The 72089-nt window shown below is 45.1% G+C and overlaps 1 protein-coding gene across 1 annotated transcript; it reads left to right on the top strand.

Moving 5' to 3' along the window:
• Positions 1 to 17132: 17132 nt before the first annotated feature.
• Positions 17133 to 36815, top strand: LOC142257391 (uncharacterized). Its single transcript, XM_075329477.1, has 6 exons — positions 17133 to 17206; positions 17396 to 17572; positions 17646 to 17769; positions 17851 to 17918; positions 18120 to 18222; positions 33431 to 36815. The coding sequence occupies exons 1-6, from the start codon at positions 17153 to 17155 to the stop codon at positions 35875 to 35877; spliced, it is 2973 nt and encodes a 990-aa protein (XP_075185592.1). The 5' UTR covers positions 17133 to 17152; the 3' UTR covers positions 35878 to 36815.
• The last annotated feature ends 35274 nt before the right edge of the window (positions 36816 to 72089 follow it).

Genomic DNA, 72089 nt, shown 5'->3' on the forward strand with positions numbered 1-72089 from the left:
ATAGAACAAAACACACACATCAGAGGTCTCAGACGGCTATCCCGGTCCCAAATCAGTTTACTGGTCCATCACTCGTCCTATTCACATTGCAGCCAAGGAGACCATAGCTTCTCAAACATTTTAACATTCCCCCTTCTTTCATACACTCCCTGTTCCAGCTGAAGAATACATTTCACCCTTTTAATGTACTCTCCCCTGGTCGGGGGGTCTTTTTTAATCCAGGACCTGGCGATCAGCTTTCTTGCCGTATACAGCAGCCTAGCAATGGCAATTTTCATAGTATTTTCCACCCCAAGCTCCTCAACATATCCCAATATGCATAACAATGGTTCCCTGGGAAGGACACACCCATATGTTCTTCCTAGCTTGTGGATACTTAGTCCAAAAGGAGACCAGTCTCGGACAAGACCACATCATGTGAAAAATACCTGCGTCAGATCCCTGACACCTTGGACACTCCGAATTCCTTTTCAACCCCATTTTAAACATCAGTAAAGGAGACCTATATACCCGGTGAATCACGTATAGGTGAGACAGTCTGGCCGGTTCGCTCATGGAAAGTTTAGGTACATACTCCAGGATACTCTCCCACACCTCCTCCGTTATCGGCCCAACTTCCTCCTCCCATTTAGATTTAGTTTTAATTGGGTAGTCTAAAAGAAAGGTATGTAGTATATCTTTCTATGTGCCAGAAATGATCCCTTTAGTGCTTCCTCCCCCCTTACACACATACTCCAGTACCAGGTCAGTCTGTATGGCCACACTTTGTTTAGCCGCTTGGGCTGCATTCGCATGTTTTAATTGACTGTAGTGGAGCCAGCCGGACGCCGGCAACTGAAACTCACTCTGTAACTGCGGGAACGATTTCAGAATTCCTCCGTCCAATACCTGATGCATGTATATTACACCCTTGCATCTCCACTCCTCAATATTCCCCATTTTCTGAATCTCCGGGAGATTACTGTTATCCCAGATAGGTGTAAACTTAGTTAACCGTGTCACCCCTCTCACCCTTTTCAGCCTATCCCAGGTCTTGTTTATAAGTGCCATTGTAGGAGATGTTCTACCCAGGAGCCCCACCGCACCATCCTCTAGTCCCATTACCAATGGACTTCTACCCACTATGTATTCCAGCACTTCTTTAATGCCCCCATCTTTCTCTCGATCAGACCAGCCCCTGAGGTGTTGACATTGCGCCGCCATATAATACAATTCCGGATTTAGGATTGCTAGACCCCCCTCATCTTTCGGCCTTTGTAAAGTCTCTAATCGCACTCTAGGCTGCTTTTTACCCCACACCAGGTCCCTAAACAGCGAGTTTATCCCTTTAAATCTTTTCTTTGAAATACAAACAGGGGCATTGTGCAGTATGTATAGGAGTTTAGGCATTACTACCATCTTTAGTAAATTAACCCTTCCAACAACTGACAAATGTAGCTTGTTCCAGGCATCCACTTTGGCTCTCAATTTTTTAAGAAGCGGCCATAAGTTCACCTGTATGTATTTTTCTACTGGCAGAGATATCTGGATACCTAGATATTTAAATTCCTCCACACTTCAATTTGTTAGCCCCAGTATCATCATTTGTCCAGGTTACTTCCCCATCCACTTTAAAGAGGCTCGATTTAGACCAATTAATGGTCAGTCCCGAAACTTCTCCAAATTTCTCTATTATCTGCATGGCATGATCCAATGAGGCTGACGGATCCCCCAAGAAAAGTAATAAATCGTCAGCATAAAGAGCTATTTTCTCCTCTAAATGCCCATACCTAAATCCATGGATCTCCTTTGATTTCCTAATGGCCGCCGCCAGAGGCTCTATTGCAATAGCAAATAGGAGCGGCGATAGTGGGCAGCCCTGCCTCGTTCCCCGATGCAACTCAAACGCTGAGGAGGTCATACCGTTAACTCTAACTTTAGCAATAGGCCTATTATACAACAGCTGCACCCACTTTACAAACCGTGGGCCAAAACCCATATGTTGCAACACTTTCCACAGATACCCCCACTCAACACTATCGAATGCTTTCTGGGCATCTAGCGAAGCGATCACACTCCGGCCAGGGTTGTCAGGCGGCAACTGTAGATTAAGATATAATCTCCTGATATTAGCAGCTGTCGACCTATTGGCCATGAACCCTGATTGGTCCATATGTATTAGGTTAGATATAACTCCAGTCAGCCAGTTTGACAACACCTTAGCCAGAAGCTTCACGTCCGCTGTTAATAACGAGATTGGTCTATATGAGTCTGGAAGCCTCGGGTTTTTATCCTCCTTAGGAATTACTACTATTATTGCTTCTCTCATAGATTCAGGCAATACACCCTCCCCCTCCGCCACCTCAAAGACTTTCAATAGTTTGGGTAATAGGATTTCTTCTAACTGTTTATAAATTTCAACTGGTAGCCCGTCTGCTCCCGGTGCCTTGTCATTGCTCATGCCATGCAGAGCGTCCTCCAGTTCATCAATAGTAATAGGTGACTCCAGTTTATCTCTATCCACCACTGACAACACCGGAAGCTCACCTCGCTCAAGAAATGAGTCCACCTCTTCCACCCTCATCTCTCCGCTAGAAGGATATAGCGTGCGATAGAAATCTTTAAAGACCCCAAGGATCTCCTCAACCTCAGTGACCTGTGTCCCCTTCACTGTGTCCATACCATGCACAAATGAACTACTCCTTTAAGCTGCAGCTATGACCGATAATAGATGACCAACTTTTTCTCCCTCCTCATAAAAATTCAATTTTTGGAATGCCTGCTTTCTTACCGCCTTCTCCAAAAGCATCTTATTAACCTGTTCATGCGCCTGCCTAAGATTTTGCTTCGCGTCCGTAGTATTACTCTGAATTGCTTTCAGCTCTGCCTTATCTAAGGCCTCCAGGCTATCTTTCTCATCCTGCCTCGTCTGTGTTTTACGTTTACAGATATCCCTGAACAGGAGCCCCCTTAGGTATGCCTTCATCGTATCCCATACCACCATGGGACCAGTGCTTCCCTCGTTGTGGACAAAGAATTCCCCGAGATCCCGTTGTATAGTACCCATATTAATATGACGGATCCATGCTGGATGAAGCTTCCACTCTCCCCTCCTTCCCCGTGTCAGGGTCCCCCGTTGTATGGACACTAGAATTGGGCTATGATCTGAAATCACTCTTGTCAGATATTGCACCTCGCCTATCATTGCATCCATCAGATCACTAGCTAGAGCCATGTCAATGCGGGACAGAGTGTTATGCGAAGCCGAATAACAAGAGAAGCAGGATACCCTCCCATTCCTCACTCACCAGGCATCCACCATTCCAAGTTCCCCAATAAGAGTGCCAAACGAAGTCATACAACTATCCTGGATAGTCTACTACTCCTATCCCAGTACAGGTCTATCACATTATTGAAGTCCCCCACCAGTAAAAAAGGGATTACTCCCCCCTTCTGAGAGAACTCCCTTATCTCCCTTAGTTTGGTGCACTTATATGGAGGTGGTATATATATTGCAGCTATACACATGAGTCTGCCAAATATTTTACACATGACGGCCACACACTGTCCCTCTTTATCCACATACACTTCTATCTCTTCATATTGCACAGAGTTATGGATCAGCAGTGATACACCCCTTGCATAGTTGGAAAAGGTGGAATGATAGGCCTTCTGCACCCATCTCCTATTTAAAACATGTGTTGTCTCCTTTGTTAGATGCGTTTCTAGTAGACATATTACTGACGGGTTCTGGTCTTGAACATATTTAATTATTGCCGCTCTCCTAGACCTAACTGATAACCCTCTAATATTCCAACTCAACACCTTAATTCTATCCCCCATTATCCCACCCAGTAAAACCATCAAACCTTGTAGTATCTCCCCATGCTGCCTCTACCCTACCCCTTTCCCCCCTCCCTCCTGCTCCCCACCACTTCCTGTTTTCGAGTACTCCCGTGAAGCATCGGGTTTTCCAAACCTGGTCCATAATCCCTACTAAATTCCCCCTCACCTCCCTCGCCTTCCCCTCTTAGACACATTTTAAAACTCGTAACTCGTCCCTTTTCCAACAACTCTCCAGTCCCACCCTTTCTATGTATAATCATATTCCACTCAACCAATATAACAGTAAAATGGCGAACAGTAATTAAACTGGAATCTCAAATTGTAAAAACCACCACCGCGCCTAATTAGGCAGTTCCCATGTCCTGCGAAGCTCACATCAAACCCTTCGCATTCCCCCTGCATACTACCTCAATCCCAAAGGGAAGGAGGAAAAAAAAAAGGGGGAGAAAGGAAAGAAAAAACAAGAAGGGTCTCCTGTAAGCTCCTAAGGATGTCGTAGAGCCTCAGCCGGCCTTCTCCAACACACTGCAGATTCAGACAGTCAGCTCATTCCTTCAAACGGATCCGCTTTTCGTTCGCGTCCAACCACTGCATGGCTTCCTCCGGAGTTGTAAAAAAGTGCACCCGCTCCAATGCCGTCACTCTTAGCTTTGCCGGGAACATCATTGAGTATTGCACCCCAATCTCTCGCAGGCGCCTCTTTACTCCTGTAAAAGTCATACGTAGCTTTTGAACAGAAATGGAGTAGTCCGGATATATGGAAATTCTCTGGCCGTCAATCATAAGATCCTCCATGTCTCTTGCCTTTCGCAGTATAGTGTCCCTGTCTCTGTAGTTGAGGAGCTTGGCTAGCATAGTGTGAGGGCCCCTGCCTGCTGGTTGTGGCTGCATCGGGACTCTGTGTGCACGTTCCACGGCATAGAGCTTGGATAAGACATTAGCACCAATTTTCCCCCTGAGCCAGTCTTCTACATATTCAGTGGGGTTTCTTCCTTCCGCTTTCTCAGGGATGCCGACAATCCTGATGCTGTTCCTTCTAGAGCGATTTTCTAAATCATAATTTTTTGCCATGATTTCAGCTATCTGCTGTGCAAATGTCTTTTCAGACTTTTGTAGTTTTGTAATATGATCCTCTGTTATCTCCACTCTCTCCTCCACAGCTGCTGTTCTCAGGTCGGCTTTTTTGAGGTCTTTCTTAATGTCAGCAACCTCTGCCTGTAATCCCTTAACTTGCTTTGTCAGGGTAGTCAGAGCTTCTTTACAAAAAGACACTACTGCAAAAACGTCCTTTAAAGTGGGGTTTTCTGGAGCCTGGTCTGCACTATGTGCTTTCTCCAACTCTCCTGTATTATCTTGCTGCTTTTCACCATCCCCCATATCATCAGATCTGGCATTGTCTTCCCCCTCCTTTCCTATCTCACCTCTGTTATCTATGTACTGACATGATTTCTCTGGAGTCCAGGCAAACTTCTCCAGCCTTGCTGCGACCTGCATCCTCTCCTGACAGGCTGCATTAACTTTCTCAGCTTCCTGCCTTATCATGGCACCATCTTGAGAGCTGGGGACTTTCCCGCCTCCATTATCTTTTTGCCTGTGACGGGACCATGGCACCGCTCTGCATCCACCAGACTCACCCCAGACAAGTCCTCACCACCTTATCTTCCTGACAGCCGGCTGAGGCAGTGATAACAGCAGTATTCAGGTATTTATCATGGGTGTTTGCAGGAGAGCTCCACAGACACGTCTCCTCACATTGCCGTCCAGGCCACGCCCCGGGGAGAAGGCCTTGGCTATTATCGGGTATCTCTTTTTCCATTCTTCACATGCATTTCCCTCAGTCATATTTGTAAACAGACTAACAAGACATAATTCAGCTTCGTAATCTAAATTCAATGGGACAGTTCCTAAATGAGGTCTGGCTCCTCCACATACATAAAGAATACTTTACACGCTGCGACATCGCTAGCGATCTCGTTAGCGATGTGAAATTCTTGATCGCAAGTGCGATCTTTCGAGATCGCACATAGGTCATTTTACGCATGTGCGATCTCAAAAGATCGCACTTGCGATCTGGAATTTCACATCGCTAACGAGATCGCTAGCGATGTCGCAGCATGTAAAGTACCCTTAACAGTCTGACCTGTTAGCTTGGTGTACTGTATATTTCATCCATTCTAACCACAGGTTGGTGTCTGTATAACCCTGTTCAACTGCATATACATCTTCCATGGTGGGATTAGCTATGGCTACCATACTGTGAAAGGTCTGAATATGTGTAAGCATTCGAAATACTGATAGAACTTTTGTCATCTGTGATAACCTAAATTTTCCCAACTGCGTACAACCATTGCGCCCACCCTTCATTTGTGTACCCAGAAGATATATACCTTCATCCTGTGGTTGGGGGTGTTCTATGTTGAGAACTAAAGGGTTACACTGATTATTTGTAGTACATGTTCTAGTGGCTGGTGCACGGGAGAGTGTCATCCTGGTAAGTAAAGATCTGCCCTTCTCATCCCGTTTATTTAAGGCTACACTTGGTTTGTATCCCCAATTTTCACCAGTATTCCACCCAAGAGCCTTCCATGAGCTACATGTGTCTCCATATCCTCCTCCTGTAACACATATGTACTGTTGTCCCTGTCTCAAGTGTGCCTGACATCCCATTTGGGGGACCCGTCCTAGTTCACATTTCACGATATCACAGTAATCAAAAGTAAAAGTGACAACTTGTGTCGAACTATTGTACCAAAACGTAACCACATCATTTGTTTTAGTAACAGTGTCCTGAGACCACACAGATTTTGTACAAAGGATAAGTATAAGCAGGACACTCAGTGCAGTTCTGGTGGATCGACCCTTCTGCAATGCGAGGCGTGGATCCATGTTGTCCTGCCTTCGAGTTTCACGGAGGTGGGAGTCACCAGGATTATCTGGAACGGGCCTTCGTATCTGGGCTCCAGACAATTCTTCCTGACGTGTTTTTTAACCACCACCCACTCTCCTGGTTTCAATGTGTGGGTGGCTAGATCTGTGTCAGGATCTGGAAGAGAAGAGAAAACTGCTGCCTGTGTTTTAGTTAACTCTCGACTTAGTTCAATAACAAAACTGCACAACTGAGTCATGGTGGTCAGATAAATTTTGAGGGAAATAAGACCCTAATCTGGGGACGGAACCAAAAAGTATTTCAAAGGGGGTCAGGCCATGTTTTGCAACAGGGGTGTTTCTGACATGGTACAGGACTATAGGGAGAAGTTCTGTCCAGGGCAGTGCACTGTCTTGTGAGGCCTTGAGCAGTTTGGTTTTCAGAGTTGAGTTCATCCTTTCCACTTTCCCACTGCTCTGGGGATGATAAGGAGTATGCAGTCCGAGGCTTGCTCCAAGCATATTCCACAGTTCTTGGTAAATGTTAGCTGTGAAGGCTGGTCCTTGATCGCTTTCGATGACTTCTGGCATTCCAAACCTGCACACGGTTTCTGTGATGAGTCGTTTAGCTGTGACTCTAGCAGTCATGTTGACTACCGGGTAGGCCTCGGGCCAACTGGAAAAGATGTCGACAACTACCAAAACATACTCGTACTTCCCCACTTTGGGTAGTTGGATGTGGTCCACTTGTATCCTTTGGAATGGATAAAGAGGCTTCGCCAGATGTTTTTGTGGTGTCTTCTCTGTTCGTGCAGGATTACATGTTATGCAAGTCTGGCAGCTTCTAGTGTACGCGGATATTGCTGAGGAAATTCCTGGTGCGTAGTAGAACTTCTGGATGAGTGCCAACATTTGATTCTTCCCTCTGTGCGTACAACCATGGGCCCATGCTACTACTGCAGGGAACATTCTTCTTGGTAGACAGACTCGACCCTCGAGCTTCCAAAGTTTCCAATCCACTTTGGCTCCCATCCTCTTCCATTCTTGTCTTTCATCATATGGAGCATGGATCTGTTCCGATATGAGTTTATCATATGGGGTCCTGCCCACTTTGTTGCCTGAGTCTTCTGGCTGTGTAGTTTTCCCCGTCCTGGTTATTACCATAAGTAGAATATCCGCCAATTCTTCCGGTTTCTCTCGTGCTGCCGTCTTCGCTATTTCATCAGCATAATGATTGCCAAGTGCTTCTGGGCTGTCCAGCCGTCCATGCGCTCTGACCTTCATGACAGCTATCTCTCTGGGCATCTGAACTGCCTGCAACAGTCTCTGGACAAGTACCGCATTCTTCACTGGAGTTCCAGTTGTGTTAATGAGTCCTCTGTGCAACCATAGCAGTCCAAAATCGTGTACAACCCCAAAGGCATACCTGCTGTCAGTATAGATGTTGACTCTTTTCCCTTCTGCCGCTTCACATGCCTTGATGAGAGCTACCAATTCTGCTTCTTGTGCTGACATGTGGGATGGTATGGCTCCCGATGTAATTGGCTGATCCAGAGTGGTCACAGCAAATCCCGTGTAGAACTTGCCGCCATCCCCGTACCGAGAACCATCTGTCCACAAAGTAAGGTCTGCATCTGGCAAAGGTGTTTCAGATTCTTGACAAGGTGTAGTGATTTCCTTTTCCATCTCCTTTAAGCAATCATGGCTGCAAACAGAGACGTCAACCATGTCGCAGGAGCTGCAGCGTTCATGGGCTTCATGCTGACATATGGGGTAGTCCCCCCTAGAAAGCGGAAGAAGAGTGGCGGGATTCAGGTAGTACATCGCTGTAGAGTAACGTTGTCAGGAAGTAGTAGGGAGCACTGAAGACGAAGGTGACGTTGGGCGGACAGGTGTCTTGGTTGAGTCTGGTCAAGAATCGCCTTCAAATCATGGGGTGCTTGAACCACCGTGGGGTGGCCAAGGGTAATGTCAGCCGTTTTGTCAAGAAGAAGATGTGCAGCATGGACCGCACGAAGACAGGTGGGTGAGGCCCCTGCCACAGGGTCTAGTCTGCAAGAGTAGTACCCAACTGGGCGTTTTCTGGAGCCATGGTCTTGTGTTAGCACTCCAGAGGCATGGCCATCGATCTCATGAAGAAAAAGAGTGAATGGCAAAGCATAGTTCGGAAGGCCCAATGCTGGGGCTGTTAAGATGGCGTCTTTGAGTTTCTCGAAAGCCCGATATCGTTTGTCATAATCCTCAAGAGAGTCGTTGTATGTGATATGATTGGTCTTGACAGCATCGTACAACGGTTGCATGATCCTGGAAGCGTCTGGTATCCATTGTCTGCAATAAGTGATGAGGCCTAAGAAGGCTTGCAGTTGTTTGATATTCCTGGGAAAAGATAAAGCATCAATGGCCGCTTTCCTGTCCTCCGTGAGATGTTTACAGCCTGGTGAAATACAATAACCAAGGAATACGACTTTGGGTTGGCACCACTGAATCTTTGCTTTAGAGACCTTACAATTTTGGGCTGCAAGGAACTGGAGCAAAGATACGGAGAAGTCGTAGCAGTCTTGTTCACTCCCAGCACAAAGGAGTAGATCGTCCACATACTGTAAAAGAGACACTTCTGGATGCTCTTGCTGCCATGGTGAGAGAATGATAGACGTTGCTTGAGTGAACTGATTGGGACTGTTTTGTGCTCCTTGTGGCATGACTGTCCATGTATACTGGCCTACTTGGAACGTGAAAGCGAACAGATATTGACAGTCTGGATGTAGAGGTACACTGAAGAAAGCGTTGGCGAGATCAATGACAGTGAAAACGGTCGCTGAGGGTGGGATCTGTCCAAGAAGAGTATGTGGATTAGGTACCACTGGGGTTTCCAACAGAGTAGCAGCATTGACTGCCCTCAAATCTTGCACTAATGGAAACTTAGGAGCTTCTCCTTTAGACGTCTTCTTTTTGACAGGAAACAACGGCGTATTGCATGGCGAAACACAGCGAATGAGGGCCCCGTTTTCAAGGAGAGCTGATATTTGCAGTTTGAGTGATTCTTCCTGGATGGATTTCAGAGGATATTGCGGCACTCGAGGTAGCTGGGCCCCAGTTTTAAGACGCACCATAACGGGAGGTACTTGCAGACGACCAACATCTTCGGGACCCGTTGACCATAGAGACTGTGGTATAAGAGCTATAACACTGTCAGGTATTCCATACAAGGGATCGTCTCGATACAAGAGCATCATAGGCAGTGCTGAGACAATACACACGTCTTCAATTCCCTCCGGTGTATTGGGATTGTAGAAAGTTACCGTCACCCAGAAGATTAATGGGACAGGTAGGCGACACCAGGAGTCTGGTCAAAACTTCAGGGAAAGGACCGATTGGGACCGGCACTGTAAGTTGTTTTTTAGTTGGTGTGCCATCTACACCAACACAAGTAAAAGTGTCTGAAGTAAGAGGAACTGACAATGGTAAGTCTTGTTGTCTAATAACAGTTTTGGCCGCACCTGTGTCCACCATGAATTTGATTGGGTTCTCATCTACCAGTAGGGTGACTGCAGAGCAAGGAGAAAAGGCACTTGTGGTAGAAGCCATGGTAGGTTCAGGCGTGCCTGACCATCATTGTGGCTGTTGTTGGGCTTGAGCTTGATCACCTTGTTCAAATGGTGGGCATTGTCTTCTTGGTTGCCGATTATCGACATTCCGAGGATAGCACCTATTGGACGGTGTTCGACAATCACGTTGGATATGTCCATCCCTTCCGCATCGGAAACAAGGGCCTCGGAATCCTCTCCAATCAGGGTAGTTTTGAAATTGTGTTGAAGGTTCGGCCGTAGTCGGATGGATGGCGGGAGGGTACACTTGCGTAGGAAATGGTGATACATTAGACATGACGTATTGAGGGTCCTTAGAGTCCTCTTCCGTCAGGACAACCATCGCCTTCTTAGAGGGTTTCATATTCTTCTGGAAGCTTTTTGCAATAATAATAGCATCTGTCATGGTGGCATTTTCAATTTCCGGGCGAGTCTTCATTATATTGTTCCTAAGCTCCTCCCTCAGGCCAGCGACAAAGGCTTGTGACAAAAGCTGAGCCTGTGGTTTTATCTGTTGTGAGAATCCGAGGTCTGCGAACATCTGGGTGAGTCTGGAAGCGTATTTTTCAACTGACTCTGCTTGATCTTGAGTCACATCCTTAAGGCTGGTAGCTTGATCAGATAGACGGTCTTGTGCCCAGGATTTCAACTGTTCACAAAAAGTGACACCGGATTGCCAGGTTTCTTCAGAAGACAGGCGAGAATCATTCAGGGCCCCTTCCATGACTGGCCAATAAGAGTCTCCTGCTTTGATTTGGGCTAATGACATTAAATCTTGCCATGTAGCTGCATACATCTTCTGGATTTGTACTATACGGCGGTAAAATGGCATAGGTTGGGCCTCTGGGTCTGGCAGTGTGGAGACTAAGGTAGCTGCCTGTCAGGAGTAAATTTTATGTACATCAAGGGTTCTGGGTCGTCCTTGTCAAGTATGGCTTTCTGTGTCCGGACTGGTATGTGATCATCACTTGCATCTTCAACCATAATAGGTAGTTTCCTGGAGATGGTAGTGGGCTTGGATGGGCGAACATATCCTTGGAGGGCATCCTGGAGTGCCTTAACAGTCGCTTCCAAACTTCCGACTAGACGAATTTCTTGCAAATTCAACATCTGGCCATGGATTAGGGGCATTATGGTTTTAACAATCTCGTTTGCACAAGCTCGGATAGGGAATCCGAAAACTCCAGCCGAAATGGCGGGCAAGGCTATTGACCATAAAGGCATCTGGGTCTGAGAGGCCTGGGAAGCGTGTAGAATGGCTGCTTCGAGTGCCTCTCGGAGGATTCGGCAACTGGTGTCATGTTGATTGGAATCATAGAGTGGGCCAACTGCATGAATGACTAGATTGCAGGGCAGGTTGCCAGGGCCTGTAATAGCAATACATCCTGGTTGGACAGGGCCTTGTGTACGTACTAGGGCTTCTGAGTCACGTTGAATAGATTCGCCCCCAGCCTTGACTATACGGGCAGCTAGGCCACCTCTGTGGTGCAGGTGGCCGTTGGCAGGATTAACCACGGCTCCTACAGACATGGTAGTGATGTCTCCTTTTCCAACTGAGAGGAGGAGGGTGCCATTGGCACAGGAAAAACAACGCTGAAAGACAGGGTCCCACTCCTCGGATACCGTAGAAAATGAATCCTGTGACCCTCCATCTGTATGGGGGTTATCATAAGCCACACCGTCCTGTGCATAAGTTACACCCTCTTGTCCGGGTGGATCCAGATCAATAAGCTCATGTGACAGTACAGAACGGGTAGTATGTGGTAGGGGCCTATGAGGTTGCAAAACTAGAGGTGCCACTGAGGATGCTGAAAGATTGGGACAAAGCAAACCGGGTTCAGGCACCGGGCTATAATAGGTGCCGGCTGGGGTGATGACTGGACAAAGTAATTGTGGTTTATGAGGTGTAGCAAGATGGCCACCACAGGAAGTTCCAGGCATCTGACTTCCGGGAGTATTGCCATGTTGGGACACTATGGGTGTACTGGGAGGGGCAGAAGCTACGGGCGGTGCCAGGGGCGTTACTTTCAAGGGCTCTAAACTAGTTTGAATACAGCATGCAAAGGAGGGGTTTGGTTAATACCGGATACAGCAACTCCTAGAGAACGAGAACAATGGGTCACAGTTGGAGGAAGACATTTAGTGACGTCAGAAACAGCAACAGGCAAAGGGGGTAAAGGGGGGGACTGTAAGCTATAGCAGGCAGTAAATGAGGTCTTTGTCCTCCACAATTATAACAAACACCACAATAATCAGGATTTTGGCAATCACAAACAGGGCATATCCACCCACCTGGACCAACCCCTGGATCGGCCGCGGAACTATTGTAAGACGGCGGCAATGAGGTTTGTCAATCTATCACTTGAACCTTTGATTTCTCACTTAAAACATAACCATACAGTTTAACATTTCCTTGGTCCACTTCAATCTCCTGCCAGCCCTCTTTCTGTAACACCGCAGCTGTCCGAAACCAAGCTCTTGCTGTATCTAACATTATCTTCAAGTATCCCCTTATTGGCGGTCAATATGGACTTCCATACACTGGGCTGCAGCCTGCCACCTGGTGGTAATCCAACTATTTTACACAATTTCTTACAATTTTTCGTATATTTTTTCCCTTCTCGTTTTCCAACTAGGATACTAGCACTCTCAGCATTCTCCGGAAGAACCGTTTTCCTTCTGAACAGAGTATACATAGTGCTTAATTGGACCGGACGTTCCAACGGAGTCCTTTCTCGCCTCGTCCGCGTTTGTAATGCGCTGACAGTGACTCGCGTCTAATACGCAGGAGAATCCGGTAACTCCAGCACCCTTAACTTAATCAAAATGAAATTCTGTCCCGCCTCGTCTGCGTATCGAACGCAAACAGTGACATGCGCCTAAAGCGCAAGGGAATACGCTAATTCCACTTAGAGGTTACCAAAACCCTTCCCGCCTCGTTTATTACTATTTAATATTTAATATTTAATAAACAGTGGCTGTGTCATCCGCAACACAGGGGAATCGCTAGTTTTGACACTTCTGTTCAAAAAGAAAACAACTCAACTGAAAACACCGAAAAATGCATAAACCCGTCAGGTTCTGTTCCAATCTAAACCAAAATAGCACTTGTCTTTCTTTCAAATCATTACAACTCCTCCGTTTGCTTTACTATACAAAGGCTGCAGCCACCTCCTGTATTTTAGCCCACTAACCCCTCCTTTCTCCCTCACTCCAAAGAGCTGCGCTGTCTTGACCCCCGGTCTCTGCCTGTTTACTCCTTGACCCCCCCTTGCTTCTCAGCTAAAAGACAGCAGAGACGTAGCTGTGTAATTTGATCTCCGCTCTGTCTCAAGCAGCCAGTGGACATATGGCTAACACACACTGACCGCCCTTCCTGCTGCCCTCTCAGCTAAAAGCTGCATCTGTGGGCTCTATCAGCCCCCCTTCCTCCTTTGTTCACAGCGAAGAAATACAGGGGGGTAGGCTGCGTCTGTGGACTTCTACACTCCCCCTGCTTCCTTTGTTCACAGCGAAGAAGAAAAAACTGCAGGCAATTAACTCTTTGAAAACTAAATCAGAGCGTAGAATCTACAAGCTATCTATGAAGCTAAAAACTCCGTTCACAACTCAGCAATAAAAACAGACGGTCAGATCGTATGACCCACGGACCCTATGACGCTATGGGGTCTGGGTCCGTCCCTTTGTTCTTAAAGTACCGGTGAAAGACTCAAGCCCGCTAAGGGTCAATAGCGTCAACAAATCGCCGAAATCGCAGGTAGTACTCATATACATTATATATGACACTTACCTGCGATTTTGAGTGATCAGCTCCTGTTTCGGTGGCCTGTGGGTACTAGGAAACGATCCCTTGGATCTGAGATAGAAGTTCGGCCAATCTTTCTTACGGTGGATCTCAGCAGTGCCTCCAAGTTGTTAAGGATGGGATGCAAGTTATCCCTTTCGATCTGACCGTTGTTCCAAATTAAAATGTCGTTTGTGCATGGCGAAAAAGAATAATAATTAATTGGAATCAATTATGACTCTTCCTCTCACGACAGGAGCTGAGGCAACACTGAAATCTTTATTCTTGGACAGCTAGACCACGAAGTAAAAGGGGTGTAAACAAAAGTTTTAGTCCAATAAAGTATCGTAGGTCAGGGCTTCATGACGTAGAGAGATCTGCACATCCTCCTTGGATTGGTCATTCCAGGCTCCAGGAATTTCTTTTGTCCATCTGTCTTGGGTGCAGGACAGGAAATGGCAGCCATCTTCAAGCTCTACATACATATATACATATATATATATATATATATATATATATATATCCTAGTTTATACTGAGTCTAAGGAAAATGCACTGAATATGCAATATACCTATATAAACGTATTAGTGAAAGAATAAAAGAGAACAAAGACATGCATAGATACAGTGCCTACAAGTAGTATTCAACCCCCTGCAGATTTAGCAGGTTTACACATTCGGAATTAACTTGGCATTGTGACATTTGGACTGTAGATCAGCCTGGAAGTGTGAAATGCACTGCAGCAAAAAAGAATGTTATTTCTTTTTTTATTTTTTTTTTAAATTGTGAAAAGTTTATTCAGAGGGTCATTTATTATTCAACCCCTCAAACCACCAGAATTCTGTTTGGTTCCCCTAAAGTATTAAGAAGTATTTCAGGCACAAAGAACAATGAGCTTCACATGTTTGGATTAATTATCTCTTTTTGCAGCCTTTTCTGACTAATTAAGACCCTCCCCAAACTTGTGAACAGCACTCATACTTGGTTAACATGGGAAAGACAAAGGAGCATTCCAAGGCCATCAGAGACAAGATCGTGGAGGGTCACAAGGCTGGCAAGGGGTACAAAACCCTTTCCAAGGAGTTGGGCCTACCTGTATCCACTGTTGGGAGCATCATCCGGAAGTGGAAGGCTTATGGAACTACTGTTAGCCTTCCACGGCCTGGACAGCCTTTGAAAGTTTCCACCCGCGCTGAGGCCAGGCTTGTCTGAAGAGTCAAGGCTAACCCAAGGACAACAAGGAAGGAGCTCCGGGAAGATCTCATGGCAGTGGGGACATTGGTTTCAGTCAATACCATAAGTAACGTACTCCACCGCAATGGTCTCCATTCCAGACGAGCCCGTAAGGTACCTTTACTTTCAAAGCGTCATGTCAAGGCTCGTCTACAGTTTGCTCATGATCACTTGGAGGACTTTGAGACAGACTCTTTCAAGGTTCTCTGGTCTGATGAGACCAAGATCGAGATCTTTGGTGCCAACCACACACGTGACGTTTGGAGACTGGATGGCACTGCATACGACCCCAAGAATACCATCCCTACAGTCAAGCATGGTGGTGGCAGCATCATGCTGTGGGGCTGTTTCTAAGCCAAGGGGCCTGGCCATCTGGTCCGCATCCATGGGAAGATGGATAGCACGGCCTACCTGGAGATTTTGGCCAAGAACCTCAAGGATCTTAAGATGGGTCGTCATTTCATCTTCAGACAAGACAACGACCCAAAGCACACAGCCAAGAAAACCAAGGCCTGGTTCAAGAGGGAAAAAATCAAGGTGTTGCAGTGGCCTAGTCAGTCTCCTGACCTTAACCCAATTGAAAACTTGTGGAAGGAGCTCAAGATTAAAGTCCACATGAGACACCCAAAGAACCTAGATAACTTGGAGAAGATCTGCATGGAGGAGTGGGCCAAGATAACTCCAGAGACCTGTGCCGGCCTGATCAGGTCTTATAAAAGACGATTATTAGCTGTAATTGCAAACAAGGGTTATTCCACAAAATATTAAACCTAGGGGTTGAATAATAATTGACCCACACTTTTATGTTGAAAATGTATTAAAATTTAACTGAGCAACATAACTTGTTGGTTTGTAAGATTTATGCATCTGTTAATAAATCCTGCTCTTGTTTGAAGTTTGCAGGCTCTAACTTATTTGCATCTTATCAAACCTTCTAAATCTGCAGGGGGTTGAATACTACTTGTAGGCACTATATGTGTGTTAGTTTACATCTTACTAAACTATATACCTGAATCTATGAAATGGCTGAATTAAGTATTTTTGTATACTCAGTTCTTTATTCTCAACAGTGTAATTTATTATTCTTAGAATTGGTTATTGGTTTTAAAATAACAAACAACAGAAGGAACAGTTTTTTAATAGATGAGTCTAATGTTTAATGATTTCCATGGCTTGTAATGAAAGCAGGCCATGAACAGTATAAAGTTAAGTAACAATATGCTGATGCTGTGATGTGGCCCAATGCTGGTATGTGCCCCCATCCTGCGGGGTAATGTGTGCGGGGGCGGAGTGCGGGGGGGTAGAGCCGAGTGCGGTAATGTGTGCGGGGGGCGGAGGGAGCGGTGGGTATGTGTTGGCTGGGTTGCCGGTGTGGGCTCCCGGGGTTGCAGCACTCACCGGGGAGTCGGGGCTCCCTGTGGGTGCGGGGAAAAGTGTCGGACGTCGTCCTGTCGGCCCGTAGTTCGGGCTGTTCAGTTAGCTGAGCCGTTGTTCGCATGGGGGAGACAGAGCGACAGACCCCGCACTACTCATGAGGGAGAGAGCAACGGTTTATGAGTAACTCCTGTAAAAACTGGACAATTTGAAGACCAAGAATAAAGTGTTGGAGTCGCCCGATCTGCTGCACAGTCTCCTCCTCAGATCGGATTCAGTCAGCGCCAACAGAAAAGAGGGAAGACGACATCTGCACTGTTTTATCTTTTCAAATAATTTCCCTTATTCTCTTCAGTTATTTTTTTGTGTGTTTTTAGTTGATTTTTCTCAACATCATCTCATCCTCATTACATTAAAGGATCTTCTGTTGTTTTCTTTTGATTTTTCTTGATTGTCATAAAAGATGAATAAGGACAAAGACCAAATTATGGAGAAGATATTAAACCTGAGTCTGGAGATAATCTTCCATCTTACTGGAGAGGTGAGAGGTTCTGATGTCATCACATTACATCATTATCTATGGGAATAACAGAGGATATGACCGGGGAGGTGAGAGGCTCTGATGTCATCACATTACATCATTATCTATGGGAATAACAGATGATATGACCGGGGAGGTGATGGACTCTGGAAATGTCTGTAGTGATATTATTAGTGTTTACATACTCAGGATTACACTGTAGTGAAGACCTCTAGTGATCGCTGTCAGGCCCCTGTGTCTGAAGGATGGGGAGGAACCCTGAGCCCAATACCGGAGCCTCCACCTCACCCCCGGATACATGAGGACATCAATGACCAGAAGATCCTGGAACTTACCAACAAGATGCTTGAGCTGCTGACTGGAGAGGTGACACTGATGGGACATTATACAGGACGGCACTGGAGGATTCTGGGTGATGTTGGTGTTCTTGTGTTGTCAGGTTCCTATAAGGTGTCAGGACGTCACCGTCTATTTCTCCATGGAGGAGTGGGAGTATCTAGAAGGACACAAGGAGCGGTACAAGGAGGTGATGATGGAGGAGCACCAGCCCCGCAAATCACCAGGTAATAGACAGGACTGAATACACCTGGCCTATAATTATCTGTCTGTAGTAATGATGTCCGTCCTGTCTGTGTCTCCTGCAGGTCTCTCCAGTACGAGGACGACCCCAGAGAGATGTCCCGCTCCTCCTCCTCCTCCACAGGATCCTCAGGTAGATGGAGATCTCCCCTATGAGGTGTAGACGGCTGTGACCTCCTTGTGTTCAGTCTTGGTTTCTCCTCCAGTATTAGATGTTTTATACTTGTGTAATGAGAGCGGTGGAGACGGCAGGATCACAGCAGACCACAGACCTCACATGTCCGGATCTTATCTCCATTATTCCCGCGGTCTTTTACAATATTTTGTTTTGCAGATTTTGGATCCGGATAAAGATCTGAACAATATTAATTCTCCAGAGAGAAATGTGAGGGGCGATCAGCGGAGGAAAGAGGAGATGCCTACAGATCACCGCCCCGGTGAGTACAGACCACCCAATAACGCACACAAGTCACACATTGCTATTTTCTGCTCTTTGCTGTGTCAGTTTCTCCAGCGGTATATTAACCCTTCATGTAAAATACACATGAAATGTGAATGAATCTGTGATAACACGGGATGTGCAGTTATGTTATAGAGGAGAAATACAGCTGGACATGAATTCTGCCGATGTGAGCGAGGACGAGCTCCAGCTCTTTCCTTTTATCCGCTGTCAGGGCTGATGAGGGGTTTCTCCAGTTTAGGGATCAAGAATCCATTATCTCCTATTACTCTCATGTCAGTGTGTGAGAGATACAGAACATGGAGCCATAAAATTAGGGTCCAGTGTGTTTTAAAAAAAGAATTTAGGGGGTATGACCTGGCTATGTCCCAACACAAAGCACTGGGGGCAGCACCACATGGGGTAGAAATATACTAGAACAGAACCTTCCTGGGCACAGCTTGGGTAACACCTAGCACTGACAAGGAGTTTGTTTTTGTCTCTCTTCATGGGCCCGTGGCTTGGAGCAGGAGGCTCGGCCCAGGTTCCGGATAGCAACTGTGAGACACTTCACTAACAGACTTTCACGGGCATCAGCGGTGACCGCCGACTATCCGGGATCGGCTGGTGCTCATCGTGGCAGTGGACGGTACTCTGGGTTAGCGCCTGAACAACTTGTGAGTAAAAGACCTGGAAGCGCAGCTCCTGTCTCTCATTTACCGGTGCCGTCGCCCAGCGTTGCGGTGTGAACGGAGACTACCACCACCCCCGTACTCCATCATCCTCCCTGAGGTAATCCCGCTCCGCCTGTGGGGAGCGACACCATCCCGGCTGCACCTAACCTTTTTCCCCGGTGGGAGATCCAGCAGCGGCGGCCGCATACCTGGCCATGTATCACAGGTGGCGTCATCATCATGTAATAGACTTTTCTAACCGTCACCCCCATCCTGCAACTACCGCCTCCATCCTTCCTACCACCCTTCGCCATCCCTTCCTGTACGCCTCAGGGCAACGGGACTGGGCCAAACCACCCCGTGACGGTACAGAGGATCTGCACCCCGGACCCGGTGACAAGTAGGTGAAAAACACCTGCCCCGTGGGATGCTTCATATGGATGATACCGAAAATAGGAGCTGCAGAAAAAATATTAGGGTACGTTTCGTGCCAGAATCTGTTAAATCCAAAGACCTTCCTTGTACACTACAAACCATCTTTAACGAGATCCTGGGCGAACCCCCTAACAATATGTTGGAACTAGATAGAGCTCTTAGGGCCCTGGTCCCTAAACCTGTGGAAAATGACCGCCCGAGAGATGTGATATGTAGAGTGCACCGCTATATTCTGAAGGACCCTATTATGCTCAAGATCCACAGTGGGGCCTTAGTTTTATTTGAAGATGGACAAATCCAAATTGTACCTGATTTGTTCTGTTTCACTTTACAAAGGCGGAAGTCCCTGTAACCACTATTGGACATGCTATGCTCCTCTGACATCCTGTACAATTGGGGCTTCCCATTCCGCCTTCAGGTTCGCTACACAAGACGCATGCAAATCCTTTGATCCCCCTCTGACATGCCTTTCTTCTCTGCGGCCCTGGACATCCCCTTGGTTGCCATTGAGAACTGGCTACACTTTTTGATGGGACCGAGGAATGCTGTGCCCTCAAGTGATCAGCAGCGCACTCTCCGCCGGGGTGGAGGGGGGCAAACAGTTTTTCACCTCCCTTGATGGGTCGTTTTCTATTCCACATGGAATTGCTGGACTGCCCCGTCACCAGATCCATTTGACGGAATCGAATTCATACCTACTATTGCAGGAGACGCACTTCAAGAATGGTCATCTCCGCTGCTTCAAGGTTAGGTACTATACCAAGTGGATACACAGCTCCAATCCAGAATCAAAATCAAAAGGGGTATCAATAGGTAGCCATGAGGTTTTAGGCACAAAGTTCGACTATAGGGGTGGTTTATTTTTTTGAAAATAAGTGTTAATTCTTCCCTTTTCACCATTGATAATTGGTATTTGCCTAATAGAGACCCGGCGACAACTTGCTCCTCCCTCCTGTCCTTACTGGCTGACTTTGCAGTGGGGATCCTGATCGTAGGCAATGACCTGAACTTCACTGCTGACCCTAAGGGCTCATTCACATGACCGTTCCGTTTGTCCTGGTCAGTTCCTGTTTTTTTGCGGACCTACTGACAGGACCATCTTTTCAATGTCTTTTTTGTAGGATTGGATGGCACATAGAAGCACTTCCATGTGCATTCGATCCTACAAAAAAACACATCGGATGCCGTATGTCCGTTCCGTTATTATGGAACATGTCCTCTTCTGCAGTGCTAGCAGCTGTGGGGATGATGAGTGTTGCTGTCAGGAGGATAGTAAAGTTCATTACCTGCGGTGTTTCTGACCGCCGTGTTCTTAAATCACCTCTCGCGGGCGGCCCAGACTGTGACTAGCGGTAACGTCACAGGCCGCTCGCGAGAGGTGATCTGAGAATGCAGCGGTCATTGAACTCAGTCTCTAGCGCTGACATCAGGAGTGCAGCTGTTTCCATCACCGCAGGTAATGCACCTAGCAAACCTCCTGAAGTCAGCGCTGGTCATGCCCCGCAGTGACTTGGGCTGACCTATTGATGTTAGCTCAGGTCACCGCACTGCTCTGCCAGCCAATGGGGAACATTCTGTTCTTCATTGATTGGGACAGTGAGTATGGATCATCGTGGGACCCCCTTATTGGATTACGCCAGACCCGATTTGTTTGTTCTTTCTAATTGGTGAAAATCTTTTTTTTTTTTTTTTTTTCATTACTTACTAGGTCAGTGATGTCGGGTATCTGATAAACGCCGTGACTTCACTAATGCCAGGGCTTGATGCCAGATGACATTACACATCTGGTATCAACCCCATATATTACCCCGAATGCCACTGCACCAGGGCATCGGGATGAGCTGGAGAAAAGCACCAGGATTGGCGCATCTAATAGATGCGCCACTTCTGGAGCGGCTGCGGCCTATAGGGCAGCTGTTCTGATGTGACTGATAGACTGGCAGTTTCACAGAGGCTCTAAACAGTGGGTTGGGGTCAAGCAGGATAGCTCAGAGATACCATTACACTACTTTCCGTGAACTGGTAGGGGAGGGCAGGGTTCGGGTGGAAAGGGAGGTAAACTTTCTTTGTACAGTTCGGGTGGTATGAGGTCAGAAGGGGCTCTCTTTTTTTGCAGGGCCCGCTAACCAACCTCTTAAACAACTTGGAGTCTCCCCTGGGTCTAACTTCTAGACGTTTTTTGGGGTTTAGGTGTTCTGAGGAACACCGTTTTTTCCATGTTCTTCTAGGAAGCGTATTGCCAAACTACAATGTCCTTTTGGCCAACAGGCAAGATCTTTGTTGGAATATGTTCAGCTGAAATCCTTTTTATCCACTCAGGACAGGGGGAAGGTATTCACAGCCCCCCACTCAATTCGAAAAGCTGTTCCTACGTAACTCTCCACCTGAACATTCCATCTCGCTTATCTATCCAAAGGGATGCGACTGACAGGCCCAACTTTATCTCTCTGTGGAGGGAGGAGCTAGGGGGTCGACATTTCTGAGGATGGGTGGAACAGGGCATTTCTCTGGTCTCTCAAATTATCTCTGGCATGTGCAGCTAAGGAGAAAAATTAAAAAAATACTTACCTGGTGGTACCAATGCCTGTCCACGTTACATGCTATTTTTCTTTCAGTATCTGACAGGTGTTGGCAATGTAATACAGAAAAAGGGTAAATGTTAGATATCTGGATGTTGTGGTACACTGCAATCATTCTGGGAGTCAGTATTCTCCGTATGCCAAAATGAGTTTTAAAGTGTGCAGGATCTCGCCCAGGTGGCCCTTCTCTTTGTGCTCGCAGAAGAGGGACACGCTGCGCTTCTGCTTAACTGCAGCTCGAATGACCATTCCTAGATGCTGGAAATGGATATGGTGTCCCACTTTGATGGATTAGCTAGAGGAGTTGGCCAGTCTCTGGAGAATGGAGAATCTCATGGTAAAAATTGGTGGATCCACTGATAAATTTATCCGGCCGTGGGGTCTTGGATCATGTTCTTTGATTCCCCAGAGTTCCAATAGATCGTTGGGAATTCTTGAGAGGGTGGAGTGTCTTTCCCCTCTCGTTTGTTTTTTTTTTTTTTTTCTTCCTTCTTTCCCCTCTTTCTGTCCTTCTGTTCCCCATACTTATTCCTTTTTTTGTTTGGGAGCAGAGTCATACGGCCTGTAGATTATTTTGCCTGTTCTTCCTGTATGGCACCCGCACGCTCTGTTTATTCAGATTTCTATTCCCATTGTATACCTGTATTCTATGTATTGTCATGGGACCCTACTGAGTTGACTTTCCTGAGGTCCTATTATCAGCAAATGTAATTACTTAGGTGTCCTGTTCTTATAATATGAAGGGAATAATTTCCTCAAAGGTGTGTTGAGACCCTAATGACTTTATTATGAGGTGTTTATTTTGTCGGTCTGTTACTGTAAGTCTTATTTTACTGATGTAAAAGAAAAAATGTAATAAAAATAGATTTAATACATAAGTTATTTAGGCAGGGTTGATTGTGGTAAATTAGCTGCGGCTTCAAACAAAACACTATTTTAATGGGAGAATTCTAAAATTGCTGCTATCTGAGCGTGTTAGTACTTATAGAGTTCAATGGCGTTGGGTCGACCAAAGTGTCTCACAAAAGCCAGTTACGCAGCAGTTGATGGCTTTCAATTACCTGGTGCAGTCCCAAACAAAACACCATTTTAAAGGAAGATTTCTAAAATTGCTGCTATCTGCTGCAAGATCAAACTAACAGTCCCAAGGGATAATTCCAATACATTCTATTCTGTAATAAGAGTTTGCTTACGTACGTATCTAATTATACATGCTCAAGTCATGCGTTAAGGGATGGGGAAGTGGACATGGTGCTGAATTTGGTCTTTTTGGCTGTGTGACAGGGCAAACTTTGCCTGCTTCTGCAGGAGGACCTCAAACATCCCCTTGTTCTAAGTTCCTATTTCATGTTATGAGGGCACAGTACACCACTGTTGAAACCAGAACAGTGCGAGCACACGGTCCATTCTCACTAGCCAAGAGGCTGGACCACATAATTCTCACCGTGATCCTCCTTTCTCCCACTATGACGAGTCCCAGGAGACAAGTCACCCCACACGTGAACACTCAGAGGAGCTCTTTACCTTTCCACTCATGGCTGCCTCTGGCCTCTCACCGTGCATATTTTGAGAGAGACATGAAGAGGTCGTGTGTGATAATTCCCTAATATTTGAGCAGCTGTGGTCAGAAGAAGCCGATGGTGGGAAACTGCAATTACTGTCTCCAGAGGTGGATGATGATGAGACACAATTGTCATCAGGTCAGGTTAAAAGCAAATGATACACATGTTCATAGCCGTCTTTAGGCATGTGCGAGTTGTGCGCCGGCAGGCAGACAGCAGAGGGGGCGCCTAGGGAGCAGCTGTTTACTTTCACTTTGCTGCTCGCGCCCCTCCCCCCTCCTCTGGGCCCTGCGTCTGGTCTCCTCCCGCTCGGCACAGCCTCAGGCACGGAGCGCCCTCCTCTCCTCTCCCTACACAGCCTCCTGCAGAGAGCGCCCCTCCCCCTTCCTCTGTGCCCTGCGTCTGGTATTCTCCCGCTCTGCACAGCCTCAGGCAGGGGGCGCCCTCACCTGCTCTCCGCTCTGTGTTCTCTCCTGTCTTTGCCATAGAGAGGGGGAGGGGCAGCAGCTCTGTCGGAGATACAGTTACAAAAGCCACACTGAACTCCTGGAGCCCAGGAAGTGACTGTGAGTATAACATGCTGTGTGTCATCTGTAATGTATCATGTGCTGTGTGTGTCTTATGTATAACATGTGTGTGTCCTGTATACTGTGCAATGTCTGAAAAGCGTAGCTCTGGCACACCCAAATGAGAAAGAAACAGATATGGTGGTCCAAAAATTATTTTTATTATTATTATAATTCTTCACTCATTTGCAAAATATCGAGTTGTAACCTTCATTCATTTCATGAACGTTTTCAGCATTAAATAGCCTTTATCAAAAAATTAGGTCTGCATAAATAAAATAACAGAATTAACAATCCATATATAACATCATTTTAATTTACAATAACAGTCGCCACTGGATCATAATAATATAATAGAACAAACAAGTATAAGTGTAGCATGAAAAAGGACTGTAAGCGCCCATGTACCTAAGTTTACTGGGTCACAGAGTGTGGGCACCCATAGAGGTCTGTATAACCGGTAAGTATGGGGAGATAAGGTATGCACACCAGTGACTATGTAAGGGGAATACATGTAATAGCAGAAACTGCTGTGTGAATACTGACATGAAAAATTCAATAGCTAGATGCAAGAATGAAATGTGAAAAATGGAACCTGCATTACTGCCATGAATATATGAATAAAGAGAAATTTAGCTACTGAATTGATCAATGCAGAAGAGCCCCAACACTACGCCAAAGTATTTCTCTACGTTGGGGTCCCTAGCTTGTGTGTGTCCTCTCATGCAGTTAAAAAACTTACCGTGTATGGGAAGCTGAGACCCAGGCTATATATACGATGTGGATTGGCAATAGGTGTGTATGGGGAGGGTTCCCAAACGAAAAACTACTAACAAATAAGAAATAACGTTTGGAACTCCATTCTATGTCTGAACTGGGTGCAAAAACCTAAAACCTTTTTTTAGGTTTTTGCACCCAGTTCAGACATAGAATGGAGTTCCAAACGTTATTTCTTATTTGTATAACCGGTAAGGCTGTAAAACAAAAGAAAAAAACCATGTGACAAGCCGATTGGGAATGTAAAGGAGGAAGAGAAAAAAAAAAGAGCAGAAAAACAACAATAAATGTTAGAAGGGCTAAGATTGAAAAGAATAGACACAAAAGTAAATCAATGAGTACAAGAGAGAGAGAGAGAGACATGAAAACACAGGAAAAAGCAGGTGTGCAGGAGCCAGATAAAACACTGGTGTAATCTAACAGGTAAAACCATATGAACAAATACCTGGTAAAACTGGGAATCGGCATATAGAGGCAAAACACCTATACAAAGAATAAGTGAGTTAGCACCACGTGTCAGAAATAGAAACATAAGATCTAAGGACCTATAAACCATACCTTATGTGATACAAGAAATACAAGCAGGGCCGTGCTCCAGTGTGGTGCAATCAGGACACCATGCAGAGATCTTTAAATAGTATAAAGACTGGTCTCCCAACCAACCCAGAGAGACACCAACAGTCACATGTTATTAGACAAAGCAGCAGGAATGAAAGCTACCTAATAAAGTGAAGGCACATAAGTGTGGCTGAAGGAGCTCATTACCATGACAGTAAATGAATGACAGAGGCAGAAAAGAAGAGATAAAGGACAGTTCCTGCACAATTCTTGGTAGGTGAATATGCAGATTTATAGTAAAGCCAAAAAAAAGAGATTGAAACATAAAACTACAAAAATAGGAACATAGAAAAAAATAGGAACATAGAAAAAAATAGGAACATAGAAGAAAAAAAAAAAAAAAATCGGCTCACCACTTGACTCATGTAGCCTAAAAAATAAACAAAACCAGAGAATATAAATACGCTGTGATAAATATGGACTCCACAAACTACCATCGGCTCCAACGTCTGAAGCGTGTATATCCAAAAGGATTCACGTGTTTTTTAAACTTTTAAAAACACGTGAATCCTTTTGGATATACACGCTTCAGACGTTGGAGCCGATGGGTCTCAACAGGGAGTGTGATATTCTCCTCTAGGTGCTGAGGATGGGTGATAGTTTTTGGAGTCCATATTTATCACAGCGTATTTATATTCTCTGGTTTTGTTTATTTTTTAGGCTACATGAGTCAAGTGGTGAGCCGATTTTTTTTTTTTTTTTTTTTTTTTTTTTTTTTCTTCTATGTTCCTATTTTTTTCTATGTTCCTATTTTTGTAGTTTTATGTTTCAATCTCTTATTTTTGGCTTTACTATAAATCTGCATATTCACCTACCAAGAATTGTGGAGGAACTGTCCTTTATCTCTTCTTTTCTGCCTCTGTCATTCATTTACTGTCATGGTAATGAGCTCCTTCAGCCACACTTATGTGCCTTCACTTTATTAGGTAGCTTTCATTCCTGCTGCTTTGTCTAATAACACGTGACTGTTGGTGTCTCTCTGGGTTGGTTGGGAGACCAGTCTTTATACTATTTAAAGATCTCTGCATGGTGTCCTGATTGCACCACACTGGAGCACAGCCCTGCTTGTATTTCTTGTATCACATAAGGTATGGTTTATAGGTCCTTAGATCTTATGTTTCTATTTCTGACACGTGGTGCTAACTCACTTATTCTTTGTATAGGTGTTTTGCCTCTATATGCCGATTCCCAGTTTTACCAGGTATTTGTTCATATGGTTTTACCTGTTAGATTACACCAGTGTTTTATCTGGCTCCTGCACACCTGCTTTTTCCTGTGTTTTCATGTCTCTCTCTCTCTCTCTTGTACTCAATGATTTACTTTTGTGTCTATTCTTTTCAATCTTAGCCTTTCTAACATTTATTGTTGTTTTTCTGTTCTCTTTTTTTTTTTTTTTCTCTTCCTCCTTTACATTCCCAATCGGCTTGTCACATGGTTTTTTTCTTTTGTTTTACAGCCTTACTGGTTATACAGACCTCTATGGGTGCCCACACTCTGTGACCCAGTAAACTTAGGTACATGGGCGCTTACAGTCCTTTTTCATGCTACACTTATACTTGTTTGTTCTATTATATTATTATGATCCAGTGGCGACTGTTATTGTAAATTAAAATGATGTTATATATGGATCTTAAAAAATACATATATACTGATTGTTAATTCTGTTATTTTGTTTATGCAGACCTAATTTTTTGATAAAGGCTATTTAATGCCGAAAACGTTCATGAAATGCATGAAGGTTACAACTCGATATTTTGCAAATGAGTGAAGAATTATAATAATAATAAAAATAATTTTTGGACCACCATATCTGTTTCTTTCTCGTTTGGGTGTGCCAGAGCTACGCTTTTCAGTATCGTCTCTTTTTCTCTGAGCACCCCTCTACTTGACAGTGAGCAAGATTATCCATTTATAATACTGTGCAATGTCTGTCTGTCTGTGGATCTGTCTGTCTGCCTGCCTATCTCTCTATTATATACCTGTCTATATATCTCAATTATCTATCCTTTATCTATCTATTTATTATCTATCTATATCTATTATCTGTCTGCCTATCTCTCCATTATATATCTGTCTATATCTATGTACAGTTAGGTCCAGAAATATTTGGACAGTGACACAATTTTCGCGAGTTGCCACCACATTGGATTTGAAATGAAACCTCTACAACAGAATTCAAGTGCAGATTGTAACGTTTAATTTGAAGGTTTGAACAAAAATATCTGATAGAAATTGTAGGAATTGTCACATTTCTTTACAAACACTCCACATTTTAGGAGGTGAAAAGTAATTGGACAAATAAATCAAACCCAAAAAAAATATTTTTATTTTCAATATTTTGTTGCGAATCCTTTGGAGGCAATCACTGCCTTAAGTCTGGAACCCATGGACATCACCAAACGCTGGGTTTCCTCCTTCTTAATGCTTTGCCAGGCCTTTACAGCCGCAGCCTTCAGGTCTTGCTTGTTTGTGGGTCTTTCCGTCTTAAGTCTGGATTTGAGCAAGTGAAATGCATGCTCAATTGGGTTAAGATCTGGTGATTGACTTGGCCATTGCAGAATGTTCCACTTTTTTGCACTCATGAACTCCTGGGTAGCTTTGGCTGTATGCTTGGGGTCATTGTCCATCTGTACTATGAAGCGCCGTCCGATCAACTTTGCGGCATTTGGCTGAATCTGGGCTGAAAGTATATCCCTGTACACTTCAGAAATCATCCGGCTACTCTTGTCTGCTGTTATGTCATCAATAAACACAAGTGACCCAGTGCCATTGAAAGCCATGCATGCCCATGCCATCACGTTGCCTCCACCATGTTTTACAGAGGATGTGGTGTGCCTTGGATCATGTGCCGTTCCCTTTCTTCTCCAAACTTTTTTCTTCCCATCATTCTGGTACAGGTTGATCTTTGTCTCATCTGTCCATATAATACTTTTCCAGAACTGAGCTGGCTTCATGAGGTGTTTTTCAGCAAATTTAACTCTGGCCTGTCTATTTTTGGAATTGATGAATGGTTTGCATCTAGATGTGAACCCTTTGTATTTACTTTCATGGAGTATTCTCTTTACTGTTGACTTAGAGACAGATACACCTACTTCACTGAGAGTGTTCTGGACTTCAGTTGATGTTGTGAACGGGTTCTTCTTCACCAAAGAAAGTATGCGGCGATCATCCACCACTGTTGTCATCCGTGGACGCCCAGGCCTTTTTGAGTTCCCAAGCTCACCAGTCAATTCCTTTTTTCTCAGAATGTACCCGACTGTTGATTTTGCTACTCCAAGCATGTCTGCTATCTCTCTGATGGATTTTTTCTTTTTTTTCAGCCTCAGGATGTTCTGCTTCACCTCAATTGAGAGTTCCTTAGACCGCATGTTGTCTGGTCACAGCAACAGCTTCCAAATGCAAAACCACACACCTGTAATCAACCCCAGACCTTTTAACTACTTCATTGATTACAGGTTAACGAGGGAGACGCCTTCAGAGTTAATTGCAGCCCTTAGAGTCCCTTGTCCAATTACTTTTGGTCCCTTGAAAAAGAGGAGGCTATGCATTACAGAGCTATGATTCCTAAACCCTTTCTCCGATTTGGATGTGAAAACTCTCATATTGCAGCTGGGAGTGTGCACTTTCAGCCCATATTATATATATAATTGTATTTCTGAACATGTTTTTGTAAACAGCTAAAATAACAAAACTTGTGTCACTGTCCAAATATTTCTGGACCTAACTGTGTATATACACACACACACACACACACACACACACAAGATATATATGTAATCTACTGTATATTACATAGTGTATTACATATTTACAATTTATTACAGTGTTTTGTGTTCTAAAGTTGTATTCCAATATAAATATATTTTATGCTCTATCCAAATATCTTGATTATTGTATCATAAAAATTATTAAATGTCTGATGTTCACATACACATGTTCATGTACTACAATAAATTTTTCACCTAATTATAAGCAATATATGTAGGAGTCGGAGTCGGAGTCGACTCCTCTGAGCAAGAGAAATTGAGGAGTCGTAGTCGAAGGTTTGGCTTACTGACTCCACAGCCCTGCTTTGAAGGACCTAGAATAATAAAGCATATTTTCAGCTGTTTCACCCTTTTTTGTTAAGTATTTCATTCCACATGTGTTAATTCATAGTTTTGATGCCTTAAATGTGAATCTACAATTTTCAGAGTCCTGAAAATAAAGAAAACTCTTTGAATGAGAAGGTGTGTCCAAACGTTTGGTCTGTACTGTATGTAAAAAGAGTTTCTTGGTAATTTTAATTGCCTGCTCAAAATTCTGCTAACACAGTTATAGGTATTGTTTCTTATTAGTGCCTGGTCTAAAAAGTTGCTAGGGAAGTATCTAAAAAGTAGTTCTTCGCAACTTTACTTGGCTACACAATTCCGCAGTGAAATACATTTACAGGTATTGTTAGTGCTGGCTGCTGACAATTTGCTATTGAAAAATCTAAAAGGGTCTTCTTGGCACTTTTCTGTGTATGCTCCAAATTACGCAATGAACCGCATTTGTAGGTAGTGGTACTTTTTAGTGCCTTCACATTTTTGCCAACTCAGGCAGGAAATAAATAATCTTTTGTGCCAGGTGTCTGACAAGTGTGAGCCTTGTGTTGTGAAATATCTGCTTGAAAGGGGAAAGGTACAACAACCAGGAGTGGTAAATTACAACAAGGTTGTCGTGGAAAGGGAAATAAATGTTGGAGGTGTACGTGTGGGAAGTTCCATTAGGCAAATGGGTCTAGTGAGCAAACGCCGGCTCATCCTATCCCGAGAGAAATGAGAACAACTGTTACTGGACAGCCTACTCCACTAGATTTCTTTGACAGCCACACATCGCTTCAACTTTGAAATGAGGCTGATAGAGAACAGGTGCTGGAATTGATGGCAAGCGCTGTATTAAGTGGCATCTCCTCCTCTTCCTGCACCTCAACATCACACACAGTTCATTCCTCCAAGGTGCCAACCCAATTACAATTGTTTGCACCCACGTCACAAATTGCCAACCTTCAAAGTGACTGTGGGAAACCACACATGCAAGAGTCTCAAGAGCTGTTCACACATACTATCCCATGGGCATCACAGGCCCACTCTAAAGATTCCCAGACTGAAGAGGAGGAAAGTATATGCACTGATGCCCAAAATCTTTGTGAGTTGGATCCTGGCCCGGACAAAGTAGGTTCCCAGCAGGATCCCAACCCTCGTCAACTGATGTTAACTCTTGGCGGTAGAGGTGATAATGATGAGACTGAGATACCTGAGGCGCACGCTTACCGTCCTGTGATGTCAAGTCAGGAAGAGGAGTGGGACGAGCTAGAGCCTGAAGATGATGTAGATCCCACTTGGTGTGAACCCAGAGGCATGCAGCTGAGTAGCTCAACAGATAAGGAGGAGGATCAAACCGAGAAGGTTACGTTGGCAATTCCCAAATTAGTCACTCCAAGTTTGATGATGTCGTTACAGTCTACATGAAAAAGATACCCTTTCTTTCCACCTCACACGCAAAGAGATTTTTGTCTGTAGGGACAGTCTTCTGGGAGCAAAAGGCCTATGCCTATCTTTCATGCATCTCTTGATTTTTAACATTTATATGCCAAGCCACATCCTGTGTCTTGCATGGACCATACCATCCTGCTGTGCAAAGACACTATGGTGAAATGGAGGGGAACAATTAATGTCACTGTCCTGCTGTCTGTCTGAAATGTTTTTAAACATTTTTTTTATTGAGTTTTAAAATGTAAATGCCAGGCAACAATCCTGTGTGTAAGCCAATGCAGTTAGGTAGTGCTTAAATTAGTATGCATCAGAGAATGCAGTGACACAGCTGCAGAGTTGTGCAACACTATCCAGGCCGAGTTTGATAAACTGCTGTCTCCACTGAACCTGCAGCCAGGGAAGGTCATGTGCAATTACGGTGCAAACCTAGTGGCTACATTACGCCTGGGCGACATCACATAAGTCCTGCATGGATTAACCTGGTTGTCAAAATGTTTCTATGGCACTATTATGTCCTGGATCTGCTGCTGCAGAAGGCATGGCAACTGTCCGTTCACTTTTTAAAATTGAAATCACGGGCCACAGCCTGTGTATTGCATGGACTGTACCTCCCAGCTCTTAAGGCCCTATGGCGAGAGGAGAATTGATGCTGCTGTCTGCCTGAAAGCATTTTGAATGTCAAGATTACAATATGGGTCTCCCAAGTTTTTCTTTTGGGTAGTGCCAGTCTTCTGTGAGCAAGACGCCTGCACCTGCCACTCAAACATGTTTTTAAATGTCAAGACTCCAAGATAGGACTCAAAGTTGTCTCTTGTCTGTATGGTTATTGGAGCACAAGCCCTACACCTGTCTCTCATCTACCTTTATATTTCTTATGTGAATAGTGTAGGAAGCTAATGGCTATGCCAAAACAGTGGTACTGCACTGTAAAATGTATTTCTGCTGTTTTGGAAGGATTTCGCCCCTCCCCCCCCCCTCCCTAGAGGTGTTTACTCTGCTTTATGTTTGGCCTCCCTTTGAATTCAGTGGCGTTCAGAAAGGTTTGATAAAGATTCAGAGTTTTGTTCAACTAACGCACTGTATGTTTGGTTAGGCTCGGGGAACTGAACCCTGAAAAGTTCACTCATCTCTAGTTATAATATACGTGCTGTTGTAGGGTAAATAAATAGTTGCACTGGGGAGTAAGTCCCGAAGGCCAGCCGCTGCCATATGGTTGCAGCAAGCTTCAGTGTCCAGTAGCCTAAATGGCCACATTTCCAGGGCAAGCAGTCTGTAAAGATGCCCGTTCAGTGTTTGGTCCTTTGGGTGGGTGCTTGTTTGGCTGGCTGTATATTTTCATTTCCATGTCAAGTCCTGGATTACGGATACTTTAATGCTGGGCTGGGAAAAACGTCTGACAATGTTGCTGATGGTGCTTGTGAATGTGCAATGTCTGGTGCCTGGCAGGTGTCATCTGTGCCTGGACAGGGACAGGGGATTGGCAAGCATGTAGCACTCTGTACTTTCTTCCTCCCTCTCTACCTGGCCCACATGCAAAGCTTCTTCTTTAATTGGGAGCATGAAGCATTGGAGGAGGCACCATAGCGGGATGGTTATGCTGATTATGGCTTCATCATCACCCCATCTTCGTTGTTTCCTCAATTTTTTGTAGAAAGTCACAGATTTCAGACATCCATGTTCATGAGTCAGTTTTTATGCATGGGGGCTGACCGGAATACCTCATGTTGGAGCTGGTGTTATAAAGTGCGATGGAATATATTTGGCGCTATATAAATAAAAACTATTAAGCTGTATCTGGTATTCAACTAATGCCTTCTGTTGGTCAGAAAGCCTTGCCAAGTACATGTGCAATGTGGAGTTCCAGCGTAGTCACGTCACACAGCTGTTGCTAAGCTGCCATTTGCAACTGCTGCTGAAGCCCTGCCAGACAAGTGGAAGCTGGTGTGGATTGGTGGAAAATGGGCGCACACACAGCATACCTTCACAAGTAGCTCTGGCAAATTGAGCTCGTTTTTCATAAACTGCTGAACCACGAAGTTGAGCACGTGGTCCAGGCATGGTGCATGGCACATGTGCGAGTTTCCTAAGCTTCAGAGCCACCACTAGGTTACAGGCACGTTAACAGACACGGCCATGGCTGGTTGTTGGTTCGGATGGCAAGAGACTCAGATCTGTCTCGTCTATTAGACCTCTCAACAACTTTGCTGCAGTGTGCGATTTATCATCTAAAGACAGTCATTTAAACAGAGCCTGTTGCTGCTTCACCGAGGCAGTGCTTCCAGCTTGGGACTGATGGGGAGGGTAATTCAGACCAGGATGAAAGGAACTAGAGGCAGGACCCTCCAAAATTTCTGGTAGAGGGTAAAGATCCACAGATACCATTTTGTGTGCAGTGTGTCTGGAGTTCGTGTAGGGGCAGCTTGTGTTGTTAGTCATTGAAGGGGTAAATTTTACAAAATCTGTTTTATTCTTTTCACAGAAGATTGTGGCATTATACAGAATACATATGAAGAGCAAGTAATTGTCCCAGATCTACCCTCAGTCCTTCACACCCAGGATCTGTCTGCTGCTTCTAAACAATGTGTTGATTCACTGCAGAATGTTCAGCAAAATAAAAGCCACAGAAGAGGTGTTAAACAACAAAGAGCTCAGACAGGGGAGAAGCCGTATTCATGTAATCAATGTAGAAAGTGTTTTACCCAAAAGTCAGCTTTAATTTCACACAAAATAATTCACAAAGGAAAACCATTTTCATGCCCAGAATGTGGAAAATGTTTTAGTGTGAAATCACATCTTGATGTACATATAAAAACTCACACAGGAGAGAAGCCATTTTCTTGTTTAGAATGTTGGAAATGTTTTATTAGGAAATCACAGCTTGATAGACATATAAAAACTCACACAGGGGAGAAGCCATTTTCTTGTTCAGAATGTGGGAAATGTTTTATTCAGAAATCAGCGCTTAATGTGCATCTAAAATCTCACACGGGGGAGAAGCCATTTTCATGTTCAGAATGTGGGAAATGTTTTAGTTGGAAATCACAGCTTGATAGACATATAAAAACTCACACAGGGGAGAAGCCATTTTCATGTTCAGAATGTGGGAAATGTTTTATTCAGAAATCAGCGCTTAATGTGCATCTAAAATCTCACACGGGGGAGAAGCCATTTTCATGTTCAGAATGTGGGAAATGTTTTAGTTGGAAAGCCTCCCTTAATATGCATAGAAAAACTCACACAGGGGAGAAGCTATTTTCTTGTTCAGAATGTGGGAAATGTTTTATTAGTAAATCACATTTTGATGACCATATAAAAACTCACACAGGGGAGAAGCCATTTTCTTGTTCAGAATGTGGGAAATGTTTTATTCGGAAATCAGAGCTTAATGTGCATCTAAAATCTCACACAGGGGAGAAGCCATTTTCATGTTCAGAATGTGGGAAATGTTTTATTCGGAAATCACCTCTCGATAGGCATATAAGCACTCACACAGGGGAGAAGCCATTTTCATGTTCAGAATGTGGGAAATGTTTTATTCGGAAATCACAGCTGGATCGGCATATTAAAACTCACACAGGGGAGAAGCCATTTTCATGCTCAGAATGTGGGAAATGTTGTCATTTGAAATCACATCTTTATTACCACATAAAATCTCACACCGGTGAGAAGCCATTTTCATGTTCAGAATGTGGGAAATGTTTTATTCTGAAATCACATCTTGATATACATATAAAATCTCACACAGGGGAGAAGCCATTTTCATGTTCAGAATGTGGGAAATGTTTTATTCAGAAATCACATCTTGATATACATATAAAATCTCACACAGGGGAGAAGCCATTTTCATGTTCAGAATGTGGGAAATGTTTTATTCGGAAAGCAGAGCTTAATGTGCATCTAAAATCTCACACAGGGGAGAAGCCATTTTCATGTTCAGAATGTGGGAAATGTTTTAGTTTGAAATCATCCCTTAAAATGCATATAAAAACTCACACCGGGGAGAAGCCATTTTTATGTTCAGATTGTGGGAAATGTTTTATTCGGAAAGCAGAGCTTAATGTGCATCTAAAATCTCACACAGGGGAGAAGCCATTTTCATGTTCAGAATGTGGGAAATGTTTTAGTTTGAAATCATCCCTTAAAATGCATATAAAAACTCACAAAGGGGAGAAGTCATTTTCCTGTTCAGAATGTGGGAAATGTTTTATTCAGAAATCAAATCTTGATATACATATAAAATCTCACACAGGGGAGAAGCCATTTTCATGTTCAGAATGTGGGAAATGTTTTATTCGGAAAGCAGAGCTTAATGTGCATCTAAAATCTCACATAGGGGAGAAGCCATTTTCATGTTCAGAATGTGGGAAATGTTTTAGTTTGAAATCATCCCTTAAAATGCATATAAAAACTCACACCGGGGAGAAGCCATTTTTATGTTCAGATTGTGGGAAATGTTTTATTCGGAAAGCAGAGCTTAATGTGCATCTAAAATCTCACACAGGGGAGAAGCCATTTTCATGTTCAGAATGTGGGAAATGTTTTAGTTTGAAATCATCCCTTAAAAGGCATATAAAAACTCACACAGGGGAGAAGTCATTTTCCTGTTCAGAATGTGGGAAATGTTTTATTCAGAAATCACATCTTGATATACATATAAAATCTCACACAGGGGAGAAGCCATTTTCATGTTCAGAATGTGAGAAATGTTTTAGTTTGAAATCATCCCTTAAAATGCATATAAAAACTCACACAGGGGAGAAGCCATTTTCATGTTCAGAATGTGGGAAATGTTTTATTCGGAAAGCAGAGCTTAATGTGCATCTAAAATCTCACACAGGGGAGAAGACATTTTCATGTTCAGAATGTGGGAAATGCTTTGCTCACAGATTCACTTTTGTTAGACACATGAAAATTCACACAAGGTAAAAGACATGTTTGTTTAAAATGTGGGAAATGTTATAGCAGTAAATCAACTCATGCCTTAGATCAGTAGATGGCATGCTTCCAAATTATGGTAATGCATTTTTCCCATCGGCCGTGATCTGCCAGGTACGCATGCGCAGTTCTCTTGCGGTCTCCTCCATTCGTGCGCTGCATCTCTATGCACTGGGCCTCCGTGATCTTGTGATTTCCACGTGACCCGGAGCCCGATGTGGTGCGGCGCTTGGGCGGGCCCGCTTCCAGGGACGCTCATGTGTCAATCTCTGGCGTGTCATGCATTGATTGGACACTGGACCTTTTTTGATACTAACGTTCATGCACATGATGTCACTCCCTGAAGAAGGCTCACACCGAAATGGCCGTCGGGTGGGCGCTCTTCTCTATCAATAGCGGCAACACTTTTTTGCAGTACAGGATTACGCGGTCTGGTTTGCTCTCTATATCGAACTTGGTAAGCGGATCTTTATTTACTATCTTAGATGATAGTATGTTCTATCCCCTGTATAGTCTATTTACATATGATCCTTTCTGTATGATTTGGAATAATATGACATTTATCACATCAAGGGCACTGGTTACTAATATGGAATATATAGTTGCTTTTAATCAGTGCCATTAAATACTCAAATATTGCAATTTACATTCCCAGATCCTATGATGCAAATCTACCATAGGTGGTCATTTTTGTACACATTTCAGTCTGTAATCCTTGGGCTGTTTATATTACTTCCAATATACTTAGCATTTGCAATTTTTTATATAATCTGTGCCTGCCTGGATTACCATTTTCCGGTATTGTAATTTATACCTTTATTAATATCTATGTATACTTTAACATTTAGCAATTACACTTGCAGTGGGAATTGTGTGCCCTTTTCCTGACCTGTGTGGTCACACTTTTCACCCCCACTGTATCACCGTCTATAACTTAATAAACAATTTTTTGCATTAATGTGATGTCTGATCGCTTTTTTTTTGTCATTAGCTGACGTCAGACGTACTGGCTGATGTCAGTTGACGTCTCCTAGAAATTCCAATACTGGGGGCTGAGAGAGGCAGATGAAACCGGTGGGGTCTAGTGCAGGACCGACAGAGGAAGCCACCTGAAAACGGTGCTGTGTTGGGCGAGTACCAGGGGAAAATCCTGAGTGAGGGTCGGAGGCAAGGCGAGACAGACAAGGGGTGAAGCAACCATTTCGGTACACCCCAGAAGAAACAACCTGGACACCGGAGTCCGAGTCTGCACGGGTCAGTCCCAGCAGAAAAGTCCGGAAGGCGAGGGGACTTCAATTTCCCAGCACAGAAACACTTGTGTTAATTTTTTTTTTTAAATTCTTTATTTAACATTTTAGAATATAACATAGATGGGTAGGGAACCATCATGACACTTTCTTACAAATTATGACAATGTGGATTCAGAAAAAACTTTAAGTATATTAACAACTTATAACACTGTCAGGTGGTTTCATGAATAAAGAAAAGGGGATGTAAGAACAAGAAGGTGGAAGGGGATGGGGGGGGAGAATTATGAGGAAGAATATAGGGGTATAATACATGAGAGAGTAAGGTAAGAAAGGGGGAGCAACAGGAGCAAAGACAAAGAAGAAAAATAAAACCTGCTAAGTTTTCTGTTTTTTTGTTTTTTTTTATCGAAATGAGACTTCTCATTGCATGCTGATCAGACGCAACTTTTCAACTAACTTCTTAGTATGATAACGATGCATTTAGCCAAACCTCCCAGTCATTTAAATCTTTTCCATGTTTGATTTTTGACAGTCTGATTTTTTTCAGGTGTACCTGTCTGGACTGTCTCTCTGATCCATTCTTTAAATGAAGGTGGCTCTTCACTCTTCCAATGTCTTATGACTATTTTAGCAGCATTAACTATTTGTGGTAACAGAGAATTTTTCCTAAGGAGTGACTTTGAGGGATCTAAGTTGAGGAGAATGAATTCGGAAGATAAGGGGATTTCCATATTGGTCACCTTTTTAATATGGTCTCTAATTTTTTCCCAGTAATTTTGGATTTTTGAGCATTTCACCAGGATATGTGACAGGGTACCTAGTTCAGATCCACATCTCCAGCAGAGTGGGGAAATTGAGCTGTTTATTTTATTTAATATGATTGGAGTTTTATACCATCTTGAGACTATTTTGTAGTTTAATTCTTGATACCTCACCAAAGTAGTGAGGGAGTGAATGTTCCCTAGAATTATTTGGATTTCTTCTTGGAGGAATTTTGTATTTAATTCTGTTTACCATTTGTTCAAAAAGTCTGGAACATCAACATCTTGGGATAAGTTTTTATGTATTTTGGATATTATTTTTTTCATTCTTTGTTGTGTTTAGAAAGAGTTTGAGTAATGGTGGGTCCGTAGTTGAGGAAGAGATATCTGGAAGGTGTAGATTTATCGTATCTTGTAGGATCTGAATATCTACTTTCTCCAGCTTTAGTGTGGAAATAAGTGCATTAAATGTACCTTTATTCAGTGAGTCCTTTTTGTCTACTACTGACTGTATTGGCATAGTTTTATATTGATCCAGGTGGCTCAGGTTTTTTTGAGTGATCTGTAGCTATTGGGGATTAGGTGAAGAATAGGGGTGGCTTTGCAGATCCTTGGTATCAGATTCATTTTTTTATTTTTTTTTTTTTTTCAAAACGTTTTTTATTGATTTTTCAAATTTGTAAAAACATGACAAATATCATTGCAAAAGAAGAACATTCGTCTGACAAAATATGACATAGAGGTGGGTGATACCCCAATTTGGAGTTCCATGCTGCTGTTCGATTTAAGATAGTATACAGTAACATTAAACCAAAACAGAGGTAATGAAATATAATATAACATATGCAATACAATTCGTTAAATCTCTGTGTCGTCCCTGAATGATTTCAATTTTGCTAGCGTGCCTTGGTATTCCCAACCGTCTCGTCTCCCCCTCCCTCCAGAGCCCCCTCCTAGGTGATTCTCAGTTTACCCAGGCTGTCCTGGATATCACTCAGGATATACCACTCCGAGTGAACAAAAGGTGCCATCAGGTTAATTATTTCTCCCTGTGTGAATTGGCTTTCAATAAAATGTCTCCATCTCACAAAAAACTTGGCTGTCAACCCATCTTTATCCCTCTCCGCTTCTAGTTTTTCCCACTTCAGAAGGTTGTGTAGTTCGCCCATAACCTCCTTTATGGATGGGCCCTCCCTTTGAATCCAGTGTTTTAAGATGCAATGCTTAGCTATCATGGCTATGTCATGCGTTATTGCGTATTTCCTCTTTTCCTGCGTGCTCGGTCCTCCTCCTACTCCTCCCTCAAAGGAGTGGAAAATCCACACCATTAAGTCTAGTTTGCTGAAAATTCCCCATGTTGACTGGGCAAATAGTCTGACTTGGTTCCAGAACCTAGCGATTGTCTCACATTCCCATAGCCCATGCAGCATATCCATTTTCTCTTTTTGACACTTAGGACACCACCTATCCCTACCTGGTATGTTGAAACCCATAATGGCCCTATGTAGAATTCTGAATTGAGTGTCTCTCCATTTCTCATTGGTAATATGTTTCCGCACTTGTACCCATCCTTTCAGTATATCATCTACCACTTCTTCCCTTCCCAATTGTTTCCCCCACGCTGTTAAAGTCCGACTATCCTCCCGTGAAATAAGCACCCCTCTTAGCGATCGATAAATTTTAGAGACATTTACACTTGTTACATCACATTCCAGTAACTCATCAATCGAACTTCTAGTCAGCTCTCTTCCAACCACACCCAGGTCTCCTATTATTCCATGTTTCAATTGTTCATATTGGATGATATGTGAGCTATTAAGGTTGTACTTATCCAACACTTCCCGACCTGTCATCCACCTCCTGTCCTCCATATTCATAACATCTATCATTCTCCTGACTCCCCTCTCTTTCCATCTAGTAAATAGCTTGTTTTCTCGTCCCAGGGGAAAATTTGGGAATGCCCAGGGGTTCAAGTACTTGGACACTTTCCATGAGAGCCCCAGTTTTCTCCTTACCGACTTCCATGTTAGCATGGTGTCTCGGAATATAATTGAGTTCCTTATGTGCCCTTCAACCCTGGATAGTGGGGAGTGCAGAATGGACGTCAGATCCCACGGTGACGCATATTTAGTTTCCATCGCATGATCTGAGTGCCTACTCGTTCCTCTCACCCAATCAATTACATGCCTCATGATACATACAAGATTATACCCTTGGACATCTGGAAAGTTTAGACCTCCCTCCTCTGCTGACTTCATCAGCGTACGCAGCTTTATTCTGGGTTTCCTTCTCCTCCACACAAATTCTGTATACACGGAGTTGAGCTTATTCACATCCTTTAGTTTTAGCAATAGCGGGATTGTCTGGAAGGGATACAGCAGCCTAGGAAAGCTCATCATTTTTATCAGGTAGCATCTTGCCAGTAATGGAAGTGGCAGACCTTTCCATCCCTTTAATTGAACTATAATTTTCCTGATTAGCGGTCCATAGTTCAAGTTATAGATTGTTTCCACCGTTCTTCCTATATGCACTCCCAGGTATTTAATTGAAGATTGTGCTATAGGAATTCCACATAGACAGCCATCCCTTACTTGTCCCCCCATTGTCCCATGATGCCCCTTTAGGAACATGATCTCGCACTTTTTTTTGTTCAGTTTGAAACCGGAGAATGAGCCAAATTTTTCAATCAAGGCAAGAGTCTGTGGCAAATCCGCAGCGGGGTCCCCCATATAAAGTATGATGTTGTCAGCAAAAAGCGCTGTCTTTACTTCTGAACCCCTTATCTTGATTCCTTTAAAGCTATTTTGTCCCTTTAGTATTCTTGACAACAGCTCGATTGCCAGGTTGAATAAAAGAGGAGATAATGGGCAACCCTGTCTTGTTCCCTTCATCAAAGGGAACACGTCTGATAGAAAGCCCGGAGTGTGTACCCTAGCTCCCGAGTTGGCATAAAGGTTTCTGATGTAAAGTCTCATCTTGCCTACAATCCCTATGGCCTCCATTACCCTGTCTAACCACCTCCAATTTACATTATCAAACGCTTTTTCTGCGTCAAGTGTAACTAGGGCAGGTCTAGCCGCTCCCTCAGTGAGACCCAGTCTAACCGCGTCTACCACTAGAATTGTCTTTCGGATATTTGTAACGCCATTTCTCCCCTTAATAAACCCCACCTGGTGGTTCGTAATGATCCTAGGTAAGATCTCGGCCAGTCTATTAGCCATGATCTTGGACATAATTTTTAAATCCTGATTTATGAGCGATATAGGTCTATAACTAGAGGGATCATCCAGGTCCTTGGTTCCCTTGGGGAGTAATTTAATATATGCTATGTTGGAATTTTTGGGTATTTCCGCCCCTCCCAGGAAAGCATTAAAGACTGAGGTTAGATCCGGCGAGATCAGATCCTTCAGAGCCTTATAGAATTCACTGTTAAAACCGTCAGGTCCCGGTGCCTTGTTGGTGTTAAGCTCCCCAATTGTTCTCGTCACCTCCTCTACTGTGATATCTGCGTTTAAGGCACTCAAATCTTCCTCCGTCAAGCTAGGCATTTGGGCTTGTCTTAGCCACTCTGCCTCATCAGTCATGTCGTTATTCCCTGACCCATATAGTTTTCTATAGTAATCTCCCAGCAATTTATTAATGTCCTTGGGATCCGTAGTCACCTCTCCCCCCTTTGTTTTCAGTTTAGAGATCACTGTAATTTTTCTGCTGCCCCTTGCCAGATTGGCCAACATCCTCCCCGCCTTGTTGCCAAACCTATGTAAGTCAACCTGCTTGTGCGACCAGAATAGTTGTTCCTTTTTTTCGTCAAATCCCTCTTTTGCCTCCAGCCATCTGCCTTTTGTCATGGGAGATCTATTTGTCACATAATTTGTATATGCTACCTGTACTGCTTCACTATGGAAATTATAATTCTCATTGGTTTTCCGTTTGATCGTGGCTGCGTACCCCACCAGACATCTCCTTAGGACCGCTTTTGCCGTTTCCCAAAAAATCACTGGGGACTCTCTATGTTCCTTATTGTCCTCTGCAAATTCTCCCCACCACTCTTGTAGCACCTTGTGGAAATTATCTTGCCTGAGAAGGAACGATGGGAATCTCCATATGATATCTGTACCTCTCCTGAATTTCTCTCTAATGCCCAATCTCACCGGACTATGATCAGAGATCACCATATTCTCTATCACACAATCTTGCGTTCCACTCAGTAAATCTTGCGAGATCCAGAACTGATCAATACGTGACCAGCTATCATGAGGGTGAGAGAAGTGTGTATACTCTCTGTCATGTGGGTGAGTTAGTCTCCAGATGTCTTTCAGTCCTACGTCTTCTAATGTTACATCCCTATTGTCTAAACTCCTGCCCACATTAGCTGTCCCCTCCTCGCCCCTCCTCCTATCTTCAGCTGAGTCTGGGACGGTGTTAAAATCGCCTCCTACTATAATGTTAGCCTCCCCATCTGCTAATATGGTGGCCTTTATGCCATCATGGAATGTGATTTGTTGTGAATTTGGGCCATAGACATTATAAATACTGAGTTTACCCGCTGGACTAACGATTGTTAAGTGCTGCCACCTTCCATGGTCGTCTGCCTCATGTGCCACTACCTCATGACTGAGCTGTTTATTTATTAGGATCATAGTGCCCGCTTTTCTACCTTGTGCCGCTGCCCCGTAAACGGTGCCCACCCAATGTTTCTTCATGCGGAAAAAGTCCCCCCCCCCCAAGTGGGTTTCCTGTAATAAGGCAATGTCTGTCTTTAGTCTTTTCAGATGTCTCAATATCATTGCTCGTTTGTTAGGTGATCTCAGCCCTTTAACATTCCACGTAGTTATCTGTATCATGTTTACCTGTGTATTCTGCTTTTACTACTCCCTCCCACATGGGCCCCTGCATCAAGGAAGATGAGATGTTCGACACTAGAATCACATTTGGTACCACAAAATCGACACTCCCTTTCCCCACCTTGCAAATATAACAAATACAACAAAAAGCATGTAACTGTAAAACATATTTTCCCTTCTGAGAAATCCACGGCGCTTTCCGCCACGTTGGTGAGCTCCCCTATTCCTAGCCAAAATATGTAGCTCCCTAATCACCCCCCATAAAATATATGTTCTATCCCCGGACTAACTTGAATAAGCCTTTGAAAATTATGCAAAAATTAGCACAGTATGTGAAAACCTCAGCAAGATTCTCCAGTCCTACTCATCTCTGACTCCAGGTAGCCATCAGTCCGCCCAGAACAAGCCCACTTCATTTGAATTACGTTCCTGGACAAAGGAGAAAAAGAAAAAAGACCAAGGGGAGAGAAGATGGAGAAAGAAAGAAGAAGAAAAAGAAAAAAAAAAAAAAGAGGGGGGGGGGAGAGGACCCAGACTTTGGGATGTTTTCCTCTCTTTTCTCCCTTCCCCCTCCTCCTCTCACCTCCCCATCCCTCTCTCCATAACGCATCCTCCTCAACGCCTCTTCCTGTTTGGAAAAAAAAAAAACAGGCAAAAAAAGGAAAAATAATGAGCGAGTTCCAGTTCAGGTATCATGGTTTCTCTCCAAGGGTTGGTTCCTGTGTTCCGGGCGAGAATTATGCTGTTGACCCGGGCTTAGCCTCCTTTCCTCCCTGGTCTCCACTTGCTTTTGTCCCCCAAGACGTCCCACATCTCTTCCTGAGCTTGTGGGGGATCCTCTTCTATTATTCCCTTCTCCACTAGCTCCTTTTTCTTACCTTTCTGACCTAGTCTTGTCGAGCTCTGCCATGAGAATGTTTTCTGCTTCTTTGTAGTCCTTGTAGTATACAAACGAGCCATTGGGGTTTCTAACTTTCAGTGTAGCAGGGTATAATAGCTGGCACTTTACTTTTTTGTTGTACAGAAATGAGCAAATTTTGCTAAATTCTTTTCTCCTTCTGGATACTTCAGCTGAGTAATCTCCAAAAATTAGCAGTCTGTTGCCTTGCTATTGTAGTGGACGCTTTCGTTCTCTAAAGGCCCTCAATATTTCCTCCTTATGCTTATAATCAAGGTACTTGACAATCACCTGTCTGGCTCTTATCGGGGTATTCTTGTTTGAGTTTTGGCCCTCTCTCTTATTTGCCTCCTGGTGTCTCAGTGGACCCACTCTGTGGGCTCTTTCAACTCTGAATTTCGCCTTTATGCCCAGGGCCTGTGGTAGCTCCAACTCGCATATATTATCCAACTGTCCAATCGACACAGACTCTGGTAACCCGACTATACGTAGGTTGTTGCGTCTCGATCTGTTTTCCAAATCTTCCGCCTTATCCTTCAAATATTCATTAGATTTTGCTAGAGCTGCTATTTGTGCTTGCATAGCCAGTATTGTCTCCTCGGAGTCAGATATTCTCTGCTCTGATTCTGCCAGTCTAGATGCATGGGCATTTATCTGTTTTTGCATATTAGCTAATGATGTTTGTATGGCTGCCTCAATAGCCACTTTAATCTCTTTTGACAAGTGTGATGCCACTTCTTCAGCCAGTTTTTTATAGTCCACATTAAGCTTTTGTGTGTACTTGTCTTGGCCTGCAGGTGGTGCTGTTTTCTTAGTTCTCTTTGTCTGGACTGGGCCACTACCTCCATCCCCCAATAACTTGCAGGCTTGTGATGTTGGTGTAGTAAGCTGTTTTTTGTTTCCTTTGTAAGGGGTACTATTAATTCTTGCATTTGACTTCCTGTGTGTCTGAAAGGGATTAATCTCCCTGTACTGTTTGTCAGTTTCATCCTCCAACACTGCTGTGTCTCTGAGCTCCCCTGCTTTGCCAGCATCTTCTTCTCTCCCTTCTGCCTCCATATCTCCTTCATCCTCCCATTGCGATCCACCCTCATCAGTCCCCTGCATCCACCTCTCTCCTGCTCTGTCTTCCTGTGACTCCTTGCTCATATCTCCCTTATCTCCTGTCTCCTCGCTCATATCTCCCTTATCTCTCCCCCTCCAGCTCTGTGTTTGCTTTTCTGTGTCTCCCACCATGCGCTCAGGCTCCTCCCCCATCAGGCTGGTCGGTGCCATAATGTTATCTCCTCTGCACTGCCCTTCCATGTCACAGCTTCTCCAGGCTCCCTCACTGCTGCCAGCGCTTCTCAGGAGGTACCGTTCCATAGCTGGCTGCTTTAGGTAACCTCCTGTGCTGCTCTCTGTTTGGTGGCTCGTCCGGAGGGGGGCTTTTTTTAGTCGGTTTCTGAGGGGTGGCAGGAGCTTCTCTTCTAGGCTTCCACCTCAGCCAGGACCGGATCCGGAAGTCCTTTATTTGTTTTATGCCAAAGTTTGAGAGTTGTTATGGTATAAGGATTTGTGATACTTTTGTATTTGAATTTGTTAAAGGGAGTAGGCCACAAGTAATGTAGAAATCCTGTATGTAAATCGCTCAATTCAAGTATCGTCCAAAGTTTTGTTGATGTGTGGGACTGAAGCTCAACCACTCTTGCTATATGTGCTGCTGTCCTATATTTTTCGAAATCTGGAAGGTCAAGACTTCCTCTATGTCTCAGATTTACTAGAATTTTGTGTTTAATCCTATGACTTTTCCCTGCCCATACAAACTTTGATATTATAGCATTCATTTTTTTAAAAAATTGTTGAGGGATATCTATTGGGAGGGTTTGTAAAAGGTAAAGAGCTTTGGGTAGAATTATCATTTTTATCAGATTAATTCTACCAAACCAGGAAATCGGGGCGTCTTTCCATGACATCAGGGAAGATTCTACTGACTTTAGTAAAGGCATAAAGTTGAGTTTGTAAAGGTGATTTGAAGAATTACTGAGCTTTGTACCCAAATAAGTGATGGAGGAACATTCTTTAAAGGGAGAGAGAGTAGACAGCTTTTCTTTGTTTTCAGGTGATAATAAGATATGCATTATATTGGACTTAGAGAAATTTATTTTAAAGTTAGAAATTGTGTTAAAGAGACACAGTTCTGATAGCAATTCTTGTATAGAGTCATTTGGGTTTACCAAAAAGAATAGAATATCATCTGCATAAGCAGCGCATTTATGTTCAATTGTGCCCGTCTTCAGTCCTTTGATTTTGGGGGATTGTCTATTTTTTTGTAAAAGGGTTTCCAGTGTAAGGATGAATAGAAGGGGGGACAATGGGCAGCCCTGCCTCGTACCGTTCTGTATATCAAAGCTGGGGGACAGTATATTATTCACTTTGGCTGTGGGCGTGGAATATAAGGCCAGGATTTTTTGTAAAAAAATTTTGGGGAAGCCAAATTTAATGAGTGTTTGTTCTATGAAGTACCAATCAACGCGATCAAATGCTTTTTCCACGTCTGTAGAAAGGACCGACAATTGTATTTCCTGGTGTTTAGCCAGGTGAATCGCGTTGATTGCCCTCATCACATTATCCTTGGCTTCTCTACCCTTAATAAAACCAACTTGTTCCGGATTTATCAAATTTGGGAGAAGTTTCTGCATTCGATTCACTAGTATTTTGGCATAGAGCTTCACATCATTATTAATAAGCGAAATTGGTCTGAAGCTGCCGCAGGAGGTGGGGTCTTTTCCTTCTTTCGGTATGAGACTTATGTGTGCCTCTAGAGATTCCTTCTTGAATTTGTTAGATTACTTTAACCATATTGATAAATCTAACAGGTGTGGAATCAGTTCAGTTTTGAAATGCTTATAATATTCTATTGAAAAGCCATCAGGGCCTGGGCTCTTGCCATTTGGGGTTTGATGTATAGCTTTTTCTATTTCTTCCTTTCTTATAGGGAAATCTAACGAATCCTTTTGCATAGCTGAAATTTGGGGAAGGGTTAGGTTCTTGAGAAATTCAGTTAGATTTACAGTTCGCTTTTAGATTATATAGGTTTGAGTAAAATTCTGAAAATGTTTTGGCGATATCTTCTGTTTTGTAGAATATCTGATCCTTATTATTTTTTATTTTCAGAATATGTGTGGAGTTCATTTGTTTCTTAATAGAGTTTGCCAGATACCTACCACATTTGTTTGCATAGGAGTATGCTTTAAAACGGGAGAATGATAGAAACTTTTCACATTTTTGATCAAGGAGGGCCCTTAATTCAAGTCTTAGATTATAAAGATTTCTCTCTAGAATATGAGATTGTGTTATCTTATGTTTGTCTTCCATATTTGTAATTTGGACTATTTTTAGTGAGATCTCCTTTTCTCTTTCTTTCTTTGTTCTCGAACCAAGTTAAATGAGAATGTCTCTGAGAACAGCTTTGTGCGCTTCCCAAATGTTTGTCGCATTTGCCAGAAATACAGTTTTCTGTAAAGAAATTCTTAATAGAACTGGCTAAATAATCTTGTGAGTCTTTCATTTTGAGTAGATTATTATTTAGCTTCCAAATTAAGGGGCTTCTGATTTGTTGTTGTATGTTCAGGTTGAGAAAAAGTGGGGCATGATCTGAGAATAATATTGAGTCATAAGAGATGCTATGTACTAAGCTCAGATGTTTGTGGGGGAGAAATAAATAGTCAATCCTTGAGTATTTTTTGTGTACTGATGAGAAGAAGGAATAGTCTTTTGTGGCGGGGTGTATCATTATCCACACATCTATTAATAGTCTGCTGTTTAGAAGTTTTTTAATGTATCTAGTTGTTTTGAGCGGGACCGTCGATTGGCCATTTGATGTGTCTAACGGAGGGTGTAAGGGTATGTTGAAATCTCCTCCCAGAATTAATTGGCCTTCTGTGAAATTATCTAAGATCTCAGTAAAGCTTTTGAAAAAAGGGGCGTGATTGTTGTTTGGTGCATAAATGTTTGCTAGCGTAAACAGTGTATTATATATTGTGCATTTCAGTAGTATGTATCTGCCCTCTTTATCATATAACGCATCCTTAAAGATGGAAGGAATCCTCTTTTTTATAATTATAGATACATCTTTGTTTTTTTTGATTGGTGAGTTAGCGTTAAACCATTTAGTAAAGATTTTATTTTTAATAACTGGTGTGTGTGTTTGTTTAAAATGAGTTTCTTGGAAAAATACTATATCTATTTTATTTTTATGTAGATAGTTCAAGATTTGTGATCTTTTTTCTGGGATGTTTAATCCTTTTACATTATAGGTAGCTACCTTTATGTTGGCCAATGATGCTTGAGTGGGGCATATTTGCGTCTTATTTGTTTTGTCTTAGCAGGATTTTTAAATAAACAGGAACTATAGAAGGATGAGATAAATAAAACAAAAGAGTGAACCATGATGCGCAACGTGCCACCAGGTTTCTCAACTGGTTTGAAAATTTTTGCAGCTGGTAGGGATATGAGCAAAAATAATGCACGCCCTACCAGGAATAATTGCAAGGATAAAGGTGGTATTCAGGTACGTGGGGGCGTGGACCTAGAAGAGAAGTAGCGGTTCTCTTCTTGTTTTATTTTTTTTTTTATTTTTTAGGGTTCTCCCTTTTTTCAAAGACGGAGAGAAATATGTATGTACTTATTAGAGGTATAAACAGACTCCCGGTGAGTCTTAATTGAACCAGAGGCTTTAAATGACACAATGTCAAATCCCATTTCGAATGTAGCCTATGAGCTCAATCTGGCGGGATTATGTTGTTTAGCATATACATTGTGTCCAGGCTTCCCCCTATCTCTGTCTCCACCTCAGTGGGAAAGAAGGAGGGGGTAGTAGGTAGACCTATGTTGAGTATCAACAACTTCATATCTCTTTTCTAAATATAACTCTTAATACAAAAGTAACTATAACAGAACTTTAGAAACAGTTAACCTAGAATTTCTGATCAAAGTAAATATTTATATCATAGGTTTTGCTTCTATCTTCACCCGATTTCTCCGTTTTCTCTGTGGTCTCTATTAAGTGTTCTCTTGTATTCAGAATTCAGTTTTCTTTTCTTTTTTTCTTTGGGTGGAGTGACTATAGACCACTTTTCAGATACTGGAAGTGGAGGCAAATTTAGAAATGCCTCCGCTGTTGTCCAATCTGGGACCTGGCGGTCCGATAAATCCAATTTTCTGAGGACGAACGGTAAGTCATCAGGAGTTCTGATTGTCAGGGTCTTGCCATTGAATGGGACTGCCAGCCCAAAGGGGAAGAGCCATCTGTAGGGAATGTTCTTATTTCTCAAAACTTTTGTCAAGGGTTGAAGCTGTCGCCTAAGGTCGAGAGTCAGCTTTGTAAGGTCCTGAAAGATTTGAATCTCCGAGCCTTCGTATTCTATTTTTTCCGCACCTCTCGCTTTCTGATAAATGTCCTCTTTGGTTTTAAAGCTTTGGAAACAGCATAAAACATCTCTTGGTCTGTCTGTTCCCGATTGTTTTGGTCAAAACACTCTGTGTGCTCTTTCTATCTTCAGGTCATTTTCATTGTGTTTCCCGATAATGTTGTTGAAGATTGTGGTCAAGGTAGTGAAAATATCCTTATCAGGGATAGATTCCGGCAGGCCTTTAAAGGTGGCTTTACACACTGCAACATCGCAAACGACATCGCTGTAACGTCACCGGTTTTGTGACGTAATAGCGACCTCCCCAGCGACATTGCAGTGTGTGAAACACATCAGCGACCTGGCCCCTGCTGTGAAGTTGCTGATCACTACAAATCGTTCAGGACCATTCTTTGGTCCTTTGTTTCCCGCTGTGCAGCATGATCGCTAGAAAGTTTCAGTGTGTAAAGGGGACTTTACAGCGACTTTGTTAGCGACTTCCCTTTCAAAAAGCTGCTTTACAACGTCCCCAATGACTAGCTAGGTCGTTCTGCAGGTCCGGATCGCTGTTGCGTCGTTGGCCAGGTTTGTCTGTTTGACAGCTCACCAGCGACTCACCAGAGACTTTGTAGCGATCCCCGCCAGGTTGAGATCGCTGGTGGGATCGCTGAAAGTCTCAGTGTGTAAAGGGGCCTTAACTCTTAAGTTGTTTCTGCGGGACCTATTTTCGAGGTCATCTATGTGGGTCCTTTGCAGAAATTGATCTTTTTGTTTCTCAATCATGATTTCTGTTACTTTTGAAGCGTGTGCTATGATCTGTTCGTTATTATCTTCCAGGATTTGTATTCGGTCATGCACCCATTTAACATCTTTTCTGAGATCTGCGATCTCATCCTTCACAGCCTGTGTAAAGTCCTTAAATAGATTCTTCATATATTCTGCTGTAGGGAGAGCCTTAATGTATTCTTTTATATCTTGATCCTGCTGTATGGATTTGGAGGCCTCATCTTCATCACTATCTGACCACTGGTTGAGTGGAAGTGTTGCCACTTTCTGTTTGTGTAGTTCATTACAAATTTTATTACGTTGAGGTGTTTCAGTTACAGTTCGTTTTTGCGACTTGTTTTCATCTTGACTTTTTTTTGGCGTTTTGTGTTGTTTATTTGATTCTTCAGTTTGGGGTTTGTTACCTTTTCCCATTTTGCCTGTATTGATACTACTACACCGGGAGTAAGGAAGTAAATAGTTAAATCATATGATCTTTTATGTGAGTTTCATCAGATTGTAGATCTCAAGGTTTGATTGAAGGAAGGTCTCACCTATTTTGGTGGCGAGGAGGGGGAGGGGGGCTGCAGTTCGCTAGTAATATTCAGGGTGACTTTCTCTGCAGTGTACGGCTCACTATTATTTTTCTTGTGGAGCTCGTCTGTATATGTTGTTCACCACTGTTATTCAGGAGGGCTCCTCTGTGATATGTGGTTCTCTGTTGTTATTCAGGGGGAGCTCCTCTATGATATGAGGTTTGCAGCTGTTAAGCTACAAGGAGTTGTCCTGAATATGTGGCTTTTCTGTGTTGGTCAAGAAGAGATTGCCTGTTCAAATCACCACTGTCATTCAGGGGGGGGCTCCCCTAAGATATGTGGATCACTGTTGTTATTCCAGAAGAGCTTGTCTGCAGCTTGTGTCGCACTATTATTATTCAGAGAGTTCACCTGTGCTGTGCAGCACACTACTGTCATTCAGGGGAGACGTGTCTGGGCCGTGCCACACAGTGGTGTTATTCAGGGGAAACCTGTCTGCACACAGCAGGTCAAAGGCACTTTTATCATGTAGATGGGGACTCTGAAATTCAGGTACAGTGCTTGGTTTTAATATATGCCACTCTCATTCACAGGCTTGCTTTGTAATTTGAGTCAAACCCTCCTGTATTGGGTATGAAGACTCCTGTTTTAGAGATAAACTGCAGTTCCTTTCTCCTTGTACAAATGCCTCCCCCCTTCTCCTTTTGTTGATCTGATGTGACCGGACCCAAGCACTGCTCCTTCCTGCTTTACCCAGCACTGACAGCCAATGCTTCTCTGGGAAAATCCCCTTCAGCCTACAGCAGGCCTGCACTCAAACACAGCCACTGACACTGATGGGGGGCAGAAGTAGGTGAGAGTGCAGATTCTGAGGCACAGCAGTGTTAAGGGGCCTCCTCTCTGTCCCCAGGTAAGTACTCACAGTCCAGCAGCTTTATCTTCTTTTCTTCTTATCTCCACTCTCAGTAAACAGTCTTTCTTTAGCTGCAGAGCATCCTGGAGCAGCTCTCTTCCTGTCTTATCTTTTATAATGGCTGCCTCCCCCTCTCCTTCACACTCCTCTGTATCAAAGAATCTTGTGCCTATTTGGATGTTTTCAGACAGAGTTTCCCCCACTCTGTGTGCCTCTCCATCTCCACCATAGATGAGGACCCTTTTGTGTAGTTTTGGGTGGGTTGTGCTGGGAATGTTATATTAAAAGAAGCTATGCAGTCAGGAGCTCTTCTGTATTGCAACCTTCCCGCTCTCCAGCTAGGCCACGCCCCCAACACTTGTGTTAATGTTGGCCATAAATTTACTTTGACACAATCTAGTCATGCATCCCTCTTAAACTGTCTGCAGTCCAAATTATGAGTCACTTGTGGTAGCATGCATACCACTCTCTTTCACACACACCAGAGACGTACTCGGATATGAATAGAAAGTAAGACTGATTTAATCCGGAAGTGAAAATACATTTAAACTGACTTATTGGCTAGGTGCCAAGAATACGTAACACATCTAATATTGGATAATATAGAACAGCTTATTCTGTGATATACAATATACTGCAATGTGCTTGCTTCCTCATTTATATTAAGCAATGTCAGCATGATTCACTTGTCACAAGACTCTGTCTGTCTGAGTCTTATGCCAAGAGATATATGTGTGGTACAGTTCAAACACCATCTTAAATCCTGTTCTTTATGGATCTCTCCATATAACTCTTATATACTCATAATAGTTCATAATCTTGTCCATAACAGTCCCCCCTTTGGAGATAGCCAAAAAGTCTTTCCTTACTTTTCCCGAGTCTATTGATCTGTCCTAATGCCGATGGTTACCTCACTCACATACGAGATAACCCATCCCTTGTGGATGAATCTCCCCACCCAACAGACTATGCATAGGAAGCCAGATCCTGACCATATTCTCTAGACTGTCCTCATAGCTATGTTCCGCTGGCACACGTTATTCAGGAAGGGGGAACGCGGAAGTAGTCCTCTAATTGGCTAATATTTATCAGGGTTGGTTTCACTCAGAGTCTCATGCTCCTCAGTCCTCAGGCGGTAATGGTGGGACATAATCAAAGGTGGGATGCACAGTCGTCTTCCGGTCCACATGCTTAGATATCATCGTCCTGGCACAAAGTATCGGTTAGAAGAGGGAAGACAGCCATCTCCTGGTCTCAGGTCCGACATCTCTTTGTTGTGGAATGCATGGATCTTTGTCCGAAAGAAAAAGAGTGAGAGAAGAGCGAGAAAGATTGAGAAGAGAGGAAGAGAGAGAAAGATTGAGGAAAGAGAGAGAGAAAGAGAGGAAAAGAGAGAGGAAAAGAGGAGAGCGAGAAAAAGAAAAGAGAAAAATCTAGATCTGGTTGGATCTGGAGGAGAAAACTCAAAAACGTATATTAGGCAAATGTTTAGTTAAACAAACAACAAGCTTAGTTGAAGTATGGGGGGTACTTCTAAACAGGATTTCATAGGGTCTCAGCCTAGTGGTCCCTGCTGGGGTGTGTCTGACACTGAACAATTCAAGGGGAAGACTCTCATGCCCTTGCTTTCTACACTGCCCCATCCTCCCAACCTTCCCTCTATTCTGTGGCTGGTATGGGGTGTGTAGAGTCAGTTCTGTGTCTAAAGGCCCCGTCACACTAAGCAACATCGCTAGCAACATCGCTGCTAACGAACAACTTTTGTGACGTAGCAGCGATGTTGCTAGTGGTGTTGCTGTGTGTGACATCCAGCAACAACCTGGCCCCTGCTGTGAGGTCGTTGGTTGTTGCTGAATGTCCTGGGCCATTTTTTAGTTGTTGCTGTCCCGCTGTGAAGCACAGATCGCTGTGTGTGACAGCGAGACAGCAACAACTAAATGTGTAGGCAGCAGGAGCCGGCTTCTGCGGAGGCTGGTAACCACAGTAAACATCGGGTAACCAAGAAGCCCTGTTTTTGGTTACCCGATATTTACCTTCGTTACCAGCCTCCACCGCTCTCTCTGTCAGTGCCGGCTCCTGCTCCTTGCACGTGTAGCTGCAGTACACATCGGATAATTAGCCCCATGTGTACTGTAGCTAGGAGAGCAAGGAGCCAGCGCTAAGCTGTGTGCGCGGCTCCCTGCTCTCTGCACATGTAGCTACAGCACACATCGGGTAATTAACCCAATGTGTGCTGTAACTAGGAGAGCAGGGAGCCAGCGCTAAGCGGTGTGCGCTGCTCCCTGCTCTGTGCACATGTAGCTGCAGCACACATCAGGTAATTAACCCGATGTGTGCTGTAACTAGGAGAGCAGGGAGCCAGCGCTAAGCAGTGTGCGCGGCTCCCTGCTCTGTGCACATGTAGCTGCAGCACACATCGGGTAATTAACCCGATGTGTGCTGTAACTAGGAGAGCAGGGAGCCAGCGCTAAGCGGTGTGCGCTGCTCTCTGCACGTGTAGCTGTGTGCGCTGGTAACCAAGGTAAATATCGGGTTGGTTACCCAATATTTACCTTAGTTACCAAGCGCAGCATCTTCCACGCGGCGCTGGGGGCTGGTCACTGGTTGCTGGTGAGCTCACCAGCAACTCGTGTAGCGACGCTCCAGCAATCCCTGCCAGGTCAGGTTGCTGGTGGGATCGCTGGAGCGTCACAGTGTGACATCTCACCAGCAACCTCCTAGCAACTTACCAGCGATCCCTATCAGGTTGGATCGTTGTTGGGATCGCTGGTAAGTTGTTTAATGTGACTGGGCCTTAAGGCCTGCCATATCTCTTTGGCTGGCAGTGAAAGCAGGTCACTAGCCACTTTCTATGGTCTCCGGGAGCCCACAGCTGCACCCTATCTCAGTCCTCTTCTTCTTCTGAGACTTGCTCTTGTAGGGTCAGGACAACGTTTTCTCAAGACTTTCCATCTTTCCTTTCTTCTTCACATCGGGGTCATTCAAAAAGCACAGATTGACTGACTGTTTCTTTGGTAAGTGGTCTTGGGGCTTCTTTGGATGTTCTGTCAGTGAGGGCACTTCTTACTGCTTCCCTGGACTCCTCCAATGTAGGCCTCAACCCTGCTCACCGTGACTCTGTCTGGCAATAGCAAAGCTTCCATCCGTCCTTCTATGGCCTCATGGCGGCGTACAGTTCCATTGGCAGTGATCAAGTCTCTTGTCTTCCATACAGAGTAGATGCTGGCTGCCATCTTGCAGGCTTCAGCGAGAGCACATACATATGCTTCTTCACAGACATGGAAAACCGGAGGAGGAAAGAACAAAACCAGGAGGAGAGCGCTCCCATAGCGAAACGATCGTTGGGGGGACCCCTCACCTGCCCTTGGCGACCCTCCATCTACAGACAGGTATTTTCTCTGAGGTTTACACCCCTGATACTCAGTTTTGGTTCACCTGTGCGTTATCTTCTGCAGTGGTGACATTCATGCAGAGGGGACATCCTGCTTACTTGCACGGTCTGCATATTTATACTTTAGTCCCCATTGGTATCGGTAGCGCATGGACTGGCAATCTAACTACTCAATAGAGAAACATTTCTTTATACCGCATTGTAGTGGGTTGGATTCCCGGCCCATGTGCTCCTTTACTGCAGCCACTGCTAGATCAAAGCGCCTTTGTTACTAATTCTGGTTTACTTGTACATTATCCTCTGCAGTGGTGACATTTGTACAGAGGGGACATCCTGCTTACTTGCACGGTCTGCATGTTTATGCCCCAGTCCCCACTGGCACTTTTAACACATGGACTGGCAATCTAGCTACTAAACAAGGAAACCTTTCTCTATACCGCATTGTGGATGGTTGGATTCCCGGCCCATGTGTTCCTTTACTGTAGCCACTGCCAGATTAAGGCGTATTTGTTCTCCAGTACACCATCACTCTCCCCTATCAGTTTTTCTTCCACTTCTTCCCATTATACCGGGTCGCTCCGCGCAGGAGAGGGGTCCTTTTATCATTATTGTCATTTGTGCAGTTGACTTCCTGATATTTTATCCCTTTCTCTCTTTTTCTGACCCATGTTTTTATGAAAAAAACTTTTTTCACTATAGTAAATAAAGCATTTATATCACATTACTACCTCTCCTCCTGGTTTTGTTCTTTCCTCCTCCGGTTTTCCATGTTATTCAAAGAATATACCCACCGAGGGATCGCTATTTAGCGATTCCCCGGCGATATACCTATTTCTGTATGGCCAATTTTTTTCTGTGTTTAATTCTTCACAGACATGCATGCGGGTAGCGACTGCTTTATCAGAACAGCGTCTTCTGCTACCGCCACCATACCCATGTGGAACCGTCTTCTTGATGCACATCTTGATCCATCCGCAAAGGGGTTAAGTCAGGGTCCAAAGGTGTATCCGTCACTGTATCGAATCCAGAGTTTCCTCAGCTATGACAGAGTCGACTACCTCTTCCACCAAGGTGTCAGAGGTGGGACACTGCACCCTTGGAAGAGGGAGAAGTTTAGCAGGATTAAGGACCCCACACCGGGAGATGGTGACTTTGTCAGGGAGCAGTGATGTCATACAGGCATTGATCTTCAACTGGTGCTTTAGGTAGGTGTCCAATCTGGCTGAGTAGTATTCAAAGGGCTGCTGTCTTCCTCCATGGCAAATGGGTAGAATGACTTCTGGGCTGGAGATGACATGATGATACTCTTCAGGTGACTGTGACTGTAACTCAGGTGACTGACTGTAACTCAGGTGACTGTGACTGCTGCACATCTGTATGTTGGGTGATCTTGTAAGCTGCTAGATCCATCTCCAGACATCTTGCCACTTGAAGGAGGGTGTCTTGGTCCTTCACTTCTGTAATCAGGAGTTACCAGCTATAGTTGTTTGCATATGGGCTCTCGGAGACCTGATACAAAGGACTATACCTTGGTTTGTAGGAAAGAGCAATGAGTGTAACTTGGGGTCAGGAGAACACTGAAATTCTAAAAGCTAAGACTCCCTAAAACCCCGGGGAAAGAGAAAAGAGCACAAGAGGGTTTGGAAACTACCAAGCAGCACCCCCTGACTACATATACACAACTAGGAAAAAGCAGTGGAGCGTATCTACTCTACCTCTCCTGTGCTGACCCTGTAACTGGGGGCCCTGCACTCTCCCTCATCCCGACGGTAGACCTGATGGTGGTCAGGTTCGGGCCTCCAGCGTATCCCTCTCTCCTGTCAGACCCTGCAAACTAAGACACGAAGGATTACTGGGTGCTGCCAACAAAAACCCTAATATATGCCAACTCCTGATAATCAATGTCCCCTTGGGACCACCTGATCCTCCACCCTCTCTATCAGGGAACTCTTGTGCAAGATACCAGGCAGGATAACATACAAGTGAGAATATCTCAAACTAGACTAAGGGTAAGTTCACACAGTGCGTTTTTCGCGGCGTTTTTGCGCAGTTTTCGGGTGCATTTTTGCTCAGAAAACTGCATGACTTTGCTTCCCCAGCAAAGTCTATGAGTTTTCATTTTTGCTGTCTGCACACAGCGGTTTTTTTCAGCTGCGTTTTTGTGGTGCCACAAAAACGCAGCATGTCAATTATTCCCGCGTTTTTCACTGCGCTTTTCATCGATTGAGTGCAATGGGATGTTGAAAAACGCAATGAGAAACGCAAATAGCTGCGTTTTGGTGCGTTTCTAAGACCAAAAACGCAGCTATAAACGCAGGAGGTGGGTAGTAAAATGACATGTACAGGAAGAGGATTCCTTCTGTCAGTAAACACAGAAGCGTGAATCCTCCCGGTACCGTCACCGCTGCGTCCACCTCCCGTCCTGTGCATGTATGCTGCCGTACGGCGCCATGTTCGGGCGGGAGGTGGAAGCGGCTGCGAAATCAAAAGTGAACAGTAGAAAAAAAAAAGTCATACTCACCTGTCTGCAGACTCCCGGTGCCATGCCCGCTCCCAGATCCTCCTCCCGGTACCGCCGCTCCGGGTGTGTGCAGTCTCCCCGGGTACATATGCCTGCAGGATGCAGGACCTGGCGATGGATCACCTGATGCAGTCACCTGACGCATCAGCTGATCGTAAGTCTCGGGGTGACGCCAGCGGCCGGCCAGTTTAACCTATCAGCGGATGCGTTAGGAGACTTCATCCCTGATTACCGGCAGCTGCTGCAGCGATCGGACGGGATCAGACTCTCTCTAGGAGCTGCCGGTAATCAGCACATAAGTGAGTTTTTGGGGGTTTTTTTGCACCGATGCATCTGCTGATTGTATAAACGGCTTTTATACAATCAGCTGATGTGTGATGTGATTCAGGCACTTGATCCTGACACATCATCTGATCGCTTTGCCTTCCAGCAAACCGATCAGATCATATTGGATCCGGATTGGACGGCGCGGGACCCTTGACCCAGGATTACTGCGGAGGAGGGGGGTTCTTTATTTCAATAAAGATGGAGTCACTAATTGTGTTGTGTTTTATTTCTAATAAAAATATTTTTCTGTGTTATGTTTTTTTTTATATTTACTAGAAATTTATGGTGGCCATGTCTAATATTGGCGTGACACCATGAATTTCGGGCTTAGGGCCAGCTGATAATATACAGTTAGCCCTAACCCCATTATTACCCAGTGAGCCACCCGGCATCAGGGCAGCTGGAAGAGTTGGGTACAGCGCCAGAAGATGGCGCTTCTATGAAAGCGCCATTTTCTGGGGTGGCTGCGGACTGCAATTCGCAGCGGGGGTGCCCAGAAAGCATGGGCACCCTGCACTGTGGATTCCAATCCCCAGCTGCCTAGTTGTACCTGGCTGGACACAAAAATTAGGCGAAGCTCACGTCATTTTTTTTTTTAATTTCATGAAATTCATGAAATAATTAAAAAAAAAAAAAGGGCTTCTCTATATTTTTGGTTCCCAGCCGGGTACAAATAGGCAGCTGGGGGTTGGGGGCAGCCCGTACCTGCCTGCTGTACTCGGCTAGCATACAAAAATATGGCAAAGCCCACGTCATTTTTTTTGTTTGTGGGGGCAAAGAAATCCTGCATACAGTCCTGGAAGGAGGATGCTGAGCCTTGTAGTTCGACAACTGCTGTCTGCTCTCCTGCATAAACTATTGGATGGAGGATGCTGAGCCTTGTAGTTCGACAGCTGCTGTCTGCTCTCCTGCATACACTATTGGATGGACGATGCTGAGCCTTGTAGGTCTGCTCCCCCTGACTCTCCCTCCAGCATACAGTCCTGGATGGAGCATGCTGATCCTTGTAGTTCTGCAGCTGCTGTCTGCTCTCCTGCATACACTATTGGATGGAGTATGCTGAGCCTTGTAGTTCTGCAGCTGTCTGCTCTCCTGCATACACTAGTGGAGAATGAAGAACATATTGAAGAAGGAAATGACATCAGACCTTTTTTTTTTTGTTCACTGATAAAAAAAACATAAAGACGCAGTGAGCAAAAACGCAGCAAGAACGCACCAAATTGCGGCAAAAAGCGCGTGTCTTTGCCGCGTTTTTTTGACGCGGGTGCGTATTTGTGCGGTTTTTGCCGCAAAAAACGCACAAAAACACAGTGTCAAAAAAACGCAGTGTGTGAACCTAGCCTAAGAAGCAACTGCCATAGGCAGAAAAGTATTCACCGTCCACCAGGACTAATAGTGAGCAGTCTATATGGTCTACTAAATTGTATACTAGATACAGCAAAAACAAACATGCAAAGGTGAAGGGAAGAGGTTTCCACAGGACTATCAGCAATAACCTCTGCTAAGGTTCATTAGTGGGAACACAATGGGGCACAACTGCATATATGACCAAAAACGGAGTGTGTGTTTCAGGTCCCTATGTCCCCCCTCTGCAGCCTCTGCTGCATCAGCAATAAACAGAGCAGTGGCTTTGGCTGCTGAAACAAAAATGGGGAACTGGGTGTCGGCTGGACTAAAATGGCGTCTGAAGAGGCCTGGGAGGGAGTGACATGGATTGTGACATCTATATTCAGGAGGTATTCAATCTGTCACTGGGAATACGGATTATATAGGAACCCCTGGGCTGACCCTGTAACTATCCCCATACCATACCCCACCCAGGGCCGGGCAAAACACAGAGTGACAGAAAGAAATCTACATTCAGGACAGGAAAATAATGGGGTGGGCTTACGTGGACACAGTGCTCCACAGACAGCACACAAGTCCACCCTATATATCAGCTAATAGCATCTTATTTTATTTTCACAGACAGGTAAAATACACATAGTGTAGTTGCTAGATTCAGAATTACATCTCTTCAAATCATTTCAATCTTTCACTATATTGACATTTAATATAACATCCTGTACCTTAAATCAATTCTCATCTAATCTCCCCCCTTGGGAGAATTCTCTTTTTTCAACATACGTGTGTCACTTACAATTAAACTTCACAGAAGATGAAATAGAAACTAACACTTCTCTTTTTTTTTTTTCCAATTTCAACTCTCCTACGGTGTTTCACACCAAAAACTGCGTACATTATACATACAAACATCTTCCAAGAAAAACTAGAGCACCAGTGTCACTTGGGTGATAATAAAGTACACTCACCACTCACCCTTACTGTAACACTGTAAACCTGGCTCCATTACTGGCCAGAAAGAATCCCCAGCTTTAATTTGGGTGAGCCCATACAAATCAGTTTTGGTGGTGGGGTGAATCATTGTTAAATCATTGTCATCTTCCTGCCCCCCCTCGGTGGCTTCTGTTGCTCCAGCAACAAATAGGCCAGTGGCCTTGGGACTTAAGATGGCTGGTAAAGGGAACTAGGTGCGGCCCGACCTGAAATGATGTCTGGAGAGGCTAGGGAGGGCGTTTGGTGGGCAGGGGGACAAACTACACAAGTTCAACCCTCTAGGGACGACTTATAAGGAGGGGGGCATTGTTTCCTAATGGGCTTGGCCACTTCCTAAGGTGCCATTTTCTGAGCTGGTGCAATATAGAAATATCTACTATCGCCATCCCATTCCTCTTTCCATGCCAATTTTCTAACATCTTTTGACGTTCTATACCATGCCCCAGCATCCATAAGGAGATCTTTATCTTTCAAAATCCCTCGCTTATTTAACAAGACATCTTTCTATTCTTGCTCCTCTAATTTCCCTCTTGACAGTGATCCCTGCCACCTTGAGGAGCGACTTCATATTTTTAACATACTTTTTACCTTCTTGCTCGCTTACTAATTCACTCAGTCCACAAAACCACAACACAAACGGGTTGTCTTTCCAAGAAGAAGTGTCACATGGGTGATAATAACTAAATTCACCCTCACTATATCTTACTTCAAGTACTAGTAACCTCTGTTCACACTATATACACCTTATTTGAATGGTCCGTCCAGAACATAAATACCACTGATTAAGACCAAAATTTAGGATTTTCACCAATGTATTCAATCCTAGGTAATCAAATACATTGACATCCACTAAAACAAGACCAATGAGTACGCATACAATGTTCAACTCACTGCTTAGCAGGAAAACCGTACCAGGTAACAGTCAGGGCTATCTCACCCTCCTTTCATAACACTGCACCTGTACATAGAAAACCCTTCCAAATCTTCTATTCCCGAAGACCAGATCCAAAGCCTTATCAATCATCAACTATCGACCGGACACGTCGTCACAAATCGGTGTATCTCGCAGTATACACAGCAGTATACATAAACAGTTAACCTTCTCAAAGTACAGCTTCTGAGTTTCTTTGGTTTGTTTTTTTTTTTTTCCACTCAAAAGACAGCTCTCACTACATTATCGTGACACTTCCCCTTTTTCCGCCGTAACTGAACAAAACAGAACTTCCCGTTTCTCGTAAGCCAGCAAGTACTCCACCTGCTGCAAATAAACAGACATTTCAACAGGTAGACACAGGTAAACACAATGGCATAACAATAAGGACACTATATATACCATCCAGGTGGCTGATCTCACCTGCAGATATAACCATATATATCCATATAACCAGCGTATATAACAACTTCCTCATTTTCCCCTACCGTTAATTCAGAGAAAAATGAAACTTAGAACTTCTGCTTTCTCCCAGAGCAGACAAAAACCCCAAACCACATTACATTATGTGATTTAGAATTACATTTATACAGACAGCTTAAGGTGAACCTGACCACCTTGGTGTGGGATCTCTTAGGACAGCTTATCTCATGCGAGATGGCGGTCATTAGGTGTCTAGACTGGAACAGCCCAACCCCCCCTTTCGAAATGCAAGTACACGCATGAGGTTGCAAGGTGAGATTAGACAAATGTTCTCACCTGCATTTGGAGTGCGCATCTCCATTCCCTCTCGCGTAGTTGCCTTTCGAAGCAAGGTGTCAGTCAGGATGGCCGTCCGTCATCCAGACTCCGTCCTAAGGTTCGTTGGGCGCCACTGTTAATGTTGGCCATAAATTTACTTTGATGCAATCTAGTCATGCATCCCTCTTAAACTGTCTGCAGTCCAAATTATGAGTCACTTGTGGTAGCATGCATACCACTCTCTTTCACACACACCAGAGACGTACTCGGATATGAATAGAAAGTAAGACTGATTTAATCCGGAAGTAAAAATACATTTAAACGGACTTATTGGCTAGGTGCCAAGAATACGTAACACGTCTCCTATTGGATAAAATAGAACAGCTTATTCTGTGATATACAATATACTGTAATGTGCTTGCTTCCTCATTTATATTAAGCAATGTCAGCATGATTCACTTGTCACAAGACTCTGTCTGTCTGAGTCTTATGCCAAGAGATATATGTGTGGTACAGTTCAAACACCATCTTAAATCCTGTTCTTTATGGATATCTCAATATAACTCTTATATACTCATAATAGTTCATAATCTTGTCCATAACACTTGTAGCATAGCCATCAATAGAGCCAGGGACTGCAGCAGAGTTAGTGGTGCCCAGGAGAACAGTTCATTACGCCTGCTATGCAAGTGAGAGACACAGGAGAGGTCAGGGCCAGGATTAAAACAGCCCAGGACTTAGACACACAGCAAAGAGGAGGCCTCAAAACTCACAGATGTGGAAATCCCAACTGCCACCTGACCACCCGGACTGTACCCTGGACTTATCCCTGCTATCATCAGTAAAGCTGCAGAAGGAAAGACCCGGTGTGTGTGTGTGTGTGTGTGTGTGTGTGTGTGTGTGTGTGTGTGTGACAGTTATTGCTATCCAAAGTCCTGCTCTCACTACAGACTGTGTTTGCCTGAACATGGGGAGCCACATCTCAGCAGCCTTGAAGAGACCGATATCAAGACTTGTGTGGTAAGCTGTCTCCCTGTGTGTGAAATCTCGATATTTTCCAAAGGACATCGCTCCTTCATCATCACCCTGGAGGTCTGCAAGCAGCGTTGGTAACATTACAGAGAGCCATAGGTGGCGTCACAAGACACTATTATTTTATTTATTTTTACTATTGTTTTTACCGGACTTCTTTTAACTGCCACCAGGGCAACGGGACCGGGCACAGCCACCTGTGACAATCCCCCGAAAACTAAAAGCCCGAGCCCGGGTACACCACAGCCCTGAGTCAGGCAGCTCCACCGGGCAAGAGAGACGGAGGATGCCTCCGCTGGAGCCTGGGAACGGGAGCGTACGGTAATACTGCTGGCAGGTGAGAAAGAGGGCACCCCCGCTGGCCTGGGAGTGGGGATGTGCGGGGATACCGCGTTGGGGCCAGGACCGGGCGCTACTCCTCTCTGTCGCAGTCTATCCATATCTTCATCAATTGTATTATTAAAATCCCCAAGGAGCAGGAGTGGCAAAGCAGTAGCCTGCGCTGCAAACTTTAGAGCTTCCAGCAGAACTTTTCTTGAGTATGGCGGTGGAATGTACACTGCCACTCTGATATATGGAACGCCAACCAACTGTGCCAATAGACATATCTCCCTTCTTCATCTATTTTGACTGACTGACATACAAAAGGTACATTTCACTGTACTAACAGGCTGACCCCTCTAACATAGTTTGAGTTAGTAGAGAGAACGTGATTACCAAAATTTGTGAATAAGAATAGCAATGGTAATAAAATATAACTTTTAATGAGTGTTATTAAAATAACTGAAGGTCCAACAATGATCATCACCTAGTGATCACTAGTACCAAAAGAAAATATATATTAGCACCCTGAGAAAAACAAAATGCAGTTTACAGGAGATAGGGGACTTCAATTAAACAACTAGTACCCCTCTCTTCCTTCTCATAGGTCTTTAACCTATACACTCACTCGCAAATTGATGTCATATGTATAATACTGTAACGCCTGGTCCCACCAGACCCCGTGGGGGGCGCGCTCCCTCACATTTGCCCAGTCCCAGCATGGCTCCCACTTGCACTCCCAGTCATAGCCCCAGGCAGCGACGGCCTTCCTCTTACCGCTCCCATGGCTCTGCAGGCGCTGCCCCTGCTCCGGGTCCTGCTGTACGTCCTGCTCCCAGGCATGCTGCAGCCTCTTCCTGTCTCCTGTCCTTACACAGAACTGCAGGAAGTGACTCTAGGCTGCGCGCGAGGCCACGCCCCCTTTCTTAAAGCGGTATACCCCATTTTCTGGAAGTGACCTCAGAGGTCACCTGTTACCTAATGGGTATTTAGGTTCACCTCCCCCAGCAGCAGGCGCCCGAGCAGCGCTTCCATTAGAGCCTTGCCAGTGTCCAGACTCCCTTGTGCTGTTATCTGTTTTCTGTGCATTTATACCTGGTTCTAATCCCTTGTCTCACCGTAGTGCCATCCGTACCATTCCGGCTGTGGACGTCACCGTGCCCTACCTGCCGTGGACATTATCTGTACCGTACCTGCTGTGGACGTCACCTGCTGTGAGCATCTCCGGTGCCGTTTCCGTGTTCTGCCAGCTGTGGAAGCCACAACCTTGCTACACCTGGTCCTACAGAGACTCCTACTACCGGTTCCTGGCTGCCGTGCATTTAGGCCTTCTGGGGAGGCACCGCACAGTCCCTGTATAGGGGTTCGCTGCTGGTCGCCTTCTCAGGGGAGTCCGGTGCACGGTCCAGTGGGTCCACCTCCGGACGCTCGCCGCTCCTCGGTGAGCGTAGCAGTTTGCTCGGGCCATGGACTCCGCCGGGATCAAGGTTAACCCGCTGACTGACCTGCAACAGGAGCTCTCCTGCCAACGTGAGACCCAAGCAAGATTAGTGGCTCACATGAAGTCTGTGGAATCCCATCTGGCATCCATGCAAACCTCCGTATCCTCCGATGGCTCTCAACTAGTTGAACTACAGAAGGAACTGTCCCGCCAGCATGAGGCCCAGAGACGCATGGCCGAATATATGGCGTCCGTGGATTCCCGTCTATACGCCCTGCAGAATCCGGCCTCCTCATCAACCCCCGACTCTGCGGGATTATCGACATGCATGTCTCCTTCGCGCCTGGCCTCCCCACCCATGTATGGAGGGGATCCCCGTTTGTGTCGCGGTTTCTTAAACCAGTGCTCCCTGAACTTTGAGCTGTCGCCGCTGCAGCGAGCGACTGATCGCTCGAAAATCGCATTTATCATGTCTCATTTAACTGGTCAGGCTCTGGCTTGGATGAATCCGCTCTGGGAGAGGAATGACCTGACCGTTCAAGTTCTGTCCGTCTTTCTGACCACCTTCCGTAAGGTGTTCGATGAGCCAGGCCGTCTCTCGTCTACTGCCTCTTCGCTCATGAGAATCCACCAGGGGAATCTCACCGTGGGACAGTATGCAATCGAATTCCGCACTCTGTCCACCGAACTCAAGTGGAACAATGACGCCTTGGTAGCTGCCTTCTGGGAAGGGTTATTCGGTAAAATCAAGGATGATCTGGCCGGCCGGGATGTACCTACCACCCTGGAAGAGCTGATCTCTCTGGCTACCCGTATTGATCTCCGCTTCCAAGAGCGTGCCAGAGAAGTCACCTGGGCGAGAAGAACCCCGCGCCTTGCGCCCACCTTCCAAAGGCCGATGTCACCTCCCTCCACCCGGCCTACTGCTCTGCACGAGCCCATGGATGTCGATTGCGTCAGTGAGTCCAGACTGCTACAGAGGAATCGGAGAATGGCAGGAGAGTGCTTCTACTGCGGAACTGCCAAACATCTGATTCAGGACTGTCCAGTAAAGCCAGGAAACTACAGAGCCTAGGGTCCATCGGAGAGGCCACCCTAGGTCATGCCAAGTCCTCTCCTTTTCTCCATGTACCTGTATCCCTGTCTTGTGGTTCCATCCGGTTGTCAGAGCATGCGTTCCTGGATTCAGGCTCTGCCGGGAACTTTATCCAACAAGCAGTGGTGGACCTACACCAGATTCCCGTCTGATGTCTTGCTACCCCCATCAGTCTTTCTTCCGTGGATGGAAAACCGCTATCCGAACCCATCCGGTACATCACGGAGAACTGTACTATGCAAGTGGGGTTGCTACACTCTGAGACCATCGCCTTCCACGTACTCCCTGGCATGACACATGCCCTACTACTGGGAATACCCTGGCTTCGGTCGCACAAGCCAGTACTGGACTGGGATTCTGGAGACATCCTGCAATGGGGTGTGTCTTGCCACAGCAACTGCCTGAAACCAGTGCATCCTCCGCACCGACCCGTTGAACCGGTCACCGTTCCTGGGTTACCCCCTGCCTATCGGGCCTATGCCGATGTCTTTGACAAGAAGGAGGCTGAGACGTTGCCGCCACACAGACCCTACGATTGTCCCATCGACCTGCTCCCCGGGACAACCCCTCCGTGTGGGCGCATCTACCCTCTGTCCTGGGAAGAGACCCAAGCCATGTCTGACTACATAAAGGAGAATCTAGCACGAGGCTTCATCCAAAAATCCTCCTCTCCTGCCGGAGCGGGCTTCTTCTTTGTGGGGAAAAAGGACGGAGGTCTACGGCCTTGCATTGACTACCGCGGATTGAATAAGATCACGGTGAAGAACAGATACCCGCTACCCCTGATACCGGAACTGTTTGATCGCTTTCAAGGTGCCAAGATCTTCTCCAAATTAGATCTCCGGGGTGCGTACAATCTGGTCCGCATTCGGTCAGGGGACGAATGGAAGACTGCGTTCAACACTCGGGATGGGCACTATGAATATCGAGTGATGCCCTTCGGGCTCAGTAACGCTCCGGCGGTCTTCCAGGAGTTCGTGAACGACGTCTTCCGTGATCTTCTCTACACCTGTGTGGTTGTGTATTTAGACGGCATCCTTATCTTCTCTCCGGACTTGCATACCCATCGAAGACATGTCCGTCTTGTCCTGCGGAGATTGAGGGAGAATCGCCTTTACGCCAAACTCGAGAAATGCCTGTTCGAGCAGACCTTGTTACCCTTCCTTGGCCACATAGTCTCTGATACCGGCCTGAAGATGGACCCCGATAAGGTATCAGCCGTACTGAATTGGTCCCGTCCGGAAGGGTTGAAGGCTATCCAGCGATTCCTGGGATTCGACAACTATTACCGGCAATTCATTCCACACTTCTCGTCTCTGGTGCGTCCCATATTCTCTCTCACTCGCAAAGGGGAGAACCCAAAGAAATGGACCCTGGAAGCTGAAGAATCGTTCCTGTCCCTTAAACGAGCCTTCGCTTCTGCTCCAGCCTTACACAGACCCGACACTAACAAGCCGTTTATCCTTGAGGTAGATGCCTCCTCATCCGGAGCCGGTGCGGTCCTTACACAGAAAACCTCCGAGGGTAAGACAGTAACCTGTGGCTTCTTTTCTAAGGCTTTCTCCTCAGCAGAACGAAACTACTCAATTGGAGACCGTGAGTTGCTGGCAATCAAACTGGCCCTGGAAGAGTGGCGATACCTGCTGGAAGGGTCATTGCATCCAGTTACCATCTATACTGACCACAAGAATCTGGCATATCTCCAGACAGCCCACAGGCTAAACCCTCGACAGGCCCGATGGTCATTATTCTTCGCCCGCTTTGATTTTGTTCTGCATTTCCGTCCAGCCGAGAAGAACCTGAAGGCCGATGCGCTATCTCGATCATTCCTGTTAGAGGATCAGGAAGATGAACCTCGGCACATCATTGAACCTTCCAAGCTAATGGCGGCACCAGTTGATATGCACCACCTTCCTCCCGGTAAGACGTTTTTTGCTGAGGTGGATAGAGAACGTGTACTCCGGTGGGGACACTCTTCCCCAATAGCAGGTCACGTGGGTCAAAAGAAATCTCTGCAATTGATAACCCGATATTACTGGTGGCCAGGGCTACATCAAGACGTCCAGGACTTTGTTTCATCCTGTTCCTCCTGTGCCCGGAACAAGGTCCCGAAGACTCTTCCGGCAGGCCCTTTGCTTCCTTTACCCGTACTGTCCGCTCCGGTTCTTGCTGCATTATTCATTCAACATATCTTCCGGCTTCACGGCTGGCCTCTCCATATCGTGTCCGACAGAGGGGTCCAGTTCACTGCTCGGTTTTGGAGAGCAGTCTGCAAAATGATGGATGTTCAATTGGACTTTTCTTCTGCCTACCACCCTCAGTCCAATGGGCAAGTGGAGCGCATTAACCACGTCTTGACTAACTATCTCCGCCACTTCGTGGACGAACACCATAGCAACTGGGTCAACCTGCTTCCATGGGCCGAGTTCTCCTACAACAATCATGACAGTGAGTCCCCGTTCCAGGTGGTGTATGGACAGCGACCCAAAGTGCCGTGCCCTGTGACATGTTCTTCAGGCAACCCTGCAGCTGATGACCTTGTGAGGTCCTTCTCCGCCGTCTGGGCTGAGACCAAGTCGGCTCTGGAGCATTCCTCTGTCCGCATGAAGAAACACGCTGACAAGAAACGTCTGGATGTTCCTTTCTTTCAACCCGGAGATAAAGTCTGGCTCTCATCCAAGAATGTCCGCCTGAAGATGCCGTCCTACAAACTGGGTCCCCGCTTTATTGGTCCCTTTGAAGTGCTCCGACGGATCAATGAGGTGTCCTACAAGTTGAAGCTGCCGTCTACACTTCGCATCCCGAACTCCTTCCATGTGTCCCTCCTCAAGCCGGTGGTCCTGAGCCGTTTCCACAGTGATCCTGGGGCCTCGCCTCCTCCTGTTGGTGATGACGACGTCTATGAGGTAGAAGCCATCCTTGTGGCTAAGGAGGTCCGAGGTAGAACCTACTATCTGGTAGACTGGAAGGGATTCGGTCCTGAGGAGAGGACGTGGGTACCTGCGGAGGACGTGGATGCTCCTCATCTCCTCCGGAGCTTCCTGAGGAGGGGGGGGGGGCTTCAGGGAGGGGTACTGTAACGCCTGGTCCCACCAGACCCTGTGGGGGGCGCGTCCCTCACATTTGCCCAGTCCCAGCATGGCTCCCACTTGCACTCCCAGTCATAGCCCCAGGCAGCGATGGCCTTCCTCTTACCGGTCCCATGGCTCTGCAGGCGCTGCCCCTGCTCCGGGTCCTTCTGTACATCCTGCTCCCAGGCATGCTGCAGCTTCTTCCTGTCTCCCGTCCTTACACAGAACTGCAGTGACTCTAGGCTGCGCGTGAGGCCACGCCCCCTTTCTTAAAGCGGTATACCCCATTTTCTGGAAGTGACCTCAGAGGTCACCTGTTACCTAATGGGTATTTAGGTTCACCTCCCCCAGCAGCAGGCGCCCGAGCAACGCTTCCATTAGAGCCTTGCCAGTGTCCAGACTCCCTTGTGCTGTTATCTGTTTTCTGTGCATTTATACCTGGTTTTAATCCCTTGTCTCACCGTAGTGCCATCCGTACCATTCCGGCTGTGGACGTCACCACTCATACCGACAGTGGAAGTCACCGTGCCCTACCTGCCGTGGACATTATCTGTACCGTACCTGCTGTGGACGTCACCTGCTGTGAGCATCTCCGGTGCCGTTTCCGTGTTCTGCCGGCTGTGGAAGCCACAACCTTGCTACACCTGGCCCTACAGAGACTCCTACTACCGGTTCCTGGCTGCCGTGCATTTAGGCCTTCTGGGGAGGCGCCGCACAGTCCCTGTATAGGGGTTCGCTGCTGGTCGCCTTCTCAGGGGAGTCCGGTGCACGGTCCAGTGGGTCCACCTCCGGACGCTCGCCGCTCCTCGGTGAGCGTAATAAATACGATCAAAAATTGCACACAGTTAAAGTGCCTTTGTGCATTGAACCACACAAAGTGCCATTGTGCATTAAGTAAACATATGACTAAAGTGTAATATGCACATGTAAACAGGACTGAGTACAACCAGGGAATAAATAGAAGACTTTTTTGTTGTACTGAATGTGCAGCGTAAAGAAAAATCAAAGTGCTATAAATTACAATTATTGGTGGCAGTGGGGTACGTGCTTACCAATCAGCCCCACTGCTGACCAAATATACTGGTATTACCTCTAGAAAGATGAGGGGGTCCAGGGTTATGGGGTACTCGGTCCCGGGAGGTGTATAGCTGGGGAAATCTCACATGGTGGCCGTTGCCCGGTTCCATGCCCTGGGTGCTTTTTAAAAGGGGGGAATATTTACATGGGAATTACTAAAGAAAGTTTATACGTGACGCCACTTGCGGTTTGCGGCTATGTGGATGGAGCCGCCGCTGCACAGTTCTTGCTACTGGGGCTTGTGTTGGTGGCAGCCTGGATGTTAGGCCCTCTGCAAGCAGGGCCAGGCCCCAGAGGGTAGGTGATTCAGATGGGTGTAGAAAGAAGGTAGGGCACACAAGGGGTTGCAGTGTAACTGGTTCCTTTACTCACAGTAAGATGGAAACTAGTCACCCGAGGAAGGCTGGTTTTGACCACTGGTCCCCTTAGTCCTAATGCCGGGTTCGTGACCTGGTGGCTTCTTTCCCCTGCACCTGACTTTGGTTGGTGGGTCCCCGTTTCTTGGAGAGGCTGGGGGTCCCCTCCTGGTAGTTGCTTAACGGAAGTCCGTATGACGGTAGCGTGAACCCTGTGGAGACAGATTCTCTGGTCCTGTCCCCGATTCTCCCGTTGCTACTGTGTCCCGAACTTCAAGGTCAGTGAAGTCCTTGATGGTCCCCTCACTGTGCAGATTTTATCAGGTCTGCCTGGAGTGTTTGCCTGACCTAGGATTGTGTATACCCCGTTGGTGCTGTGGTTCCGGGAGTACTCCACTGTACTCCGCCGGCAACCAACTGCCTGGGCCCTCAGGTCACTGTCACACCCCTGTCAGTGCTTCCACTTGCTCCCTCCATCGCCAACTCACTCTCTGTCTCCTCTATGACTGTCCATTGTCTGCCCCCCCCACGTGGTCACCTAGTGGACTGGATCGTCTCCACCTCTAAGCGGCCATCCTTAGGTCCAACCCTAGTCTGGTACCAGTTTACGGGGAATTTGGGGAAAAACAGGGATTAACTGGAATGTTTTGTTGTTCCTGGCACTGGTCTTCTGGGTCCCTGGGGGGTAGGCCTTGCATCTTGGTGGGGATGCAGTACATTGTAGCTCCCTGATGGCTTCAGGGTCACTACATTCCCCCTTGGTTAATTCCAGCACGTCTTCGGGCTGCAAAGTGATACAGGTTAACACTTTTATTTTGCATATTAAACATCAACGTTCTTCCCACGCAGGGGAGGTTTTGGCTTTAACGTTGCAACTAGAGTACCCCTTTCCCTTCACCTACCACCCAAAGGTCCTGGTCCCAAAACTCTCTAGGAGGCAGGTTACCGTTTTCTCTGGTGATCGGGTCTCTGCCGCAGACATTTCCCGCACCCATCCTCTCCTTGGTGGCGGTGTCAATTAGGGTCCACTGGTAAGGTTGTACTCTGGTGCTGCACAACTGGTGCAACTATTTACAGGGTAAAGTTTTTGACTGCTGCCAGTCCTGCAGTCTTGGTCCATTTTTATCAATTATGCAAAACCGGTTAATGCAACATTTTTAAACTCTTATTTTCTATATTTAAACTGGAACAATCAACAAAAGGAACATTTTGGGTAGCTTAGCAGGTTATAGCTACCAGGGTACTGGAAAGGGGCCAGAGATCAATTGGCCTTCTGGGATCAGCACTCACAGTCTGGGTACACTGGTCCCATGCACCTCTACTGCCTCCTGGTGGCAGCTGGGGAACTGGTGCTGTAAGTAGGAGTGTTGGCAGAGACCTCCAGAGGATGTCTCTCTCAGGGTCTCAGAGGAGGATTCCAAATCAAAACTGTGTGGAAGTATTTTATCCTTCCTATCTTATTTATATTTTTCTCTTTTTTTGGTCAGTAAACAAGAGTTTTTATTAACAAATATGATATTAATTAGTCTTGTTTTTCATTCTATCTTTAGATAATGTTATTCTGATATATATGGAAGACATTTATCTCCTTCTTGGACGGATTGGGGATCGGTGAAGCATATATCCCAAAAAAAGTCTCTCAACCAATTTATTTTTTATACCTCCATTTTCTATTTATTACTCTATCTAATTAAATATTTATTCTTGTTTATTATAATGTTTGTATTGTAATACATTTATTGCTGTGTATTTATAGTTGGTCATATATTTTGACACATCTAAGAATATTTGTGATCCTAGATCCTGATATTTGTCTATATATTACATCTTACTTTTTTGCCTTCTTGTAATGATTACCTGATATGATTCCAAAAATCATACATTTTCTTACATTTTCTTATTCATTACGATTACGGGAACCAACCTAGAGCGCATGTGCTCCCACAGTGTAACGTCATTCCCTCAGCTTGCGGCGTACATGGTTACTAGGTTTCCTTACCAGCGACTAGCACCGCGGATTCGGGAATATTTTACTGACCGGAACACTACTGGGATCCATGCGCCGCATGTGGAATTGGTTCCACGTAATGGTTGGGGTATTTAAGACCCACTCCCTCTACCCTGCACATACACCCCCTGAGGAAAAATACATTGAAACGTACGTCGGGGTAGAGGGACGACACAGCACTGCACTTTAGGTAACT

Source organism: Anomaloglossus baeobatrachus, chromosome 1 (assembly GCF_048569485.1).
Source record: "Anomaloglossus baeobatrachus isolate aAnoBae1 chromosome 1, aAnoBae1.hap1, whole genome shotgun sequence".
Taxonomy (NCBI): Eukaryota; Metazoa; Chordata; class Amphibia; order Anura; family Aromobatidae; genus Anomaloglossus; species Anomaloglossus baeobatrachus.

Bases quoted from the DNA above. Each gene is read 5' to 3' on its own strand.
- LOC142257391 (XM_075329477.1), top strand. From the start codon at position 17,153: ATGGAGAAGATATTAAACCTGAGTCTGGAGATAATCTTCCATCTTACT. The intron at 17,573-17,645 runs GTGACACTGATG...TTGTGTTGTCAG, and splicing joins TTGAGCTGCTGACTGGAGAG to GTTCCTATAAGGTGTCAGGA. The intron at 17,770-17,850 runs GTAATAGACAGG...TGTCTCCTGCAG, and splicing joins CCAGCCCCGCAAATCACCAG to GTCTCTCCAGTACGAGGACG.